We start from the raw sequence: 72,089 nt of genomic DNA, 5'->3' as shown, positions 1-72,089 counted from the left end.
ATGCAGATGAGGCATAATGATTTGGCTGGAAAGGTCAAATTCCTTCAGGCATCTCTTCAAGAAAATGAGAGGATATTGGAAGAAAGAGATGATTTGATTATGCCTGACAAGACAAGACCTTCAACACAAGTTGATGAAACGGTATATTTTTCATGTTTTCTAGTGTTCAAAATGAGAGGGGAATCTGATAGATCAATGTCCTGTGGTTCAACGTGTCAATATTTAATTTAACATTATTTATATGCTTCAGGGAAATAGAGCAAAGCTTATAGTACAATCACCTGCTGTTGTAACTCGTGGACGGAAAGTATCTGCATCAGATCAATTTGTGGTTGACGTGGATATGCAGAGTGACAGATCTTTATTAGATTCCACTGATGACGACAAAGGTATCCAGTTTGTTCTTATATTATCCAAACTTTTTTGCAATCATTCTTCTAACTGGAGTATGTTTATGCAGGACATATATTTAAGCCGCTCACAGCATCAAGATTAATTCCTCGTGGGGCACGCTTTTTAGTTGATCGGATAGATGGGTTTTGGTAAGCATTGTTTTAGCTTGCTGAATTATCTTCAACCAATGAATTGAAATTATGAATTTTGGAGGCTTAATCTGTTTGTTTTTCTTCTGCTTCTTGGTGTTTTGAAGGGTTTCTGGAGAACGACTTCTAATGCGAAGGCCAGAGGCAAGGTTGAGTGTGATGCTGTACTGGGTTATATTGCACATCTGGATGACTGTCCTCTTATTCTGAAGCAGATCGTAGGTTGAAGGGTGGTATCAAACATAAAGCAAGAGCTCAAAGATTTTGTAGTTTTGTTTATATAAGGTCTGAGAAATTTTGGCATGGATTTTTTATATCAACTTGGGAAGAATTGAGAAATGGATTGAAGGAATGCTCTTTCAACTCAACAGTGCAGTCCAACAATTCAACACAGAAAGATGAGTCATCTTTGTTTTTATTTTTGTAAATTCGATTCTTCCCCATGCCTGGGGTTATGTCTTCTGTCAACCCTTTACACCTGACAAGCTACATATTCACAGCTTGGTTCCAATTTTATAGGCTTCATTCTATTCCTCCTGCAAATTCATTGTTCATGGAACTTTCTAGTAGGTTCCTGATGTATATTTGTAACTTACGTAAAGCATATAAAGAGAATCCTGAAAGGGTTTTATTTCTGAAAAATATGCTTGCAGAATTAAGAATCTGAAATGTGGAGCTAATTTGATGTTCAAACACATGCAGTATATTATAAAGTCACTCCAATATTTACCCATGAATCCATATTATGGGGCGGGAAAATCTCACTTCTATGTACTTGGGAAAATCTCTCACGTCTATTTACTCGGAATTCAACTAAACCATGTGTTTCTCAACATTAAGCCACGAGTGCTAGGTATGCAAACATCCAAAATAGTGCCTATAGGGTATCAATGATGTGTTTGTTGGAGACCTAGAGAAAACTGATCTATTTGCATGCTGTCTTGTCTTTGAAGAGGAGATTAAATGCTTCATATTTTAATAAAACAAACAGAAGTCTGTTGTGAGTGACATTTCCTATAACATGGCAGCTTTGAGGGAGGCCACTAAAAAGGCAGAATTAATTCAGTATAATTTGCATTCTTCTACATCAAAGGGATATATTCTCTGTTAGTCAGTTTGAAACACCTTAAACTTACTTATGAACATAAATGCAATTCCAATTATTTTATAATTTGTATAGAACCCCAAGAGTGTGGATAAATTATTACGGGACTTTTTTTCCCTCGTAGTTTTTGCACTTGTCATTGATATATTCAGGCTCCATACTTCAAATTTTGTCAAGACAACGAAAGTACACTACTAATCAGTTTATTCTTTTATCTGTTCTAAACTGGACACTACACTCATTCAATTTATTTTTAGACCGAATTTCTTGAGGAGAATTTTGATGCTGGTAGCACGACACACTTCACATTCGTTGATTAATTGCCCTCACATACAATGTAAATTTTCTGCTATCAGTGGTGTTTGCATACCCAGCTTTGGTGATTTAATCTCACAAGTCACAACATGATAACATAAAATTCTCCACAGCAGTTTCACCAAGTCACAGCTCAATGTTACATTGATTAGTTGTTATCTACTAGGCTAATCCAATTATTCCTTGCTAGTTATAGTTAGTTTACCAAAATAGGTCTTGCCTCCTAAGCATTACCTTCCTGATAAATTTAATCATCAAACTTCTGCCAATTCTCACACCATATCTTTTAATTTTAATCATTGGAATATTTTAATATCTAATAAATTTTAATCTTTCAACTTCTTATGCATGTTCATGCAAAGCATTTTTGAGACAAACTTAGACCTCTGAGATATGCTCTCATATGGATGTTTGTAGGAATACAGGAAGCAAGGGTAGAATGCTATACTTTCATGTTCGGAAGGAAAGCTCCATAGATTAGAAGGCATCATTTGATAGAAACTTCCTTTGCCTGACAACTATCACTGATTAACCATTTCTCTGCAGCTTCAGTTATTTTATCTTTATTCTCAACGGCATGCCTTGAGTGGTATAGAAGTCCCTTAGTTTGAGTTCTCTCAAACATAAACTGTCAACTGCAAGTTCATAACTGGATAACCTTCTTCATTGTCACTTTTTGAGGTTGTAGAAAGTATGCACCGAAGCTCAATATGCCCTCATACTTCAACTTGCTATCTTTAGCATTAGTTACATAAACCAAAAAAAATGTCTTTTGATCTCAGCATAAAAATAATCTTCATTAAGATTCCTGCAATGACCTTTCAAGTATTGGTTTCCTTGTAGTGCTCTTTTATACCACTATGATGCTTACTGCTCACACTGGTTCCAGTTTAGAACAAAGTATCTTTCCATAACATTACGAGAACATAATCAAATAGTAGAGCTTGAAGTAATACGTCTTTTTGTTCAGAAGATTCACAGATATTCTCACATGCTGAACACTATGTTGACATAAGAAAATGGAATTCCCATCTTTGCCCCAATTCTTTACCAGTGCTAGAGACTTGACATTTTTATGGTTGCCGATATTGCAGCAATGTGTAAATTCTCGTTACATATAAGATAAAGGTCATATCCCCTAATTTTTTGCTTCCTCAAATCTCTCTTCTTCATCTTCCACACTTTCTGACTCCCTTAATCGAGAATCACTCCTTTCTTTTAAAAACTGCACAAATTGCATCTCATGTGTAACCATGCTAGCTAGATCAAATCTTCCAGCTTGTTTGTATATGTTAATAACTGCTTTGAAGCAAGCTTCATCTGGTCTGCATTCTACTTGTTTCATTCTGCTGAACAACCTTGTCACACCTTCAACCAATCCAGCTTTACCATACAATAAAAGCATTGTAGTGAAGGTCACAACATTTGGATTTGGTCCATTTCTCTGCAACTCAAGGAATATCCGCACAGCTTCATCAAACCGTCCATTAGTTCCATAAACATTAAGTATTGCATTATAGGCAATTATATCAAGCACTAGTCCACTTTCTTTTATCCTAGAACATGTTTCCATAGCTTCTGTTTGCATCCCAACAAAACAATAAAGACTTGCCATAGCAATCAGACAATGTATACTACTTCTTTGCTTACGAGCCAATTTCAATTTCCACACTGCCTCTTTTAATAGGCCTGAGTTCTCTATGATATCCTTGAGACAAAAGTAAGTTCTTAAATCAGGCCAGCATCCTTGCTTGACCATTTCTTGAAAAATGGCAAGGGCTTCTTGATGTTTCTCATTGTTTGCATACAGATCTATCACCACGTTGAAAGAGGAAACACCAAAAAACAAACCCAACTCTTTCATAGTACTTGCAACAGAAAATGCTTCTTGGATCCTTCCTGTTTTTTTCAATATACGTATAATGATCTTGCATGAAGTTTTGTCAAAATAACCACCTTTCTGCATTTTCTTAAAAGAAACCCACACGGTGTCAATCATTCCAGTCCTCCCATAAATATCAAGAAGAATATTCCAAGCTTGCACATTTGGGTGCACTTGCATACATTCAACCTTCTTGAACATTTCTTTAGCTTTCTCCAACATGTCAAGTTTCCCATAAAGTTTCATCATCATGCAACAAGCAATGCTATTTGTCGTATGACCTTCAACCTCCATAGCACACAAAGTAGCTTCTGCTTCTTTCAGCATACCAGCCTCAGCATAAGCATTCACCATGGCATTGTATGCCACTTCATCTACATGTGTATGGACACTGTTCATTTCTTGAAATACATTTTCAGCTTCTTTGACCTGACGTAATTTAGAAAATGTGGAAAGGACAGATGTATAACTAGAAACACTAGGCTTGAATCCTCTGTAATGCATTTCAGCAAGTAAAGCAACAGCTTTTCCTACTGAACCACGTTTTGCGGAAGCATGTATCATTGTGTTAAAAGTCGCCTCATCAGCTATAATCCCTTCAGACTCCATGGTTTCAAACAAACTAAAGGCTTTCCAATACCTCTTACCTAGGCCATATGCCTTAATCATCACATTATAAAACAAGCTACTTTTTTGCACACCTAGCTCTGTGGAAGAAAGGAAAATCTGTTCTGCTTTTTTCCATGATCCACGTTCAGCATATGAATTAATCAAAGGGAACAAGTTATCACTCGTCAAGTCTCCACACATTTTGAGTCTACTAAATTGCTGAGAAGCGTTCACATAATCTCCTGCTCGTATATACATTTGAATAAACTGCACAAGCAATGCTGCATTAAGAAGAAATCCAGCTTCTTCCATTTCCATAGCAAGGTTTTCTGCTTCAATCACCAAACCACTAGAGGTATAACCAAGAAAAAGAGTCCTGTACGAGACAGCATTTGGTAAGACCTGAGATTGCTTCAAGCTCAAAAGAGTTTCTTGCGCTGATTGAAAGTTGCAGGATTTCACATACAATGCAATCAGTATATTGTAAGTACCAACATCAGGTTCACATCCACTATCTTTCATTTTCTCAAATAAAGCTTCCGCTTCAGCAAGACGATTATTGCTACCACATATTTGCATCATTGTGTTGAAAGAAACAGTATCAGGCTTGAGACCAAATGATATCATGTCTTCAAATAGACGAGAAGCATTATCAAGGCTACCTGCCTTTCCATATAAGTCAATGAGTGTGTTATATGTATCTACTTTCTGTGGCCGGATGCATTTATCATCTTCCATGTCTATTCCATAGAGAAACTTCTTGCTAAAAGTTTCAGCTTCTGAATAGTTCCCAGACCATTTATACAGATTCAGCACTGTATTCAGAGTTACTTCATCTGGCTGAATTTTCTCCTCAGACATGCCTTCAAACCATTTAAGAGCTTGTTCTTTCAATCCAGATTTAGTATAGGCATCGATAATGGTGCTGTATGTAACATTGCTTGGCCTAATTTTATCTTGCACGGACATTTTCTCCCAGAAATCATTTAAAAGATCCCATTTTCTGTGCTTCCCAATGATTTTGAACATGATATTGTATCTGAACACATTAGGGATATGATTTTCAAGGTTTCGGAACCAATCAAAGAGATACATGGCAACGTTCACATCATTTTGTTCACTGAGAATAATGGCTTCTTCTCGAGGAGAAAGCTTACCTTGCCAAGGTTCCATGGCAGAAGGAACGTCGAGACCAGATTGCAAGGCTTCAAGAACAGATAGGATCTTATGGCTGTGTTCTTTCTTTTTCTTCTTCGTTCTAATTCTTCCAGGATTCCAATAGGAACTAGAATCAGAGCGAAGGTATGGTTTCTGGCGCAGGCTAATACACGAACCAGAAATCGCAATCTTCTTCTTATTCTTCTTCTCTTTCTCTTTATCCTCCTCGTTCTCTTCCAACTTCGTCTTATCCTTCTCTTTCTCCATTTCTTTCTGCTTCTGCTTCTCTTTCTCTACGAAGCTCTGCGCAGGTCTCTGAGAAAGGGAGAGGACGAGACTGTCTGGATGTGATGGGGCACAGGAGTTGCTGTTTCTAGGGTCTGCGGAGACACCGAGGTCTATGGCCATGGCCCTCATCTCTCTCTCTCTCTCTCTCTCTCTGTGACTGTGTTTTCCCTGATGAAGATTTTGAAAAGAGCAAAAATACTAGAAAAATATATACTACATATAACTCTAGCTTTGAATTTTTGAACAGACTTATGCTACTTCAATTGGAAGTGTGAGAACATGTACATAAGCATATATGTATTCTTGTATATATATATGCATTTATTCAGTCTAGTGCTTAGCATGTGGATCACACTAAGTATGATGAGAATGAAATTAATCATGACCATGACCATGACCTTGACTATGATGAGGACGAAATTGATCATGACCATGACCTTGACCTTGACTATGATGAGGACGAAATTGATCATGACCATGACCATGACCTTGACCTTGACCTTGACATTGATCATGACCATGATTGTGACATATCTCTCTTTAGAATGTGTACTAAATGATGATGATGATGGTTTTGTCATCCTTGAGAAACAAGGAGAGAGACTTCACCCACCCCAATATGGTTTCAATTCAGGTAGAAATATATTGTAGTTCGATTTGGAGAGAACTTATGATGATGTTAATTGGTCCTTTGTTTCCGGGTTAATGCATACAATGGGCTTTGGACCACATATGCCTCGCCTCATATTCTGATTAGGCCAAGATGATTTAGAGAGAACTTATGATCATGTATCCTTTGTTTTCGGATTAATGCATACAATGGGCTTTGGACCATGTATGTCTCGCCTCGTATTATTGTAAGGACAAGATGGTTTGGAGAGAACTTATGATCGTGTTAATTCATCCTTTGTTTCCACGGTAATACATACAATGAGCTTTGGACCACGTATGTCTCGCCTCATATCCTTATTAGGACAAAATGTAGTGTCTTGAGTACATGCTTAGTCGTGGAGTTACATTAGATATTGCCCTCGCGAGATATGTTCATCAAATATGCCCACTTAGCTCATTGTTGTTTTATATTATTACTCATTCTTTATCAGTAGTGATTTTGTCAATATGTGGTGTCACGGGTAATGCCCAACGGTGGAGTTACATCAGATATTTCTCTCATGAGATTTGTTCGTCGAGGATGCCCACTTATCTATTCTTGTTTTCTATTATTACTCATCCCTTGAGGTTATCAAGGGCTGCAACTAATAAGGACAATATAGGCCCACATCTTCCATCTCGGAGGCAATTAGTAATGCAAGCTTTAGTTGATGAATCTATCATATTTTCCAAAAAGGGGATTCTTGTATGGAACCAATTTGCATTGGAATTTTGATCATAATCAAATCTCCAACCTCCCATATCACAACCAATGGGTCATAGCCCATGCATTCCACATATATGTTGAATATAAAGTTGATATTGCGGAATATTGAGGACCTGTCAGTGAGTCCAGCAAATAATACAAGTAGCAAGCAAGGTAGAGTTATGCACTGTGACAAGATTCACAATGATAAAAACAAACAGTTGCATAGAGAGAGAGAGGTTTAAGCTCAAAGAGATTGTCTTACATTAACCACTGATTCGTCTTTACAAGGTCAGTTACCGACTTATATAGTTAGGTTAACTGTGTGTTCACACTAGAGATACAAGGTGGGCAAAGTGAGACTTTTATCCCAACAAACTCCCTCGTAGAAGGACTACTCTGTCTACATACAATGATATGGGGTTGTCTCCCCCGTAAGCTTAAATTACAACTTAAATTTAAAATGTAATGTGTGTTACAAGTTGACCGGTTGTGGCCGAGTCGGCAGAGGTAAAGTAGATTTTAGCAATTGGATATTTGCTGAGTTGGTTGATGTTTGAATCGGATAGTGATCGATTTTGCTTTTGGTCTCTAGGTCGTCGACTCTCCGTGCGCGTTGGTTCTCGTGCTCTCCGATGGATCGTCAATCAGTTTTCAGTTCCATTTGACCCTTATCATCTCTTGTCCTTTTGGTCTCCTCACACTCAACTGCATCTACAACCTTAAGGTTGTTTGGCTCCTTCGACTTTGCCTTTTCGACTTGTCTGGATGTGCCATTCTTCAACTTAACATCTACTCCTTGTTCGGCTCTTCTTTGCTCGCTCACTCGCTTGTTGTAGTCCCATATGTCCTCTTAGTGCGTTGAAGCGTTGATTTGGGAGTGGCTTTGTTAGGCTATCAGCGATATTCACCTCGGTATCCACCTTTCGGACTTTAAGCTTCTTGTTAGTGACTAGCTCTCGAATATGATGGTACCTCACCTCAATAAGCTTCATCTTAGCATGGTATATCGGTTTCCGGATGAGGTGTATTGCGCTCTAAGAGTCGCAATAGAGGGTTGGCGCTGAATGGTCGATTTGGCTTTTAGCCGAGAAATCGGTCGACAATCAATGCAACTAAATGGTTTCCTTGGTTGCTTCCGATGCGGCAATGTACTCGGCCTCTGTGGTAGACATGGTTGTGCACTCTTGCAATTTCGATCCCCATGATATGGCGCCACCGACTGTCACATTCTAGAATCAAACCTCTAACACACCCAATACATAGTGTTGTGTTAGATAAACCATATAGAAACTCTTGATTTATATGTGAACTTGTATAAGGTTTAATATTATATAATCTAGCATATAGTACATTCCAGAATATTCTAGTCGTTAGTATATTCTAAAAATATTCTATGGTATATTAGGAAGGTAGATGCATGAGTGCCAAGTGTCACCCATGCATAAGAGGCACCAACATTAGTGGGTAATAGCTTTAATAGCTAAAATACTTGATAAAAATGTGCTTTGAATAAGTATTTAGCTTAAAAAGTGGGTAATAGCTTTAATAGCTAAAATAGCTGATAGTGATAATAATAAGTGTGTTGATAATAGGTATTTAGCTTCAAAATATTTTACTCGATATTATGTTTTATCGTAGATTCAACTAGCTATTATCATCCTATGGCGAATTGTCGCGAAACGACCATTTACAAATATTTGAATCAGTTCGTATAATTTGGTAGAGGTTATTTTCTCATCGTGGTGCAAAAACGTCACGACAATGACATATGCAAGGTCAGGTTGGTCACCACCATTGTGTACATGAGACTTCCTACAACCTATGTGTAGGGTATTCGGCTCATGAGCTTTCTCTCCTCTTTTGTTGATGCAACGTCAGAAGTGGTGTTGGTGCCAGTTTAGTGTTCTCCATGCTAAACCTTTTAAGCACCTTCCAAATGTAATCGGACTGGGAGAGCTGCAAAGTCTTTGTGATCCAAATTTTCTCGCTCCTCATGCCCAAGATATGCTAAGCTTGTCCGAGTTCTTTCATTGAGAATTTCTCATGAAGACTCTGCTTTAGGTTTCCAATTTCTGATTTATCACTACCGGTGATAAGCATGTCGTCGACGTACAAGATTAGATAGACCCGGGACTCATTGGCCAGTTGTCGGATGTACATGCATGGGTCGGGGTCCAACTGGTTGTAGTCGAGCTATCAGATGTAGGTATCGAACTTCTGATACCACATTCCTTGCCCTTGCTTGAGGCCATATAGGCTCTTCTTCAGCTTGCAGATGAGGTGACCTTGCTCCCCCATCGTCATGAAGCCTGCCGGTTGAGACATATAGATGTCTTCATCTAGATCTTCGTGTAGGAAGGCTCTCTTGACATCAAGTTGTTCAAGCTCTAGGTCTTTTGTCACCACAACCTCAAGAAGGAGCCGTAGGGTGGTCATTTTGACTACCGGCGAGAATATCTCTTCATAGTTGGCCCCATGTTCCTGTTTGAAACCTTTGTCGACAAGGCCGAGCCTTATATTTGGGCTTCTTAGAATCTTATACATATTTGTATCTGAAGAACCATTTGAAGGGTAGCAACTTCCACCCGATTGGTAGTTCAACTAGCTCCCACATCTTGTTCTCTTTAATCGAGTCCATTTCAAATCGCATGGCTTGTAGCCATGTGTCGGCGTCCGATGCGGCTAAAGTTTCCTCATACGAGCTAGGTTCACCTGCATCCACATAGTTGACGTAGTCAAGGCCCGATTGGTAAAACTCTGTCATCCTTCGGACTTGTCTGTATATCCTAGGTGCCGATTTTGTTGGTTCGGATTCTTTGATTGGTTCTGTTGTGCAATCGGCATTTGTTGAACCATCTTCATGAGTCCTTGTGGATGACTCACCCCTGTAATAGGATTTCGACGATGTTCAATCATCCTCTCCTACTTCGGTATCGATTGACAGAGGGGTTGGTGCCTTGGCCAATTTGACCCGAATTTTTGACACCTTAGCATGTTTGGGCATCTTGGTCGATTTGACTCTATCTATTTTGACTCTGCCCCTTGTTAGCTTTAGTTTGGTCGGACAATTCAGCTCCTCCCGACCATCTCCCTTTGGCTTTATCAGCTTTGGCTGATTTTCCCTCTTCGGCCCTTTCGGTTGTCTTTGCCAGTTTGGCCCTTGTCAATCTCTTAGTCAAATTGATTTAGATTTCGACTAGTGGACCTCTTGCAAATTCGGATTCGGCAGAGGAGTTGCTAGCTCGATCGATTTCAACTATTTGTTGAATTGCCGATTCGGACCGGTTGGTCGGCCCTTCTATGACTAATCTATGAAGGTCGAATAAGACCTTTTTTACAAATTTTCTTTGTCTAGGTCCAGTCGGAGTGTACCGAGTCTTCATTGAAGACTACATCACTTCTCCGAATCCCACAACCGATGCCCAAAGTCCCCGTCTGTGCCATAGCCAAGAAATATGTACTTAAGTGCATGGGGTGCAAACTTGGTCCTCTTATCCCTAGGGATGAAGGCGTAGGCTTTGCATCTGAATATATTGAGCCTATCATAAGTCAGATGTTTGCCAAACCATAGTGCTTGTGGCACTTCGAGCCACACTACTCTCGACGGTGATAGATTTATCAAGTAGACGGCCATCTACAGTGCCTCGGCCCAAAATTTCAGTTTGAGTTCGGAATGTTGGAGGATTGTTGTCACTCTCTCCTAGATTGTCTGGTTCATGCGTTCCGCCACGTCGTTCTGTATGGGTGAGTATGGAACGGTTCTCTAATGCCGGATTCCTTTTCGGATAGGTACTGTTTGAATTTTCGGGACTGGTTGTATTTAACTCCATTGTTGGACCGGAGTGTCTTCACTTTGTATCCTGATCGATTCTCCACTTTGGCTAGCCACCAAGTGATGACCTCGAGCGCCTCGTCTTTTGACCTAATTGAATAGGCCCAAACTTTGTGAGTACAATCATCCACAAATGTGATGAAGCACCGGGTGCTCCTAGTGGTCTTTCAGGCATCGGCCCACATATATTGGTGTGGACCAGTTCCAGGGGTTGTCGTACTGTCTCATTGTGGAGGAAGTGCGAACATCGGATTTTGTTTCCCGTAACGACAATGCTCCTAGAAGTCCATCTTCGTCTGGAGTTTCGAGATGTATCCGATCGTCATTAGCCGGTCTAGTCCGGCTTGGGACATATGGCTGACCCAGCCATGCCATAAGTTTGATTAGGACAAATCGGCTACGTTCACGACCCCTCTTGGACTGATCGCCATTAGCGGGTACAAGTTGTTGTACTTGTATCTACAACCGATTTTCATATTCCCTCGGTTGATCGTCCATGACGACTCACTTAGAGTTGTTTGATACTCGGCTTTGGCTAGCATGTCGATGGAGACCAAGCTCCTCTTCAGCTCAGGTACGTGCCAGACTCGGTGCAGGGTGATCGTATTGTCATTCGGCGATTGAATGGGGACCTCTTCAATCCGTGAGTGTTGGAGTTTGAGACCATCATTGCGGAAACAAGAACAACATCTGTGCGAAGAAGATCACCGAGTTTGCAAGTTCAAGCAATATCAAAGAGACAAAGTGAGAGAAAGAGAGAGAAAGAGAGGCACACAATGTAACAGTCTTATTCCAAAAGTTACAATACAAGAATGACACTATCGACAACCAAAACTAGGTTACAAGATTCAGTTTATATACCAACTGACTTAGGGCAATTGTCCTTTCCACGATTTACATAAATGGCCTAAAACCTAGTATGTCCAAATAGGACGGTGTGAATACGTCCATTAGAAACCCATATTTGACACTGAGATTATACACTCTTGCCCGTTGCCTAGTGTGAACAAGTATGTGAACATATATGTGGAAGTGTGTATGAGGACCTATCATATTATGCTCAACAAACAACACAGAATATAAGACAAAAGAAGAAACAAAGGCGTCGACACAATTTGAAGCTCTGTTATTTCTCTCTCTCTTTGTAACTCTTGCACTCCAAGACACAAGATACAAGAAACTTAACGTTACAATGTTAGGGTTGATATTATATACTCAAGCCCTAACTTCAAGAAGTGTTCACACTAGGATACAAGGTGGAAGGAGTCGGCCTTTTATGCCAACACCTAGTCGCATTGTGTCGTTAGCTTCGACCGAATAGTCCAAAAAGCATTCAATGTTGGGTCATGTGAAATGTGGCACCGGAATCCAACCACATTCGTCCGTCTTGCGCACTATATACGATCTCTTCGGTCGACGAGTCTTCAAGTGAGAGGACTTCTCCCGACCGAGATTCGGCAACATTGATTTGGTTCCCGATTTGAGAATGGTTTGAATCAGATGATCCTAAATTCCGCTCGAATCGCCATCCATTCTCCTTCTTCTTGATCGACTAATAATTGGCAATGTTGTGGGCGGCCTTTCTGCAATGTGTGCAGAAGGGGTTCAACCTCCAATTTCTCGACTTCGACAGTGGATGATCGTTCCTCCTCCTTGGCCGGTTTGGACTTCGGTCGGCTCTTCCGGCTGGCTTGGTCGAGTAGTGCGCTTCTGTTGAATCATCGATGATGAGACCCATCGATTTTCGCCGAATATCCTCATTGAGAACATGTCTCATCGTTTCATCCAGGTTCAAACTTGGATTGTTGTTGGTGAATGTCATGCAAAATACATCCCAACTTGCGAGTCGCCAACAAGCTCGAAAGGAGAGCAAGGGCTTTAACTTCTTCTTTGAAGTTAATCCCTTGTGAGGAGAGTTCAGACAACACCTGCCTGAAGGTGTTGATGTGGGAGGTCATCGGATCTGTCTCTCATATTCATATTGAATAATTTTCTGGTCAATTAAGCTTTGATGAAGACGATTTCTTTTCATAATCTGACTAGAGTTTCTCCCACAAGGAAAATGTTGATGCCTCTTTGGCCATGTTGAAGTAGACGCTCTCAGTCAGATGCATTTGAATGGATTTCCACTCCCGTGCCAGATGTTGAAGCCATGTTCTGTAGGAAGTGAGATTGTTGACCTAGTCCTTTCCTTCAGTCGGTTTTTCTATTCTCAGGTTGATGTTATTGTTGTTGTCGGACTACAAGTTGCTCTGATACCCAAATGTTGGATATAAAGTTGATGTTGCGGAAGATTGAAGACCTATCAATGAGTCCAACAAACAATACATGTAGCAAGTAGGGTAGAGTTATGCACTGTGACAAGGTTCCCGAATATAAAAACAAACAATTGCATAGAGAGAGAGAGAGAGAGAGAGAGAGAGAGAGAGAGATGTTTAAAGAGATTGTCTTACATTAACCATTGATCTATCATTACAAGGTCAGTTACCCAGTTATATAGTTAGGTTAATTGTGTGTTCACACTAGAAATACAAGGTGAGTGGAGTGGGACTTTTATCCCAACAATATCGTCTAGTTATGACAAAATACTTCTATGATACTTGTGTATTTAGAGTTTTGTGAATCTAGAAACTTTTGGCGCCTACATGCACATGTAGTGGTCATGAACTTGTATAAATATGGTGGTTCATCTTAAACCCAATAATATGAACAACATTAGTTACGGAATCACAATATAATTTATTCTTTCTCTCTCAATATATTGTCTCCTATGCCACATTCCTTGTTTCCTTTCTACTCAACTCTAACAGTTTGTGACAATCTAGCCTCATTGTTATGCACTCCACAATTGTGTGAAGAAGTAAATATTCTTAATTTGCAGTTGCATATGTTGGCTAGGAAAACAACTTTATTGCCAAAATTTGTTGAACAAACATTGCCTTGGGCAAAGAATGCTATCAGATATGTTTGATAATTTGAAAACTAAGTCATTTGGCTCATGGGATACTAGTCATTAGGATGTAGTGTTTGGAAAGTTTGCCGAGGACATCAAATGATGTCTGTTTAGCTCAAAGCTTCTAAAGCATTGGAAGGAAATATTGCATCACATTCAATGGAGAGGCAAGAATTCAATGTATAGGTTGTTACAACTGGCCCCGTGATTTCAAGAACATGCAAATGCATTATGGCACCTACACATAGTCCTGGTGGAAAAACATGCTTATGGACTTATGGAACTCTGGTGTTCCACTTAAGCAATGGGTATTCCTATGGAGATGCCTATAGGGTGTACCCCCAATTGGGTCGAATATTCAAAAGTAATTGATAGCCTCACTGCATTGTGCACGATGTGGTGGACGATAAAAAATAGTCCCACTTTTATTATGGACTTGCTCATTCACTACAACATTTGTACAAAGACTAAGTGAATTTCCATCTCATAGAGTTCCTAACTGAAGATTTGGGAAGCACTTTTGAGTATTTGGACAAATTCTGTGCATCCTATCCAACAATGCCTATTTTCTCCAATGAACAAGATTTTGGGCACTCTAGACCATGTGGACGGCCTGCAATAGTAAGGTCTTTGAACGAAACCAATTACATGAAGTTAGCTTCTTTAAGCAATCCCTTAGGCAATCTTTGTTTGATTGTCTACAACTTAGAGACATAACACTACAAATTTACACTCATTAATTTGAGTGCTTCTAAGCTCTTTGGTGTCCAATTGACACTTGTATACTTCTCTTTATTCTTCGTGGGTTTTTACCTCACTTTGAGGTTTCCCACTAGTAATAGAAATGTTACTAAAAAAAGACAGTCTAGCATTATATAATTATCCATCATTTGTTTGTGGGGAATTCTAGGAACTCATGTGTACATTGCAAGTATGTGCAAAATGGGATAATTGTGAAATAAAAAACACCATAAAAAGAGAAGGGAAGGGTTTAGATTTGTGAAGTTAAGTCTAGTGGATTTTATATATAAATTCTAACAAACTTCTTGTGATTACTGAAAGCCTAAATTTTATTTACTATTACATTAAATTGATAAAGAAAGCAAAATGAACTTTACATTTGTTTTCTTAGAAGGTTGTTAAAGTTTGATCAATGAACTATGGTACAAGTTACCATGTAAAAAGAGTTGGTGGGATACTTTTGTTGTAAATGAGGGGGTGGGGATTATGATTAGTTTTGAGGGGAGAAGCGTGAGTTTTGCTGAATATGGTTGAAATTTGATGTACTTTGTTTGCTAACTAATGTGAAGTAGTGTTTTTTGGTATAAAGAAATATGTTTGATCAATGAAGTGTACTCATCACCATACATAAGGATTCTATAAAATTTTAGCCTTCCCTAAAGTATCAGTTTGCCTAAATCTTTCCACTCACCAAAACTCTCAGTTAATTGAAACTTTTAGCTCTTCAAATATTTTCGACTCGTCTAGATACATAGTGAGTAGCAATGGGCGCGGTTCGGTTCGGTTTCTTGGCCTTGAAACCAAACCAAACCATTTATTTATATTAAAAATTTTATGAAGCCATTTAAACCAAACCGTTTATGCAAGATTTAGAACCAAACCAAATTGGTTTATCATAAATCAAAACCAAACCAAACCTTTAAACCTTTAAACCAAACCACATAAGTCGAAACCGCTAAACCGTGAAATTCAAAACCGAACCGAACCGAAACCAAACCAAACGATTTATTTATCTTTGAACCAATAAACCGTTAAGCCATGGCTTAACGGTTCGGTTTGGTTTGAGCCCAAACCGTGCCCATTGCTAATAGTGAGCTCATTTGAAGTTTTCAATTCATCTAAAAATTTCACTCGAACATTCATCAAAACTCAAGATGTCAAATCATCTTAAAAGCAAGGTCGGTAGAATTTGGGGAATAAGTGATGATACATGTGTTAGGAATTAAGAGCCCTTAACTTCTTGATAAGTGCCTGGTACTTTGTCAAGCAGTATTTTTCAAAGTTAAATACCCCAAAAATAATGAAATTTTAACACATTTTTATTTAGCAAAAAAAGGTGAGAGACAAAAAAAACCTAAATAAGTGCTAATAATAAGAGGGGGAAGATAAAACCACATTAAAAATGGGCTTCTTTTATGGAAAATAATAAGGGTTTCTTTTTCTACTAGCATTTTGTACTCCCCAATAGCTTTGAAAAGCTCGTCCCAATAACGTTGCGAAGTGTTAAGTTAATTAATGACCTAAACCACTTAGCAATGCACAACACAATTCCTTTTTCACCTTGCACTTAAAACTAATGGTGATGTTATGAGGAAGATTACACTTCAGCTTCAATGCCAGGTGGATCATATTTTCAATTTCTGCTAAAAAATGATCGTATCTCACTTGGAAGTTCCATTGTCTATACATGCTGAAATAGGCATCTTTTCGTGACCTCAATTTCCATGGCGTTCATATAAATCTTGATTTTCTTACCCATTGTCTTCTTCTGTCAGATACATTGTATCTTCTTATTTCACAAGGATCTCTTCTTCTTTCGTGTGTATCCCCTTCCTTCATGCCACCATTTTCTTCTGCCAATGCTAGTGTCTTCTCTTGAATCTGAGCTACAATCTTGTATCTTTCAGAAATGTTTGTGTTTTATACGCAACAAAATGTGTTAAGCTAAAATTCAGATGATGATGGCGGACTACAAGAAACGCATAGAAGGAGCATCAGCCAATATTGTAAATCATCTTATAAGTAATTTAGAGCTCATTTACCATGAGTTTCCGTCGAAATACATGGTTCTCTTCTTTTTTAATGGAAATGCAAAGCTAACCTAGGTGTTATGAGGAAGATTACACTTCAGGTTCCATGGCAGGTAGATCATATTTCCGATTTCTACTAAAAAATGATCGTATCTCACTTGGAAGTTGCATTGTCTATATATGCCGAAATAGGCAGTTTTTTGTGACCTCAATTTCCATGCAATGCATATCCGTCTTCATTTTCTGACGCATATTCTTCTTCTTTCAGATACATTGTTTTTTTTTATCTCAAAAGTATTTCTTCTTCTTTCTTGTGCATCCCCTTCCTTCATGCCAACATTTTCTTCTGCCAATGCTAGTGTCTTCTCTTAAATATGAGCAAGAATTCTATATCTTTCAAAAATGTCTGTGTTTTATATGCAGCAAAATGTGTTAAGCTGAAATTCAGATGATGATGGCAGACTGCAAGAAAAGCATAGAAGGACCATCGGCCAATATTATAAATAATCTTATAAGTAATTTAGAGCTCATTTACCATGAGTTTCCATCGAAATCCATGGTTCTCTTCTTTGTTATTGGAAATGCAAAGCTAACCTAGGTGTTACGAGGAAGATTACACTTCAGCTTCCATGGCAGCTGGATCATAATTCTGATTTCTCCTCGAAACCAATCGTATCTCACATGCAAGTTGCATTGAATATACATGCCAAAATAGGCAGCTTTTCGTGACCTCAATTTCCATGGCGTTCATATCCATCTTGATTTTCTGACCCACTTTCTTCTTCTGTCAGATACATTGTATCTTCTTATTTCACAAGGATCTCTTCTTCTTTCGAGTGTATCCCCTTTCTTCATGCCAAAATTTTCTTATTCCAAGGTGAGTGTCTTCTCTTGAATCTGAGCTAGAATCCTGCATCTTTCAGAAATGTCTGTGTTTTATACGAAGCAAAATATGTTAAGCTGAACTTCATATGATAATGGCGGATTGCAAGAAACGCATAGAAGGAGCACCAGCCAATAGTATAAATCATCTTATAAGAAATTTACAGCTCATTTACCATTCGTTTCCGTCGAAATCCATGGTTCTCTTCTTTGTTACTAGAAATGCAAAGCTAACCTAGGTGTTATGAGGAAGATTACACTTCAACTTCCATGGCAGGTGGATCATAATTCCGATTTCTGCTCGAAACCGATCGTATCTCACATGCAAGTTACATTGTCTATACATGTCGAAATAGGTAGTTTTTTGTGACCTCAATTTCCATGCAATGCATATCCATCTTCATTTTTTGACGTATTTTCTTCTTCCTTCAGATGCATTGTTTCTTTTTATTTCAGAAGTATTTCTTCTTCTTTCTTGTGCATCCCCTTCCTTCATGCCAACATTTTCTTCTACCAGAGCTAGTGTCTTCTCTTGAATCTGAGCTAGAATCCTGTATCTTTCAAAAATGTTTGTCTTTTATACTATTGAGAATCAAGCTCAACTTGGTCTAGTGTGTGAACTCACCTTGATAGTGAATAGACACTCCAAAGGTCAAGAATTACCATTAAGTGACCACTTTGTATTCTAGCATTTAGTATGAGTCATAGAATCATATTCTATGACACATAACTTATGAGCTTTCACATTCCCCATGCTCCATGAGTCTTGTAGTTAATGAAGAGAGAGATTGACTATATAAAGCACCCTCCTCCCACCTTGTATGATGTTGAGTCTTTCTCCTTTGTTAATATACTCTTACCTTAAGTACTCTCTGTGTCTTATTCCTTGTGTCTCACACACACTCTCTCTCTCTCTCATACACACACATAACTCATATCTCTTCCGCTTCACAAGAATCCATCTCTTGATTCTTTACATGGTATCCGAGCCTTTGAGTGATCAAAGTACATCATGGCCTAGCCCGAAGATGGACAAAGGCAAGGCGAAAATGGCGGAATACGCAGACGATTGCTTCAACGACGATGAGTCGACTCACTCACTCGACAGTGAGTTCGGCGGCTTGGATGTACCAATCGGAGCTAAGAAAGCCCTCATCTCTGCAAATGAAAAGCTCTGTTGCTCCACCCGTGCAAAGAACCCCGTAAGCTGATTCGGCTACAACGATTATATGGCGTACCATTACGCCTTTATGATGAAGGTGGCGATAGTACGCAAGCCAGAAACTTTTTCCAAAGCAGCCAAGGATCCGCGATGGATCGAAGCCATGAACGAGGAGATGCAGGCACTACGCAAGAACGAGACATGGGATCTCGTTCCCACCTCACCACACAAAAAGGCGATCGGATGCAGATGGATTTACAAAGTGAAGCACAACATCAACGGTTCTGTCAACCGCTACAAAGCGCGACTCGTAGCGAAAGGCTACGCCCAAATGCACGGAGTTGACTACGAGGAGACGTTTGCCCCGGTGGCAAAGATGACGACCGTATGGACTGTAATTGCACTTGCCGCGGTGAAAGGGTGGCACCTCCATCAAATGGACGTCAAGAACGCCTTTCTACAAGGCGAATTAGAAGAGGAGGTGTACATGATACAACCACCCGGCTTCAACTCGAGCACCCATCCGAAAGTTGTATGCCGACTCAAGAAGCCACTCTACGGCCTCAAGCAAGCATCGCGTGCTTGGTATTCGAAGATAACGCATTATCTTCATCAAATCGGCTTCCGTATGTCAAAATCAGACAACTCCCTCCCGCAAGTCCGATCGTCATCATCTTATATGTGGATGACCTAGTCATTGGAGGTGAGCACCTCGTCGAAATCAATAAGGTCAAATCCCTCCTTTCCTACAAGTTCGAGATGACGGACATGAAGGAGCTCCACTACTTCCTCGGCATCGAGGTAATTCAGACTCCGGCCAGAATCATGATCTCTCAACGGCACTACATCCTCAACTTGTTATACAAGTTCGGAATGGCTGAGTGCAAATCCGCAGCAACTCCGTTCGATCACAATCTCAAACTAGATGCGAACTCCGGCACCAAAGCGTGTGAACCGACTCAGTATCGACAACTCATCGGGAGTCTCATCTACCTCACGATCACTCGACCCGATCTCAGTTATCCGGTTGGTCTCCTTAGCCAATTCATGCAAACACCGTGTGATACTCACTTGGATTGCGCTAAGCGAGTTCTACGATACGTGAGCGGCACAATGGATTGCGGCACAATGGATTGCGGCACAATGGATTGCGGCACAATGGATTGCGGCATCCTCTACAAGACCACGATGCCAATACGACTCAAGGGGTACACAAACGCCGATTGGGCCGGCTACAAAGCCGATAGAAGGTCAACCTCCGGATTTGTTTTCTCCCTCGGCAGCGAAGCAATATCCTAGAGTAGCAAGAAGCAACCTACCATCGCTCTTTCGAGTACAGAGGCAGAATACAGGGGTGCAGTCGTAGCTGCGTTGTCGTAGTGTATTTTGTACACTACGTGAAAAACGTATATAGTATTAGATTCAATAAAAAATGAAGAAATAGAAGAAAATAGCAAAATAAATGGAACATGCATAGGGCAAGATTCGAACCTTGCACCTCCATGTTAATAATGTAATGTCTTACCATTACACTAGCATTTCATTGGTGTTAAAGCATAGATGTCCCACATAGAAAGGTAAATTCACGCTAGGATAAACATTAGAAAAACGCATAACAAAAGAAAAAGCTACACATACACATCTAGCGTGCATGATAAAAAACGCACAAGTTAGAAAAAGCATGATCACTTTAGATAAAGCATATAGTCTATCTATAGGAAAAGCATGGGGTCTATAGTTAGAGAAAAAGCATGGATTACTAAGACTTCCTCATCACTACATAAGGATGGGAAGCACAATGTAATTGTGTGTGAAAAATATTTGGGAAATTGGATATATTTCCTAAAAAACACCAATTAATAAACTATACTCGTGGGATTCACGAGGATTCTATATCATTCTCTTTCAACCCAAATTTATATTCTTATATTCATATTGATTAATCAAATACAATACACTCGTGGGATTCACGAGTTTGCTATAACTCTTTCTTACAACATATTTATATTCTTATTAGCCTTAAAACTCTCCTCTTCCTAGTCCAAAACCCCAGCGGTTCCCACCCGACTCACGCAACGATCCGGAGCCGAAAGGCACGGCACAGTTGGTGAACCCGACGTGAAGGCGGGTGGCAAGGAGATGGAGAATCAACAAGAGGCAATGAGCATAACGATGATGATGATGTTCGAGCGGATGCTACAAGAACAACGAGCGATGTCGGAGATCACGGCGGTAGTAAAGCGGCTCGTACAACGAAACGGACAATTCAACGGAAACGATCTGTCACGCTATCTACATGACTACAAGGCAGAGATGATACGATGTGGGATACCGGAAGGATTGCAAGTGGCATCCTTCAATCGGGTGGCCACGGATGAGCTACAAGAGAGAATCCACAAGATACGGCAACAAAACTCGACATGGGGGTCATTTGAAGAAGCTTTACGGGAGGCATATGACTATGAGAGATGGACGGGACGAGATCGACGAGAATTCGACGAATGGGTGGCGTCGGAGAAGACTCACCGAAGTGCAACGCAAGCGTTCCTAGAGTTCGAGCATCGTTTTGCTCGACTCTTGGAGCGAGAACAACGATTGGTGGGAGAGGATAAAGTCCTAATGTTCGTAAAATCGATCGATCGAAAAGAAAGGATGGACATCGGGATCGAACTCGAAGACGATGAAGGTACAAATGGTCTTACCGAAGATTGGGCCAAAGTCGAAAGGGTATGCCGAAGACATGATGAAAGGAAGCTGAGAATCTCGTCAACAACGACATGGCCCATGAAGGATGGTCGATTGAGGAAAAACGATGAAGCCAATATGAAGGCCGAAATACAACATGATGGTACCACGGGAGAAAGAGTGGAACAAGACACCCACTCGTCTTGTGAAAGAACGATGGCGAAGGATAAGGCCGATAATTCAAGTGTAGAAGGAAATTTCGGGATACAAGTGCCCGAGACATCGGGTCAAAAAGGGGTAAGCATAATAGATGTTTGCATAATTGATGCAGTTAAAGAGTGTGAAGCGGATGTGATTAAGGAGGTAGCCACAAAAGACGAAATCGAATCGGAGGTGGCTATGGACAAATCAATGGCGGATTGCCATATCGAGACTTCCCCACCACTGATTCCAGAGACTCCGGCGGTTGCGATCGAAAGGCAACGTGAGACCGAAGAGACGGAAGGTGGCGGAGAGAAAACGAATGTCGAAGCCGACGAATACGATGAAGAGATAGCCGAGAAGAATGCTAAGGGTGAAACTACGAAAGAAGGTAATACCGAGGATTCATGCCAACAATATCTAGAGACTTCGGCGGTTGTGTCCGAGAACCAACGTGAGACCGGAGAGACGGGAGATGGCGGCGAGGAAGGTAAAGTCGGAAGTCGGTTCGGATGGAAAATGATACATCCGAAATTCCAATCTAAAAGAAAGTGCGACAATGCGGAGGTCGGGTCTACGACGGGAGAAGCGCGTAATACAGAGCACGCTCTACGGCGAATAAAGAAACGCTTGTTATGGCGAATAAAGAAGCACGCGCTACGGCGAGAAAAGAAGCATGCATTACAACCACACGAGGACCGAACAACGAGCACATATCGGAGGACCTACGTGGCGAACAACGGAAAGAAGTGCCGAAAGTCGAACCGGACAAGGCAGGTGAAAACGAAGAAAAGAAAGCAAATCCGGACGAAAAGAAAAGAAAAGAAACCGACCCGAAAGAGCACTGAATCGGTAAAAACCGATCAACCGAGTCCGGATCGACCGAATACAAATCGGAAAGGAAGCCGAACTAAACGAAAGACGATCCGACGAGACCGAATCGGAAGTAAGCTAATCCGACTAAACCGAAAATCCGAAAAGAAGTCGAGATTGATGAAGAAAAGAAAAAGGGCAAGAAAAGATACTACCGCGGATGACAAGGACCAAGCGGGCCATGCAAAAAGCGAACGAAGACTATGGTGGATCGGATGTCGACAATGGTTCGGGTGGAAAGAATGGATGTGCTCCAAATGGAGAGACAAAGTCAACATAACAAGAGAAGTCGAGGGTACTACGAGCCGGCAACGAAACCAATCGGGTAGAGACCGGACGGAGGAGACTAACAAACACCAACAACTTCGGCACATACCGGAGGATGTGCGGGTTTGGAGGGGGCGAGTGTCGTAGTGTATTTTGTACACTACGTGAAAAACGTATATAGTATTAGATTCAATAAAAAATGAAGAAATAGAAGAAAATAGCAAAATAAATGGAACATGCATAGGGCAAGATTCGAACCTTGCACCTCCATGTTAATAATGTAATGTCTTACCATTACACTAGCATTTCATTAGTGTTAAAGCATAGATGTCCCACATAGAAAGGTAAATTCACGCTAGGATAAACATTAGAAAAACGCATAACAAAAGAAAAAGCTACACATACACATCTAGCGTGCATGATAAAAAACGCACAAGTTAGAAAAAGCATGATCACTTTAGATAAAGCATATAGTCTATCTATAGGAAAAGCATGGGGTCTATAGTTAGAGAAAAAGCATGGATTACTAAGACTTCCTCATCACTACATAAGGATGGGAAGCACAATGTAATTGTGTGTGAAAAATATTTGGGAAATTGGATATATTTCCTAAAAACACCAATTAATATAATCGTGGGATTCACGAAGTTTTATATAACCTATCTCTTTCAATCTAAATTCATATTCTTACATAAATATTGATTAACGTAATACTTGTGGGATTCACAAGCTTCTAATAATCTATACATAATTAAAATCGCCTTAAATTATTCCTCTTCCTCCTAGTCCAAAACCCCAGCGGTTCCCACCCGACTCACGCAACGATCCGGAGCCGAAAGGCACGACAGCGTGTGAAGCCGTATGGCTCACGAGGATTTTGAAGGATCTGGGCATACCCATCAAGGATCCGACCTCCCTTTACTGCGACAACATGAGCAGTATCTATCTGGCTCGGAACCCAGTGTTCCACGCACAGACAAAGCACATCGAAGTGCACTATCACTTCATCCGAGAGCGCATTCATCGAAGTGCACTATCACTTCATCCAACACATTAACACCAATCTTCAAACAGCCGCCATCTTCACTAAAGCCTTAGGAGCCGACAAGCTATGACAATTCATGACCGATCTCGGATTGACGATCCCTGACTTGCCAAGCTTGAGGGGGAGTACTGAAGACACTATGCAATAACGCGTAGATTCCGCAACCACGCAAAGAAACCGCGAAGAGCCGATCTACCGCGCAAAGCCGCGAAGAAAGATGCAAGCCGAAGCACAGACTTCGCAACTACGCACGCAAGTGGAAGCACAGACTTCATAACTACGCACAACACAAGCTAGAGCACGGATTCCACAACTCCGCATAAATGTGAATCGACGCGAGTCGAAGCGTATTTTGGATACCGTCTAAAACCGACCCGACTTGAGCTTGAGGGGGCATGTTGAGAATCAAGCTCAACTTGGTCTAGTGTGTGAACTCACCTTGAGAGTGAATAGACACTCCAACGGTCAAGAGTCACCATTAAGTGACCACTTTGTATTCTAGCATTTAGTATGAGTCATAGAATCATATTCTATGACACATAACTTATGAGCTTTCACATTCCCCATGCTCCATGAGTCTTGTAGTTAATGAAGAGAGAGGGTGACTATATAAAGCACCCTCCTCCTACCTTGTATGATGTTGAGTCTTTCTCCTTTGTTAATATACTCTTACCTTGCGTATTCTCTGTGTCTTATTCCTTGTCTCTCTCACTCTCACTCTCTCTCTCATACACACACATATAACTCATATCTCTTCCGCTTCACAAGAATCCATCTCTTGATTCTTTACATATACGCAGCAAAATGTGTTAAGCTGAATTTTAGATGATGATGGCGGACTGCAAGAAACACATAGAAGGAGCATCAGCCAATATTGTAAATCATCTTATAAGTAATCTTGAGCTCATTTACAATGCGTTTTCGTCGAAATCCATGGTTCTCTTCTTTTTTACTAGAAATGCAAAGCTAACATAGGTGTTATCAGGAAGATTACACTTCAGCTTCCATGGCAGGTGGATCATATTTCCGATTTCTGCTAAAAAATGATCGTATCTCACTTGGAAGTTGCATTGTCTATATATGCCAAAATAGGCAGTTTTTTGTGACCTCAATTTCCATGGCATGCATATCCATCTTCATTTTCTGAGGCATTTTCTTCTTTTTTCAGATACATTGTTTCTTTTTATTTCAGAAGTATTTCTTCTTATTTCTTATGCATCCCCTTCCTTCATGCCAACATTTTCTTCTTCCAATGTGAGTGTCCTGTCTTGAATCTGAGCTAGAATCCTGTATCTTGCTGGAATATCTGTGTTTTATCCCCAACAAAATGTGTTAAGTTGAATCTTAGATGATGATAATGGCGGACTGCAAGAAACGTTTAGAAGGGGCATTATGCAATATTTTAAATCTTGTGATATGTAATTTAGAGCTAATTTACCATGCATTTCTGTTGAAATCTATGGTTCTCTTCTTTTTTACTGGAAATGCAAAGTTATTTATTAAGTGCATATTTGTCGCCATAATTATTTATATTTATTAAAGCTTTTTATTAAATGCAAAGTTAATTTACCATGCATTTCCATCGCCATATACATTTCTATTTATTAAATGATTGTTTTCTCATAAATAGAAATACCTGGAGATATCCAAATACCACATAGATTTTAAAAATTGGATAGTTTAAAACATGAAGGTTGAGATTGATGAGTCCATAACAAATCACTAAATTTGTCTCTCTGTGCTTTAGCTCAGACATGGATCTCATTGAATTCGAGGCCAAGGTCCTGAAAACAGATTTGGTGTCTGAAGAAGATAAAGCCAAGATGATATCATTAGATCAAGATGTGAAGAAGTTCTCCGAGCTCAATAAACGCCTTTCGGATGATAACTTGTTTTTGCAAATCCATGTCAAAGAGAAAGCTATAGAGATTCGCGGGCTCAAAGCTCAGATTGCAGCATTACAGACATAAGTGCAGGTTCGGAAAGAGCAAGAGGCTGATCTTCGGAAAGAGATGGCGAAGCTCGAGAGTAAAGAGGTAATGCAAAAGCATATTGACATCGCGAGATCCGAGAAAGAAGAGTTGTTAAGGGAAGTGTAGAAGCGACCTTCCAATACCCCCTTCATACTACCAAAGGGTAGTATTGCACGAAGGGTAGCTGTGACCGACAACAAGAATAAGGATACAAGAAATTTGAAGGGCGATGGAAGGTAAGTACTTAGAATAGCATAAGACACAATAAAACATACATACATTATAATAGCATAAGACACAATATTCTTTTTTGGGTGATGAATGCAGAGTGAGCACATGGAGAGATGGTACTACGACAAGATCACACGCCCCCATCACACTCCTAGAGAGTAGTATTGCACGAAGGGTAATTGTGACCAACAACAAGAATAAGGATACAAGAAATTTGAAGGGCAATGATGGAAGGTAAGTACTTATATAATAGTATAAGGCACAATACAACATACATACATTATAATAGCATAAGACACAATATTCTTTTTTTGGTGGTGAATGCAGAGTGAGCATTGGAACTCTACGAGTTCTGTTGCCACGAAGAGAAAATACTTTTGCAAAGTTGTTGGCCCCCATCACATTCATTGAGGGTAGTATTGCACGAAATTTGAAGGGCAATGGAAGGTAAGTACTTATAATAGCATAACACACAATAAGAGATACATACATTATAATAGCATAAGACACAATATTCTTTTTTGTTTATGTTTTTGCCATTGTTAAAAGCAAAAAATTGGTGGGAGAGGCAAAAGTGTATTGATTCTACAGAACATGAGAAAATATCATATGATGTTATTCTTGGTGGGAAAGATGTTATTGGAGATGATTATGATATTGACAGTCGTCGTGATTTTGTTAAGGCTTTGCTTTCTGATTTTATGGAAAAAATTGAGAAAGATGCTAAAGATTGTGTGGAGGAGGATGTTGTAGAGGTGGTGATGGAGACCAACTCTATGTTAGCAACTTTTGACAGGTTCTGTGATCGTGGTGTTATTTTGTATTTCACTAACAAACTTCCTTTGGTATCATGGATTAAGCAGTGGTTGAATTCATTCATAATGCTTAATTGTGTTGAGGATATGTATGTGGTTCCAAGAGGTTTCTATAATGTAGTTTTTCGATCATCAGAACACCGTATGGCTTTGATGGCAAAGGTACCAATCTTTTTTTATAGAAGATTAGTGAATGTGATGGAATGGGTTCCAATGCTGGATTATAAACATTTAGTAAAATACAATGTCCAATTTGGGTGACCGTTGATTGTAGCAACTCATTCTTTTGGGATTTACTACCAGGATTGATGTCTCAAATTGGTAAAGTTTTGGTTGCACCTCATGTTAACTCGTTGAACAAATGTAGATTTTGCATGTTATGGGATACAAGTTGTAAACTTGGAGCAACTTTTGTCATTTTCCGATAAGGGATAATGTTTATTGATTTTTACAAGAAAGATTTTGAAGAATACTAGTGAGTTCTAATGTTTATATATAACTACATGGTACAACATAAAAACATATTATGAGAATGCATTGATTTGACAGTTTTACTCCTAGTAATTTTTGTTGAAAAGACAATTACTTTGCTAGTGAAATATATGTATGTGTATAGATATTAAACGTATATATTTAGTTTTCCCAAAATATTCTTTTTTGTTTATGTTTTTTGCATTGTTAAAAGCAAAAAATTGTTTCGGCCTGAAACAACACTTCTTGGTGGTGAATGCATACAAAGGGCTCTTTCAGTTTTGATCAAAAGGTTTGTTTTTACCCAAAAAAGAAGTCATTGATCTTATGTTCGTCTCCATGTTTGTGCCAATACTAAGAAGCATTACTACCATCCATAGATTGAAATATTCGCATTCGTGGGGCCTACCCCACGAATCCATACGAATAGGAATACGAATACATATAAATATATTCATTTTCTTTTTTTTTTTGAATTTTTTAAATAAAAAATAAAAAACAGTTTTTCTTCGTCTGAGCGAGTGAACAAACAACGAGCAACGAGCGAGGAAGCCTCACCCTACTCCCTGTCCGCCCTCGCTTCCCTTTGCATCTTGTTCTCGACCAGAAAATTAGGGTTTCGGCTGAAAACCCTAATTTCTGTCATAAACCTAATTTAGACAGTAGTACTTTCTTTTGAGCCCGCGTCCTCAACTCCCTCTCATGCTCTATTCTAATCCTACATCCTGTTCTCACTGAAACCCTACGTCCTCAACTTAGGCTCTCACTGAAACCCTAAGTTTAGTAGAAGCCCTAATTAATTGATTATTAATTAATTAACTTAATAACTAATATTTTTGAATATATTAAGATATGTATTAGTAAATTAATTAATGTATTAGTGAACTAATTAATTATTATATTAGTGAGTTAATTAATTATTGATGTATTTGTGTATATACATATATGAGTGATATGTTTGTATACACATATATGTATATATCATATATGTATGTATGTATGTATGTATACATCTAAACGAATGGTTTTATAATATTCTTGGGGCCGTTTTATATTCTCGAATATAGTGAATATTGCGGATGTAGAATACCACGAATATTACGCATGGATCAATTTATGCTACTATCAATTGTATGTTAAATGTAAAAGAATTTCTGTAATATAAAGAATTTAAGTGATTATTAATGTAGATGTTCTATCTCTCACTGTCTGCAATATGATGCCTTGATAAAAGGTTGATTTATATCTCTTGATTTGTAGATGCAAAAGCTTGTGCGTAAATAGTTATGAACATTTTTAAACATTCATTTGTCTCATATATAGATAGAACTTGGTGGTGGTGTCATGAGATGTAACTTGGTGGAAAGGCCATTATCGTTAAGGAGTTCCACTTGGAAAGATCAAGTGAGAAAGAGGTAATATAATATCTTGGAATTGCCATCTTCAAGCAATTTAGTTTTAGAACAACCTTGTTAGCGGTTATTGTAGTCAATATGTTTGCTACTATTGATGTAATGCCTGACATTTCCTCACCCTCTTTAAGGGTGAGAATGTATTCTTGATGTTTGAAGTGGTATATTTCTTACCTGTTTAAATATGTAAACATTCCATTGTTGTGATTTCTATTGAAGTTTTTTACCAGTAAGGCAGTGTCAATGTTCATTATTGTCTTGGAGAGACAAGGAGGTGATCTCCGATGCCAAAGCCCTCCTTACCGTATCGGAACACGGAAGACAAAGGAATTGGAGTCCCCAGAACCAAGAAAAGTCGGGGACACAGTCAAAGTCAAGGGGGAGGCCCACTTGCTTCTATTGCGGCAAATTGGGGCACTTCCAGAAGAACTGTCGGCATTTTCGGAAAGACAAAGGAACCGACATTACCAATTCAATAAGATTGATGTTTTCATGTGGTAGCCTCTTATTAGATGCAAGAAAATGGGGGTTCACTAAAGATGGTTGAGTTTGGATTTATCAAGGTGATACTTGAGCCCAATGAGACCCCATCAATCACCACTTGAATGCTTGCGCTATATGAACTTTGAAGTGCTACATATCTTCTATTTTAACTAGTGTCATGTTATCTAAAACTTAAGTGCAACCTTTAACCACATAAGAGCACTTAGACTACCTATGAATATTATCTTAACTGCTCTAAGTGATAGTCTAAGTGACTATCATAGACTCAACTGCTACTAATATCAATATCTATGAATATTATCTTAATGTTAATTAATCTTTTCGTTGATTGATTCCATCCATAGAAAATTTTGATCGATTGATTTTGTAGTATTTAGTAATTTGATGTAAATATCAATTAATATTGGTGATTGATTTCGTCAATAAAGATTTGTAAAATGATAAAAAAAAAGGCCAATGATAGGAAACATGTTATGTATTTTACGAAATAAAATACTGATGTGCATGGGTGTGTATTGTTTTATTTAGTGAGGACAACACACACACACACACACACACATGTGGATGTCGTTAGGGGAGCAATGCCTTCCCTCAACCTATTATATATGTTATAAAGGTCAAGCAAGAGTTACATGGTTCGTCCCTTGTAAGATATATGTGTGTTGTAACTTAATTGCAATCCAAATGTTTTCCTTGGATTTCTTAACATCTACAAAAACAGGGGATCATTGGATTATTTATGCAGGACTAGAGCCCATATGTATGCATGCAAAGTTATTTCTCTCGCTTGCCAAATGTTGATTGTTTAGGTTACATTCTTTTACCATGTAGGTAGTCGATGTTTCAAAGTCGCCTTAAGACAACTCCAAACATCATTATCATATCATATACCTCCCCTCCAACCTCATGCATCACCGAAATATGTGCTCGTCATAAAACATATGCTTTCTTTTCTAGATAGGATGTCCCATACATGTATGGTATGTAAATATCACACGAGAACATCATCTCCCTATGGCTTCTGGAAGCATTTACTTTTAACTTACTTTTTTATGATATATAGTCTCTGAAATCATTTAGCGCTTATTATATGCTTCGAATAGTGACACCTTATTCCATAAAACATGGTAGACGGCTCAATATCGATAATAAACAATGATTGTTAGCGAAAAATCATACACTTCCATTGTGTAGCCTCCTAGCACTCACTTTTTAGAAAAGGGGAATACATGTGAATGGTATCAATAATATAGTTTTGAAATGTAGGCGCTTCTTTCCTAATAAAATAAGTACTCGTGCCGTGTGTATCAACTTTCAAGTATAAAAAATCGAACACTAATTTAATCTTGAAGTGATCAACATTTATTGTTTATGAGACTAACATAAACATCATTGCATACAAAAAAAAATGTTAACATATCATAATGCTTTGTGCAAAACAACTAGCTTTTCTAGTGTATCCATTCATATCTTACATGCTTGCATTATTGATAGTTGAATTTGTGATGCATAAGCCTTGCTTTGAAGTGTGTATTATTGCTACATGTCCTTTATTTGTGTTAGCATATGAGTGCATGTCACTTTGTGGGCGCACATACATAATTAAACTTAAATATGACTACTTAAACCTTCAATCAATGAGAGAGAGTCCTATTTACTTCATTTGAGTAACACATAACCTAGAAGTAATGGTTTGTGGTAGTGCAGTATTCTAATTCTTTAAAGACTTTTCTAAATAAAGCATGTGACACAAGGGTTGTCACAAAACTTCGCGCTTATTCATTAGATATATTGCCCCTTATGGTCATGATAAATAGACCCCTTTACAACATTTGTATGATGCAACACAACACTAATGACATCAAAGTGGCAAAGGTATACTATTTTGAAATGCAATCAAATATCTTTGGCAAAGATCATTAATCCATTCCATCATACACTATATAAAAGTATGAAAAAAAATGGAGACAATGTGTTATTGCAACTATATCGAGAATCTTAAAAAGTTTGTAACCATGGTTTTGTATTGATGAAACCTCACTATGGCTGACCTATATTTTATATACACGGCCAGTTGTTGCACATCAATCAAATAGTAAAATATGTAGAAAAGACAATACACATAAAAAAGGAGTTCGTGGAGAACTTGCTAAAAGCACAAGTGCTAGTGAAGGAACTCTATCCCACATAAAAAATGGAACGTAATGAATGCCATTTAATGATAATCACAACATTATTAATTGGATCCATCCACATTTATCTTATTTGGGGAAACATAGGCTCTACTCTCGTGGTTGACATTAACCAAACACATTCTAAAAGCATATGTGGTTCTAGCTAGCGAGTGTTGCAATCTTACAATCAAGATCATGCATAACGTATATGTATATGTACATCATAAAAGCCAAAAGCTATGATTGCAAACCAACACACTAGACGTATGTTTTGTTTCCAATAGCACACATTTTGAGGGATTTAGAAAGTACAACTTTGTCCAATTGGTATAAATTGAAAGTGTAGATGATTTCAAATGAGCATACAACAAGGGTACGAAGAGTTTGAATTCTTTGTTCAACAATAATACGATTCTTATTTACGCCTATGAATACCTCACAAAACACACGACATCGTTCTTGTGCAATGTGTTTTGCAGTCATAACCCAAAACGAGAAAGTATCCCATACCTCGTCCAAGGCTATGCAACTTTATATGTAAAAGGATAAAGATATGCCACATCACAAATTAGAAGAGAAAAGTCGACAAGAGAAGTGACAACAAACTTGTTTAGCTTTTTGAATACAACTTGTTAAGTTAAAACCAAATGTGACATGTGTCTAGCACAATGATCTCGAACATAGGGGAAGTAGCAACATGTTGCTTCCTATAATAAATATTGGAGGTATTGCTAAAGACAAACATTGTTTTCACTTACATTGTCTATACTTCCAAATTTCCAATAGATTATAATATGCATCATACCTTTAGCCTATATCTCATTAAGGTGGATGTCAAAGTTTTCGGTGAAAACCTAAAGAGTGGTAACATTGAGTATGCAAGCAATTAACTGGCTCTTTATGGCGTTATCCGATGGGTTAACTAACTCATTTCGTTGCCATAAAAATTGTTGTTCTAAAAAACCAAATAGACGAGGATGCAAGTATATGTTTGCTCATTGTCATAATAGATCTTGTGCATAACGGCATGTGGGACATGTCCACTCTATCACAAGAACTATGGCATTGAGATGGCATGTGGAAAATCCCAAAGAAGTCTTGGTGATGAAATATTTTGAATTTTAAAAATTAAAATTTGACCTAAGTTGAAAACCGAAACCATGGTTTTAACAGTTTTATGGTTTAACGGTTTCGTGGTTCGGTTCGGTTTAACGGTTTCGCAGGTCAGGTTTTTTTAAAAAATTTTAAACGGTTCGGTTCCAAACCGGTTCGGTTTTGATCATCTCAAACCGAACCGAACCGAATCGAGCTGTTGCAGATTGCTAGTCTCCCATTCCTAAACCTAAAGCGTAACAGCAGACAGACGCCTTTTGCACAGCCACAGCAGAAAGAGAAAGAAAGAGAAAGAGAAAGAGCCGTCAGAATCTGTATAGATCAGATAGCGCTCTTTACTTAACAGCAGGACCTTCTCCTTCATTAGTACTGTATGTGCGCCGTCATGACCTGCTGAGAAACCATTCATCCATCCATCCATCCATCCATCTTCTTCTTCTTCTCCACCTGCAGAAACTAAAAGAAAGTTCCACGTTTTGCAGGTATATTTCATATGTATTCATAACCTTAACCCCACCAGTCTGCTGCTCGACTGCTTCTAGCTATGGCGTTTTGAAGCTTCTTTTGCTTCTTGAGTCGTTGTCCTTCTCCAACAGCATCATCATTGTAGTTGCCGAAAGATCATAGCGCTGATCACAATAGTGTTGCTGCTCTACATCTGGCTATGGAGTTTTTGAAGCTTCTTCCACGAACGTGAGAACCGTTTGAAGACGCCCTACTATGCCGTCAGAAATATAATGTTATACTTGCTAGAAAGCTCGTTGCCACAACAACTTTGAAAGTCGGCTATTCAAATTTCGGCTATGGCAGCTTCAAGCTTCTTACATGTCTTGACCTGCTGATGAGACGGTCTTGTCGTTCAGCAGAAACAAACATCGAACTTGAAGAAAGAGCCTTAGCCTCGGTGAACTTTGTAGAATATGGTTACTTTGAAGCTTATTCCATGTGATGACCTGCTGAGAAGACGATCTTCATCTGCATCATAAAAAAGCAAGATACCTGCAGAAAGATAGTAACCGCTAATAGCGGCGGCAGATACGGAGTTTTGAAGCTTCTTCTTGTATCAGCGGAACTATTAAGCAATCTATCTGTGAGCTCGTTGACCTAGCTTTCAACGACAGCCTGTGGCTACGGTGTGATGAAGCTTTCGTATCTTATCAGAAGTTCTCTTAGGCCGTCGATCTGATCTGTCAGATGGTTGACCTGGAACAATTCAAAGGTCATTTTCCTCCTTTCTCTTCCGTTTGACTCGTCATTTCCAAAATCAGAGCCACACCTCCTATTCTTTTCTCCTTTGTATTCTCTGTTTTCACAGTAACTCCTTTCACTTCATCTCTCTCTCTCTCTCTCTCTCTCTCTCTCTTCCCCCGAGCTTTTCTTCCCTCTTACATCGATTGGAATATCCTCTTGTCCATATTTGCTTACTGATTTATTCGAACGGCCATTCCTTCTATACTGGAGAGGTTCGGAACCTGAATTGCCATATTGCTTCTGTTTACAGGACTTCTGAAGATCAAATCATGGAGTGATCTTCACATCATATAAGACGATCAGCCATTTCGTCATTGATAATATCCGCACTGTTTCTGTGATTTCTTCAGTCTTACACAGGTCAGATTTTCTTATCTACAACATTTACTGTTTCTGTGTTTTCTTCTCCTGCAAAGATCAGATGTTCTTCTTCGTCTCATTGTCTGCCTCATTGTCTGCCGATTCCTTTATATCATTCCTTATTTTCCCGAGATAGTCTGAACAAGGTTTCCAAAGATCAAACTGTGGAATCATATGCACATGATATCTGCAACGGACATTCTCTTGGTTGAAACTATCATCACCATATGGTTCTGTATGCTATTTGATTGATTTCATTATGTACCTTTTCATTCTCGTAACTAGAGTGTCAGGTTACAGGTACTTATATATTTAGTTTGCCTGATTTTCTCTAAATTGATTGTGACCATTTTCTATGTAAGCACATGTTTAAATTGATTCACTTGATCTCACATGCTTAATTCTTTCTCAAATAACAAACTTTTGCATATGCACAGATAGCTCGTCATTGTTTCTTCATCAGATACACTCTCAAGGGTAGGAATATCATCACAAAGTTATTTTTTATTGATAGGTCAGTGGTCTAAACATGCATTATCCTCAAAGATTAAGCAGCCACACGTCCAATGAAAAGAGAATCAATCATTCTCGATCAAAGGCTCTCATTGGTGATGACAACATAAAATGTAACACAAATTCAAACTTCAGTTCTGCATGCCACCGACATTCTGGAAACACACCTTCCTGTGTCTATCGCTGGATCAGCCCTAAGGAGGAGTATGCAAGTACTAGCTCATTGAATAGTTGTGCACATTGTTCTGATGCCTCTACTGGGAATACAGATTCTTTCTCGTCACCAATACTTAGTGAAAGGTTGCATCTAGTAGGGAGTTCTGATGAATCAGGATCTGAACATGATGCAGATATTGGAGGAACTCTTAATTCTGATGTGAACAACCAAAATTCTGATGCTTTGACGCAACCATGTGTTTCCAGTGAAATGAACAGACGAATTATTGACAAAGATTCTAGGAGATATAAAGCAGGTAAAGATTCATGTAAGTTGAATTGGGGAATCCATTCGACACCACCATCAACAACAAGGTCCCATCGTATGGCAAATAAAGCTTTGATTTCTGATCAATCCATGCCATATGATGCTGCATCCAGTAGTATGTCACATAAATTCCTACGCAAAGGCTCTTCGTCTAAGGCACCTCATATTGATGATATTACAGCTCCTTTAAGTTTGGATAAAAGATACCGACAGAATGGTGAGGTCTTCCCAGGGGAAACCAGTCTAATCTCTCATGAGAAAAGGCTATCCTTTCCAAAAACCCGCAGCACCGTAAATAATTCGAAATTCCTCGGACAATCCAACTCCACAGCAGTTGGTGATCAGATAGGTAAAAAGAAAACTTCGTTCAATAGTCACAGAGTCGGACCAACTGATTTGAGGCAAAGGAATAAGGGTAATGTCACTGGATCGAGCCATCGTGCTTTAAGTAACATGATGTGTACGTCTGCATCAGATGTCTTGCCATCTGTATCTGCTTCATCTCTGAATAATCTCGCATGCTCTTCTGCATTGGATGCCGTGCCTTCCACTTCAAGTGTAGTGGTTGGTGGAGGTGATCATCTCTGTCCAAGGAAGGATTCAAGGTTGTTAGGTCTTACTGAGGAAGTGGAAGCATCCAGAGGTATCTGTTTGGGTCAAGGGCATTCAGAAAATAGCAGATCCTTAAACTTCGAACAAACACCGAATATGATGAATAACCAATCTCAAGAGCAGCATTTCCTTGGTACTGAGTTTGATCCATCCCTAGGAGTGAGAGTATCTGCCCCTTTTCTCCAGATGGAGACAAGATATCATAGAAATCCGGTTTCAGTTGATATGAGGATGGATATGATTAATACAAATCCAGTTCCACCTGCAGCTAACAGGCCACTGGCAACAAACTATAGTGGAGGAAATAATGATAGGTTCTTCAGGAATGATTACAGGTTTGAATCTTTGCCTAGGTTCAACAATGCTTTTCTTGAACCAATTCCTGCATTTAGTGAGAATTTATCAAATCAATTATCAAACCAGCGGGGTTTGAGGAGGAACATATATGGAAATCAACATGATCCATCCAGAGAGGGCATCAGAAATCCAAACAGAAATGGACTTACCTCATCATCAACTAGTTCTAATACATCCAGAATGCACGAGTTACAATATACTCGGCCATCTTTCTCAGGGCCTCCTCCTCCAGCAAGGCCATCTCGACAATCTGTTTTTGAAGTGTTTCCTGAGTCTAGCAATTTACTTCCTCCTCGCCGTGCCATCCATGATTCCTACAATCCACAGGTCCTTCGATCTACACCATCACCAAATGAAGAAACCAATGGACATGATTCTTCTGGATTAGAGACCATGGCTTTTGGGTCTTCCATGCCCAATGATGAGGTGCACCAACTCCTAACAGCAGACAGTCTCTCTGAGGTAATCCTCCTTTCACTGTTTTGGATTGGATGATGGTCGTTAGTTGGGCTATTGATTTAGTAGTTTCATTGCACTATGTATTGGATGGTTTTCCATTCCTTTTTTTGACCTATCTTTTACATAGAATTGACTGCTTCCATGAATTGTTTGCAGAGGTACTCAGTCATAGAAATTGAAATTGCTGTGGAATCCTGCTTAAGTAACCACATAGAATGATATTTTCTGCATGTTCTGGTTTAATAACATTTTCTCTTTGTGGTATTCTGGGACAGATTTTGTCAGCATTGCAGGATATAGAGATGGATGAAGAACTATCCTATGAGGTAATTGATTTGGGCAATCCTAGCATCCATCCTGTTTTATTTCATATATTACTTAATAACCATGAACTTTCTGTAATGGCTGTATTTACAGCAAATACTTATGCTTGAAGCCACGATACTTCTTGGTGGAGTTCGTCTGCATGATAGACATAGAGACATGCGGATAGACATAGACAACATGTCATATGAGGTATAGGATCTCTGCAAAGAACCATTTCCTTTAAAAAGCAAACATGTAGGCTTAGTATTCTCGAATGGCTTGACTACCAGGAACTTTTAGCCCTTGAAGAGCGAATAGGAAATGTCAACACAGGTTTGAGTGAGGAATCGATTATGAAATGTGTGCAAACAGTTCTCTATGTCCCACCAGATACCGGCATTAGCTATTCTCCTGAAGATATTGCGATCAAATGCACCATATGCCAGGTAGATAAAACTGATCAACTTCCATTGTGCAGTTGACTATTGGCAAACGGATTGTTGAATGTATCCTTGATCAATAGCTAACCTAGGTTATTGGCAAAAAGTATACACTACCAGATAATTAACCGTGGTTTTAAATGATTTGTTATTCAATCTGCAACTTTTTTAACCCTGTTAGTAAAACTTTGTTTAGGAAGAATTTGAGGAGACTGTTGAACTTGGGGTGCTGCAATGTGGACATAGTCATCACTTAGCATGCATCAAGCAATGGCTAGTACAAAAGAATCAGTGCCCTGTATGTAAAGCATCAGTAATGGGAGACAATTGAAAGATTTTAAAGAGAATTCACAAGGCATAGATCTTGATGTGCCTGAACATTCATCTGCCTTTAAATGTTGTGAAGCCTAATAATGGAGCTCTTAAAATGGGTTAGGCATCTTTTGATGTCTATAGATCTCTCAAATGCGGAGGTTACCAATATTCATAAATGTCTAAGATGTATTCTTCACCAAATCCCTTCTGTTTTTTCTAATTACTGGAATTCCACAATGATGCATAATAGGTCTTGATTTTCTATGAAATAGGAATGTACCTATTAGATAACTTGTTCATTTAACCTGGAAAATGATTTGTCAATGGAGTCAATTGTGTATAATGATTTGGAAGGAGTGATTGGATTTGAAACTAATGATGTGGTGGTGAAATCTGTAGAGTGGATGCAGGAATAGCTGCCCAAAATCACTGATTGTGATGAAATGCCAAATAGTAAATGTAAACTAATGTGCATGCTCTTTTATTCAATGCTTCATAGGACCTGTCTCCGAACCTTGAATAATCATGTCCTCATGAGGCCTCTTCACTAGTAGTACCATTATTGAGGAAAAAGCTTTTGCATATATTCCTAGTATGCTGTCCAATGACTCTTCTGAACGTTTTTGCTTAAAGAATATTTCATGCACAATATATACAATATGATTTGCCCCACCTCTGCAGCTTATGCATGGGCTCTGCTTATTTACTATGACGTTTTTGACCATCTCTCTAGATAGCTGGAAACCTACTGTTTTGTTATACACAAAGTTGTCGGCAATTAGTATGTTTATATATAGTTATTGATTACTATGGAGTAAATTTAATTTTCTAATTGCTAAAGTAACTTTAAAGAGTTCTAGGATTTTATGGATTGAGAGTTATGGGAATTATTATGTTAATATTATATATATAATCATTGATTGCTATGGAGTAAATTTAATTTTCTAATTGCTAAAAAAACTTCAAAGAGTTCTAGGTTTTCATGGATTGAGAGGAGTAAGTGATGGAAGATCAACAAATGATGCCAAGGTTTACCCTCAGAACCTCAAGGCCTCGGCTCTTGCCTCTTTGACAAGGTATCCACAAGTTTTCACGTCATGCACCCATGTTCATAAGGGTTTGCACCTTTCTCTGGCTTTTTGGCAGAATCTCTTATTCCAGCAATGCGTAATTCTCATTTGCATTACAAAATACTGCAGTTTAACTTAGGTAAGATTAGTAAATACTCAATTCTCATTCTCTTTAATGGAATATCCAGACTAATAGGACTTTTAGCCATAGTTTTATTATCATTATAAAATTTCAAGGATTACTGATATCTTCAAGTTGCATTTCATGTAGAGAAGTGCAAAATAACAATGAATCAGCTGCAAATGCCAGATTATTTCACTAGAACTGTCAAAACTTTCCCAATTTCAGTTGATTGATGTGGGAGTATATTTGATATAGTTGTAGCACATAATTTTTTGAAGCGTTCGCTTTCTTCACGCTCTCCCCTGCCATTGCCTAAGTCATCTACAGTAGGATATTTCTTCAATAAATAACACTAGTATAGTTTTTCGCTTGATGTAATTCAAGAATCTCTTAAAAAAATATCGTATATCTCTCATTTGCATTTGCCTTGTTGCTTTCTGGATGGGTGAGCAGTTTAATTTATGGTGAACCACAACTGTTCGCTGCAACATGATTATATTTGAGACCTTTTGGTTGTTTTTCATTAAAAAATGCAGAATTTTCCTAATGTCAGCTCATTTTTCGTCGGACAATGCATATTTTTCCTTCATTTGGTGATTTGTCAATTCTTCCAAAATCAATATTGGTTTAATCACAGTTATTACCACCTATTGTTGGATAGAGGAAGAGATTACTTTGGCTTTATAGAATCTCATCACCTTATCTGTTAATAAATTCAAACTAGGACAATGAATCATTACATTGATTGGAGTTCAACCTAGGACTCGCAGTGCAGACAGCTATGCATCAGTTGGCTGGGGTAGAATAGGTAGGAGTAGGTGCTGTTACACTCCATGATAAAATTCTATAACATTAATTTTCAATCAAGGAAACCATTTTCGTTGCTAATAATAATAATGAATAAGCCACACTGAATTCAAATTTCAGTATTTTTCTACACCACATCATGCCAAACTTATATCACATTACAGCAATACATCAATTAGGAGTCTCTCCTCTCCTGCGACATGATTATATTTGAGCTTTAAGAACGTTGGTTTAAATTTTAAATTATTAGGAAGACTTATTGATTCGTAGTTACAAGTTTGTAAAGTTTAGACAATAATATTGGTACTGCAGGCAGGTAATGGAATATTGATTTGGAAAATAAATCAGTGGTTACATGCTCGCATTTCTACAGTTTGCTTTTAGTTCTTGATCTAGCCTCCACAGCTCGTGAAATCGCTCTTATTGTCTCTTTAGGAACAATAGGAGGCTTGTGGAGCCAGCTTCCACCATCGACTGGAACTACGACCCCGTTGATATGCCTAGCTAAAATAGAGAATAAAAAATTTGTTAGAAGTTCCATAACGCTGAGCTAAATGAAGAAAAAATCAACATGGTTAAATGGTTAAATGTTAACCTTTAGTTGCTGAGATCTTGGGTTCAAATACATGAGTGATATAACCATTTATATTTTTATATGTACTCAACTATATTGAACAAAAATATACTATCTTTGTTACTTCAATTGTGGGATGGCCTCAATATCTTATGATTACCTATGATTGTGTAGTCGATAATTTGATAAAAAATAAGAAGGAAGAAAGAACAAGGTTATGCTGGGAAGCATAATTGATTACCAGCATCTGAGGCCAAGAAAACTGCAGCCATTGCAATATCCCACTTTTCACCCCAATTGTTCTTGGCTTCAGCATAGCGACCAAACACATCAGCTTCATTGGGAGCAAGTTTTTCCATCCCGGGTGTCTCTTTGATTGGACCCGGTGCAATGCCATTCACACGAATACCATAGTCAACTCCCCATTCAAGTGCAAGCGATCTTGTTATACTGTCAATAGCCGCCTGTTCTATAAATTACACAACATCATCATGATCATACTACCTGAACAAATATTCATTTATATTGTATTGTGATTTTGCTAGATTGTATTTGATTAAATCACTATTTATATGTGATATGAATGAACCACATCAATGCATTCATTGTATGAAAGTCATGCTTTTGGACATGATTCTTTTTCTGATATTGATCAAAAGGAAAATTGTAACAGAGATGAGGGTTACAATTTAGGAAGCGCATTCGTGAAAATTCATGAGTCATTTATGACAATATGTGGTTTTATGCCTTCTACATACTCATACAAATGACACTCTTTACTGCATTTTCATGATTTATGATACATCTGTCCTACTCTTCTCCAAGGAAAACCATTCTGCCCTTTTTCCATAATTACCAGGATGCTACTTGGTTTCCATATTGACAGTATAACCCCTCCATTTCATAAGATTGGCAAAAAATAACACCTCAGTTTTAATAAGGCTTCGTGATTCGCTGAATGTGGCATATGCATCATGGAAACTATGCAAAGGGAATCGCAGAAAATTACCTTTGCGGCTGAAACATGGATCTGATACCATTGCGCAGAATAATGCAGTGTTGCGCTGATATTAATGATGAGACCAGTATGTTTCCTGGTTTTTCCAGTGCCTCCAACTTTCAGATGATGCAGGGCAGCATGGCACATTGTGAATGTGCCCACTGAATCAATGTCTAAAACTGAAAAGCAGGAAATAGATGAATACTTTACACATATGAATACGTACAAAAGAAAAGTCACAAAGGCAAACATATATATAGATAGATAGATACATGCATACATACACATAAATACACCATGCATGCATACATACACACATACATACATGGATGCATAGAATGAACCATACGTGCATTCGCATTCGAGAATGATTCAATCAAATGTGTATGGTAAATCATCTCAAAGTTGGATTGGATTGGCAAGTTGGGTTGGATTGACTATGGTCTATATTATATATTGATTCACTCTCAATCCCAATAAGTGGACTCTAATCTATTGTGAACCACCAACATAAGTAGCAATGGGCATGGTTTCGGCTCAAACCGAACCGAACCGTTAAGCCATGGCTTAACGGTTTATTGATTCAAAGATAAGTAAACCGTTTGGTTTGGTTTCAAATATTATGATCCGGTTTGGTTTCGGTTCGGTTCGGTTTTGAATTTCATGGTTTAGCAGTTTATTGGTTCGGTTTGAATTTCACGGTTTAGTAGTTTAACGATTTCGGCTTATGTGGTTTGGTTTAAAGGTTTATAGGTTTATAGGTTTGGTTTGGTTTTGATTTATGGTAAACTGATTTGGTTTGGTTCTAAATTTTTCATAAACGGCTTGGTTTAAACCGTTCGGATCTAAACGGTTCGGTTTAAATGGCTTCATAAAATTTAAACAATTTGGTTTGGTTTTTAATATAAATAAATGGTTTGGTTTGGTTTCAAGGCCAAGAAACCGAAACCGAACTGCGCCCATTGCTAAACATAAGTATGGTTGCAATATTTGCATTGTATCACATGCATACTTTTGGGATGCTTCTTAAGAATCAAGACATCTCTATCATCCTCACTTTAGAACTTTACAAAAAAATGAGTATGAACTATAGAGATTGAATCAAAATATGTCATTATAAATTATAATCAAACGTTCAAAAACTCATAAAACATATATTCGAGAATATGAAGAAAACATGACATAGGCAGTAGTAGCATAACAACTTACCACTAGGGTGAGCTAATTTCTAATAACAAAGAAAGAAAAAAGAAACGATCAAAAACTCATAAAACTTATATTTGAGAATATGAAGAAAACATGACATAGGCAGTAGTAGCATAACAACTTACCACTAGGGTGACCTAATTTCTAATAAGAAAGAAAGAAAGAAAAAGAAGAAAAAGGAACATGACACTAACACACTAACAAGAGGATATGAGAAAGTTGGGAATTTAACCCAAGACACAAGTAATAGTAGCACAACAACCATAACTTACCACTAGGTTGTGCTTAGTTCTAATAATAAAAAAAGAAAAGAAAAAAAGTATTATAACACTAACATAAAATTTTGCTATAAAAATGGTACTAATGAGAGAGAGAGAGAGATGAGAAAATTGGGAATTGAACCCAAGACATAGACAGCAATAGCATGACTCCTTACCACTAGGGTGAGCTGAATTGTAATGACAATAAATGATAAAAAGGAGCACATATTTTTCCCATTTCAAACGTGTTCATTTCCAAACGTTTGAATGCTTGCACAAACACAAATATTATGTTCTATGCATGGATGTATACACATATTAATGAGCATGTATAAACATATCTACCAGTACGGAAACCATTCGGTGAAAGATCTTCCGCAGGCACGAGAAAGTTCCCAGCAGCATTATTTACAAGAATATCTAACCTCCCAAATTCTTGAACAGTCAATTCAACTACCCGTTGTGCATCTTCTTTGCTTCTCACATCTCCTTGAAATCCAACTGCCTGTATATGCATAAAGTTCAGAGATAAGTTCAAGATTGTGACTGGAATCGCTAGTTTAAAACTCCAAAAAACTGAAAACTAGTATCTGAGTGCAAGAAAATGTGTCTATTTAAAGTTTAAATTCATAAGTTTAATGGCTTGATGTAAAAAGTCTTGCATGAAATAACCATCAATGTCAAATCATAAAAGAATCTTGATAAAGTGCTTACAAATTTAGAGAGAACTCTTAGAAACTGCAGTAAACATATTAACACCACGAAAGAGATGGAAATGAAATAAATGAATATAGAGAACACATATAGAGGTGAGCTGGATTGGCCACACCAATTATTGTTCTATTCTGGTTCCTTATAATCATGGATAAAAATGATAACGCTGAATGGTCAGACCAATTTTTATTCCTCATGATTTAGATTCATTCCATTCAACCATGAAAATCATTGATGAAAATGATAGCAGTAATGTGTCTGCCAATGATTGTGTTTTCATTGTAGTTTGTGATAAAAAATCCAAATGTACCATTCAAACTGGTCTTTGGCTTATCGTTCCCAACTTCAGCAGTTGTGATCTAAATTTGCTTTCATGGGTTGAGCATATCACATATGATAAATGGCTTTATATAATTAAACTCTGCAAACCATTCGTTATGTTTTCTACTTACTTATTTTGTTGCTTATGTAGATTGACAAGTCCAAATCTTTTGTGTTAAATGGGCCAGTAACGTAGCAGGATCCAGAGGTGTTTAGTTAAGAATATGAGAACTGACAACAATCATTATGTTTTATATAGAGGAAATGGGAAGTCAAAAACATGAAAACAAAAGGAAATCATCATCATCCATAATACCAAGTCTCATTCACTATGAACCTAAAACTAAGAACCCATAAATGATACATAAATAATATCCTTTTTAAGGAAAAATCCATCCACCATATTTACAGTGAAGATGCATCAGACTATACATACAAACATATGCATGCAAATACATGTCCATACGAAAAGCAAAGATCTTTTCAACCATTTCAACAATGGAGAGAAGAAAGCCATGAGATATATAGAGCACAAAATGAGAGCATTGGAAATGAGAGATAAGAACCTTGAATCCTGAGTCTCGGAGGGAAGCGACGGCTTCATGCAGGACGTGTTGGCGGCGTCCCATGAGAGCGACGGAGGCACCGTGCTTACAAAACTGCGTGGCCATCTCGAATCCGATACCTGTGGCTCCGCCAGTGATCAGAGCTACCTGTCCTTGGAGCAAAGATTCCTTGAAAGGAGAGGAGGAGGAGGAAGAAGAAGAAGAAGAAGAAGAAGCCATTGGAAGATGAAACAATACACAGAGGTACAAAACAAATAGAAACAGACGAAGAGGAGTAAGAAGCAGAAGAAGAAGAAGAGAAGGTCTGTTTTATTATTAGTTGAACTACTTTAGAGAGATCTTTAGTATATGTATATATGTTAAGGACAAGGCAATTATTTACTTTGAAAGATTTTAGAGAGAGTACATATATGTTATGTCTCAATGGTTCTTTTTTTTTCCCCATGATATAATTAATCCGCGCCATGATATATAATTAATCTATGCGCATATGTGAGAGATCAGGTGTCCAAGTGTCCAATGGCTCTGCGAGCTCCCCAATCGAAGGTGCTCAAGGTTCGCGTGTTTACGTCACGTCATCATAATAGCTTGCTGAAGAAGAATATGGAGATGTTCGTTATCGGTATTGCTGAAAACCCAACAATGGTTTGAGTGATGACCCAACATGGCATCAACATAAATGTGTTGCCCTCGCTCCAAGATATATATATAGATATATATATATATATATAGATATATATATATATATATATATATATATATATAGCTTGGATTGGCTCCCCATCTGAATATGACCAAAGTGGAAAACAATAGAGCCCTCCCGAATTGTTATTATCAGCTTGGAAAACAAAATAGCATGGATCAGCCCCATAAAATTTGTTGGTAGGAAGATGCCCTACTATAAGACACTTTTAACAAACGACGGATAATCGATTCACATCAAGCCCTCTAATATGGACATATGTACGTCTATCCCATGTGTTGGGTAGTATGATAAGGTAGGTGCGAACTTCTTCCCATTAGTTAGAGATTGAGGTAGGCATATATCCACGAATATCTCTAGAAGAAAGAATTTGCCTATAGTATCATCAGGGGGTGGAATGTGAAGAACACTATGTTGGTCGTTGTATTTTTCTATGAAATAAGAGGGAGATATCATTGTCTCTTTAAGCAAGGTCTTGGCCCACTTTGTAAGGTAATGGAAAATGAGGACCAACAATGCTTGGGGCTTTTCTTGCTAGAACTGAAGAGACATAGGGAGAGGTGGTTCCAAGACAACAACAACAACCATACAAGCTCATCAATAAAGAACTATCACAACTTTCTTTTACAATAGATTAAGGTTTAGGTTTTAGGACACCCCTATTCCCCATGGTTGAACGTTTAATAATTGCATGTCCGACACAATCATATCCACTTTGTGCACAATGTTGCTCTACATGTTTTAGATTATGGTTTCATTTTGCTTTTACGAGCATTGTATGATTATGTTGGCCCTTGGGTCGACTCTTGAAAAAATGGGGAAATTCATTACATTTGACGTGTTGATGAACATACGTCACATAAATTGTTGACATGATTTTTCTTGATGTGCAACAATGGAGTGGGATGTCAAGGTGTTGCTAAAATCAAGTGGTTGAGCTGAAGCAAGTCTTGAAGAGGAAATTATATATGGATTTTATTTGTAGATGATCAAACGAGAGGAATGGGATAATGAGAATAGTGAATTTTATGAATATAAGTAGAAACTAGAGTTATTTTCAAACACATAAATAATCAATAAGCATGGAGTTATGGATCATACTTTGGTTTTGATTCATGAATGAAATACACCTTTAGGGATGCATTTATCTAGATATTGGGGGAATATGAGAAAGGGTATACATGAAAGGATCAATTATCGTTGAATATACAACATGAGAAAGATTTCAATGTTGGATTCAACAAGCCAATTCCAATGCAATTTTTTTGATGTGTTTCAATTATGTTTTGAACAAAGGGCAATGTCTTGTTGGAATGGAGTCCATAGAGAACCACACACACACACACACACACACACACACACACACACACACACACGTGTGTGTAGATTGTGTCTAGTGTGCACATGTGTGGAAGGTTGGGGCACATAGTAACTTGAGCAATATATGTGCATATTTGCATGCAAATTACTCGAGTTGTCGATAGTGTAGCATCGAGCTCCCAATGATGGACATTGTGATCTACATGCTATAATGATGACCATTTACACCAAGAGAGCCTTAGGATGCAACAATGTTGCCACGATGTTACCCGGTGGGATAGAAGGGCCAAAGTGTGAAAGGATCGCGAAGGACAAGTATGAAAAGGACGCGAGGACAAATGTGGAAGGACCAAAGGAAGCCGAATACAAATAGCCGAAGGTAGAAGCCGAATATCAAGGAGGAGTAGTTGGGAAAGCGTCGAGCAAAAGGGAAAGCTATATAATCAAGAAGTGGCGAACACATAAGGGGATCAAAGGAGGAACTAGACAGATCATAGCCTAGAGAGATTAGATCACTTAGAGCACTAAGCTCAGATTAGAAACGAGTGAGTGAGAGTTATACCAATTTTACTCGGTACTGTAATGTATTGTATTGTATGCTCTTATAATCGAAGAATTATACTTTTGTGGGCAAGCATTGTGTCTACCCCAATCAACTATTTATCTAATTACGTTTCGGTCTGTGCAATTAAGTGTATGAATCTGTTGTAGCTGATTTTGTAGAGTGAACTGCTCGCCATCGAAACACTCTGATTAGACTCGGGATTTATGTCTCTACGCACCACATTCCTTGACCCGATTACTCAGGAGGAGTAATTGAAGTTGTTCTCCAGGAGGGAGTAACACACGATCCATGTGGACAACATAGGTGAATGATAAACCCGATGAGGTCTTCATGATTGTGTGGGAGATAAGATTTGAGTATTTCTAAAGGTGTCACATGGCGTTAGTCTAGAACCGAGCTCTCTCCCCTAGACATCTTGGTCCATATTGACTATGAAGACAACCATTTACACCCTCGAGAGCCGCCAGGATGCGATTGTAGCATCCATGCGGCAAAGCACATGTGAACGATGAACCCGACCAACGAGAGGTATTTCCGAGGTCGCAAAGGGTAGAAACCCCAATTCTTCACAGAGGGGTAGAACCTAAATTTTCAAATGTTCCTCTCTGTCTCTCTCTCTCTCTCTGGTGAAAACACACAATAATATTATTAATACATGTATGTGAAAAACACTAAATTTACAATGGTGTCACGATGGAGTATGGTCACCCACTAACTACACAGGTAGTGCAATATGTTGAATTGCAAATAGACAAGTGTTAAGAGTATATTACTAATCAATAGACAAAAATAAAGGTAAATAGATTGGATAGAAGAACTTGTTCCACCTGACCACCCCCGAACTATGATCAAGACATAACAACCTACCACGAACATCCCATACTGACGGATATTAGGATGAGTAATAACAAGATCGTCACGACGAAAGGCTAGCCTACACCACCGATGTCTTAAGATGACAATCTTCCAACATAATATGTCTTGTGAGGGTAGTTATGCCTCATATTTATACTTCTTCCTAGGCCCCTTGAATGGATGTGCCTTCTTAAAAGACTCTCCATTCATTGGTTGTCAAGGTCATGACTCATGATAGTGCATGCCCCTATTATTCCTTCTATCCTTTCGAGAGGCCAACATAATAACAGACAAGACATGCCAAGTAACTCATTTTGCAAAGAATTACAATGCTACGTACTAGATGATGGTTTCCAAACAAATAAGGAGAGCGCGTCTTGCCATGAGACAACTAAGTGTTGAAGAGCAAGGAATCCTACGTGAAATACATTCGTTTAGTAATTGCCACCACGAAGCCATAATCGTTACCCTCCCCTTTATTAGATCTTTTTTCCCGACGAAATATTGAACAATAGATATACATGGTTGTGAGCTTGAACACATCTCCTGCATTAATGAAAATCTACGAAAGTGCTGAGGGGTTGCTAGATGATTCCACGCAACTCATGTGATTACTCTTCTTATCCCTCATCCGCAACAAAATATCGAAGACATTGCAAGACAGAATGCAAAGCCTTCTTTGTCCCTGACAACAATCGCAAGTAATATAATATCATGGGTTCCATAATACATTCATTATACAGAAATGGCCAAATTGCGAATTACAATATATAAACTTTATCCCTTAACTTACTTACTAGATATCCATTCATTCCATTAACTCAAGATATCCATTCATAATACATTCAAGATTACATAGTATGTTACGCATGACTCAAGGGTTCCATAATACATTCATTATACAGAAATGGCCAAATTGCGAATTACAATACATAAACTTTATCCCTTAATTTACTTACTAGATATCCATTCATTCCATTAACTTAAGATATCCATTCATTCCATCAATTAATCATAATATATTCATTATACAGAAATGGCCAAATCGTGAATTACAATACATACATAAACTTTATCCCTTAACTTGTACTAGATATCCATTCCATTAACCTAAGATATCCATTCATTCCATCAATTGATCATTCTTTAACATTCTCTCTCTCTCTCTCTCTCTCTCTCTCTCTCTCTCTCTCTGTCTCTGTCTCTGTCTCTGTCTCTCTCTCTCTCTCTGGGGGATTATCACTCGTAATTTTCTGAGGTCTTTTGGAGGAATGCCCTCTCAATCTGCAGAGCATGTTGCTGATCTCTGGCTCGATTACTTCTCTCATCCTTCCCAATGGTGGGATATCAGGAAGAGGAAAGTAAGTTCCTTCATTGATTCCTATTCGTCTCCTTTCATCTGTCCATGTCGTCATGATTTCTTATATCCGTTTCATTCCTTTGTAGTTGTAGCAATAGTAGTAGATGAAGAAGATAATAGTCATTTATCTATTATTACTTATTATTTGGAAATGTTTGAGTTAATTCCTCTGTTTCTTATTTAAACAGACAAACCCTAAAGCCCCAGATTTCAGACATAAAATTCGCAAAGAAAGGCTGTGGATAGATAATCGTTTCAACCCAATCTGGCTTCAAGATAGGCTTCTTGAGGTAAGCTCTCAATACGTTGTTTTAATCTATTTATACTGAGGGTTTTGGGTTTTACCTTTTCATTTCTGAACGGTAAATGATGGATCCAGCTTCCATCATCATTTGTGAACCTGACGATTTAGTACTTGTTGTAGAATTTCTATTTCTCTGGCTGGATTATTGTTTACAATGTACAAATCAGGGTTTCTTTAGGGCTATCCCAGCAATGAACTCAATCGGTATCCTACTACTAACTTTACTCTGTTTTTGGAGTTCCTATGAGCGCTGGTAAGATTAGAGTTTAGAATGTACCAATCAGTGTTGCATCACTAATAAACTCGATTGGTGCTCTAGTTTTCATTTTACTTTGTTTTTGGAATTCATATATCCTCTAATAGAAACTTTAGAATCAAGGGGTTTTTGGGATTAGCTCGCTATAGAATTTGGTGATTGGTACTCAAACGCTCACTTTTACTTGTTTAGAATTGCAATGTGCTCCGTTAGAATCTAGAATGTACAAATAGATGGTTTTGAGATTAGCTTGCTAACAAGTTTGATGATTTGGTAATACTTTCGTTCTCATTTTTACTTGTTTTAGAATTTCCATGAACTCTTATTGGATTATAGTTTACAATGTACCAATAGAGAGTTTCGGGATTAGCTGACCAATGAATTTGATGCTTTGGTATATTTTCATTTTCACTTGTTTTAGAATTTCAATGTACTCTGATTGGATTATAGTTTAGAATGTACCAATCAGGGACATAAAAGGGAAATAGCTAGCAGTTATAGTGATGAGGAAACACAAGCCTCAGTGGAGGAGACACTTAGTTCTTTTGGAGAAAGAGTGCCATCAATTGATATTATGGCGTCCCTCTTGAACAAATGTACAAATCAAAGACTTTTGCTTCCCTCGCTGTGGTTACATGCTCATATGCACAATATGGGTCTTGAAAATCATATATCACTTGGAAACCTACTTGTATCACTTCTTGTTGAAGTCGGACGAATTCAAGAAGCCCAACAATTATTCGACAAGTTATTCTATAGGAATGAATGTTCATGGAATTCTCTTATTTCAGGTTATGCCAAACATGGAGAGCCACATCGAGCTCTCTTATTGTATCATGAAATGAAGAAGGATGATTCCTTAAAGCCTAGTATGTATACTTATGTGGCATTGCTTAAAGCATGTGCTAACCTTAAAGACTCAAAAAGAGGGTGCGAAATACATTCCGAAATAGCCAGTAAGAGCTTGTTGGAAACCAACGTGTTTATAGGTAGTTCATTGCTTCACATGTATGCTCAATGTGGTTTTATTGAGAAAGCACAAGAAGTGTTTCACAAATTGCCTGTTAGAGACAGAGTCGCATGGAATACGCTAATTACAGGATTTATTGAAAATGAACGTGGTGTTGAAGCATGCCAAGCATTTGAACAAATGCAATTGGAAGGTGTTTCTCCGGATAGTATCACTTTTGTGGGCATATTGAAAGCTTATAGCAAGATAGGAGCCATGGAAAAAGCTAAAGAAATACATGCACAGATCGACAAAAGTGGGAAAATAGAAAGTATTGCAGTAGCCACAGCGTTAGTGGATATGTATGTGCAAAATGGATTGCTCGCAAAAGCACAACATGTGTTCGAGAATTTTCAGGATCGTAATGTAATGTTGTGGACAGCCTTAATTGCAGGGTATGCCGAGCATGGCTATAGTTTAAATGCATTGGATTCTTTTGAGAAAATGAAGCTTGAAGGCATTTCTCCAGATCCGTTGGCCTTTGTTTATATCTTGAAAGCTTGTGGTGCCTTAGGAAATGCAGGAAAGGCCCGTCAACTACATGGAGAAATCTGCAACATGTGCTTTGATAGAGATATGTTGGTCAGTAGCAGCTTGGTTGATATGTATGCAAAATGTGGTTTGCTTGAAGAGGCACAATATGTGTTTGATAAGCTTACTAAGAGAAATATAATCTCTTGGAATGCATTAATTGGTGGATATGCTGAACACGGATCTTCTGAAGCTGTTTTTGAGTGTTTCAACCAAATGCTAACAGATGGCATTCCTCCAGATGCTATTACCTTTGTTTATATATTAAAAGCCTATGGCAATATAGGGGCTATGGAAAAAGGCCAAGATATGCATATGGAGATCACCAAGAAGGGGCTAGAGAGGGATGTTGCCCTGGGAACTGCATTAGTTGAATTATATTGTAAAAATGGCTTCTTGAAAACAGCATGCCGATTATTTGAAAAGCTGGAAGTTCGAACAGTTGTTACATGGAATGCACTTATTGGAGGATATACTCAACTAGGTGAATGTGAGAATGTTTTCAAAACCTTTGAAAAGATGAAAGAAGAAGGTGAGAAGCCAAATCTGATTACATTCCAGAATCTTCTGAATGTATGCAGCCATGCTGGTTTGGTGGATAAGGCGCAATTGTACATGAAATCGATGAGCAAAGAGTATGGGATTAAAGCAGATCTTGAGCATTACACGTGCATTGTTGATGCTCTTTGTCGAGCAGGACAAGTATATTCAGCAATTACAATGATCAAGGATATCCCATTCTCACCTGATCTTGTTGTTTGGCATTCTATCTTAGGTGGCTGCTCCAAATGGGGCGAAGTTGAGCTCGGAAGACATGCTTTTGAATATGCATTGTTATTGGATGAAAAAGATGTTGGAACTTATGTGTGCATGCATAATATCTATGCAGATAATGTCATGTTAAAAGATGCAATAAAGTGACTGAAAGGAGCGAAATGGACTCATGTAACAAATCACCGGTGAAGTGTTGACACTTCGAAATCTTTGAGGTTTCATAAGTATGTGGTATATTGTATATGCCTTTATCCTTGCGAGTAAAATATGAGAGATGTAATGCTTGCAAATAAAGATACAGAAGTGCATAAGAGTTATCTTTATCATGAATGCCTATGGGAAAAGGGAAAGAAAGGTCTTCTAAGAGACTTTTCTATGTAATATAAAACAACAATGCATTGTTGGCATTTGTAATTCAAGCTTTGTGATACATAAACAGTTGTAACAATATTAGTTGAGAAAGGACTTTGATGAGGGCTAAGTACGTAGCTCAACCAAAATGCCATATGGCGATTCCTCTCTTTTATATTTGTAATCATGATTTCTCTCTAGGTTCGGTTCAGCCTCAAGTAGATGCTAACATATTTTCTCATTCTTGGGTTGTGTTGCTCTTTGTCAATGTTAATATAACATTATCGGCACTAAAATATTGTGAAGTTCAAGTTTCAGATCCTTTCCATACCTATTTCCCATCAGTAAGAAAGACTTAGATTCAATATTACATGCTTGATTGTTTATAAACGTATTTGCAAATCACCATTGAATTTGTTTGAAAATAGGAGATCTCATATCTACTCAGAAGATAATAGAATGAAATATGCAAATTGTTACTTCATAGAAGAGAAAAGTACATTAAATAGAGGCCCCCTGTTTTTAGGGAGAACTTAAAAAGATGCGCTGACCACTTTTAATTTAATGATTGTATCTTAACCTTAATAATTTTGAGTCACAAATGTTCATCGAGAGAGCATCTAGAAGAGAGTACTAATTCTTGGATTAAAATTCAAACCCGTAAAAGAGTTGAAACAAATTTTAACATCAGCTAATTTGCGGTTTCTCGTTAGAAGATCATCGTAATTTAGGATGGCACTTTTATGTTTGCAAATGCTGATAATTTATAGCTCCTCTTAATAGTTCTACATGATTGGATCATTTTTGCGACCCAAATTCCTTAGGATATTTGCCAACAAGAGCCACAATAAGGATGAATTGTGCTTCACAGCACACAAATATGATATCTTCAATGAGATATATAGAAAGAGGGTGACATTATTTGTAAAGACATTTATCGTCTTATTCAATCTAGAGAGAAATGAAGACATTGAAGACACCATACCATGACTCTTCCATCATAACAACTTTGGGTTGCAAAGTAAAATAATCAGTTAGACTACAAAAATAAATAAGATGAAAGTCAAATACAATTGGATTACAATACATAGAACACGGAAAAGTAAACCAATCAATAAACTACAAAGAAAGTAGTTGGGGACTTAAAATTAGACCATAATTACAACATATGGAACACCAAAATACTAAACACTAAAACAACAAATACACTACAAATAAATGGGATGAAAACTACTACAATTGAACCAAAAAAACTATATGTGATTGAAAATTTGAAATCTAAGGTTTTAATCAACAAGACCTCAAACAAGATGCTTTAGATCACATAATCCTAATGGGATCATCCTTAACCTGTGGATTTTTTAAATGTAAGTAAATAAGGTAAACTTTCCGAATGGTAAGGTTAAGTGTTCTTAGCGAGTGCCCCAACTTTCATTGGTAGGGCAAGTCGTGTTAGCTAGATTGCAAGCTTTGGGGATAGCAAGCACCTTACTATGATCGAAATAATTGATCGGGGGCATGTTAAGGAACATACAAACACATGCTAGTTCCATACCTTGCATTGCATTACAACAATCTTCAGATGGTTTCGTCAGAGACACATAACGTACACATGAGGTAAGTTGCCTCACTGTCGAAATAATATTGCATGATGGCATCGTGGGTGCTTTCGTGTCACTTTGTCCCCTTGCCCACATGACCATCATCAAGGTTATCATCAAGCCCATAATAAGTGCCTCTTTTTTGTAGTTCTTCTTCATCTCGAGCTTTAACCTTGAGATTTCTCCTCCACTTCAAAATCCTCCAACACACCTTTATATAGACAAGATATATAATAAACCTCATTCAGAAACTATGACCCATCCAATTTGTTCGTCAATATTTCTAAGGTCTAATGTTATAGGTAAACATTCTCTCATGTTGGTTATCCATATCCCACTACCACCACTAAGCATGGTACATTTGGAAGTTGGTAATGTCACACGGTTAAGATGGGCAATTTTTGAAATGACATACAATTTTAGTTTTCTATTAGTGTTGATAACAATCCCCCTTCCTAATTTGGTCCTCATGCTTTCTTGATACTCTCATCACATTTTGACATTCACATCCTAATATTTATTGGGTTATGTTTCTTACTCATACATATATCTAGAATATGAATGAAGTTCTCATTTACTACTTTCACCACAAGTATAATTGTGAATTTTGGTATTTATGTCTAGATTTTCATTTGCACATATTCTTATGTATTATTCGAAGTAGACAAACAACACTTGGCCACACAAAACAAACATCACCATTAATATTGTGATTCAATAATATCCATGGATACATGTTAAATAACACAATTTCAAATGCTACATAGAGAATCTTCAAAAAATAGAAATAGATTAAGAACCATGCCAATCCTTCCAAATTATGAAGTGGCCTCTCCATGTGCTTGATGCCTTTGAATTGTAGCATTAAAGCCACTAATGCCACTCTTGTTTATTAACCCATATACCTTGGATTCAAATTTGACAATTTTATTAATCCAAAATTTTCTCGCAAGGAAAATACACAATTTTCAAGAAAGAACTCAAAAGTCACAAATTCAGTAGGATATACAGACTAGACCAAGATAATATCTTCATTCTATGACCCCACGACTCTCAGATGACATGAACTCTAGATATAGATCTCGCTTAACATAATGGTTTGCTTGCTTGGTTTGTTTTTTCCATCCCAAAACATAATATCATCAGTGCATTCTTTGATTTTCTCTAAATTGTTTTCATTATTAGAAGTTCATGACTTTTCAATGTACACTCCCCCCACCTTGAAAATAGTCATGTTGTGTCCCTTGCAATTCTCTATCATCTACATGAGATTTCTTCGCTTTTGCAAATTTTTAAGAGATGCGTTATGTTCCCTAGATTGCACATGGTTAAAGATATTTGTAAAGATATAATGTGTTGTCTTTGCTCTTCATATGAACGACTACAACAAAATCATATCTACTTTTGTCCTTAAAATTACATGTTAATGTTTCCACCAATATACAAAGCTCAATACTTCCATCCTCAATTTTGTATCAACCATCTATATTCATCATGAAAAAATAAAATATTCCTAAATATTTTGGACAATAGAAATGTGAATTGATTGTAATTCTGAATGCTTGTGTTTGATTTTTGTGTACACCATTTTACATTTGTAATAAGAAAACACAAATCCATTTTGGGCGTTGGCATGTTATGGTCACTTTTTGAGAAATAATGTTAAAATGGGATTTATATAAGAGGTATGCATCAAAAAGTTTTTTGTCTAGCTAGTTTGAACTCTTGGACCAAATTCTATGTATCGTGTGATATTTATAGCCCAAACTTTAGTTCTTTCTTCCGTACTTCCAACTTTACTACAATTCAATGTATGTTGCAATGGTAGCCCCTATTGTTCTTAACCCGAGCTTTCCCTTTCCCCACCAAATCAATGTAAAGATACGTATTGATAGAATACAGTCACTCAAAAGGGCTAACCCATCATCGTTAGCCTTCCACCATGATTGTTCCAAAATGAAACCTCTAGGTTTTGGAATCTTGGATGGAATAAATTGGAAGATCTTAATTATCATGATCTATGATTTTACATGGAAGTGACTGATGTTGGTGGTGTATGGTTCCATGTATATGTTGTATTATTAGTTGCTAATATATATTACTATCGTAGGATACTTCATGCAAGTTGCTTGTCAAGGATGCAGTGAATCTCTTCAATCTGCGAATTTCCATTTACTTTTATTAAGTGTAATGTTGCGACCCTTGAGGTAATGGCTTGTAGAAATCACATCAATTAGATTTAGTGTGCATAGGATATCTTTTGATACCATTTTCTTTTATTACATACCAATTTGTCATCATCTTTGATGCCTTTTTCAAGGCTTTTCAACAATTCCAACTATTTGAGCCTTCTTAAATCATTTTATTAAATCAATCGACAATGCAATTAAAATAACAATAATGCAAAATTTCGCATTTTGGCTAGAAATAAATTTTCCACTGCAACAATATTGAATCCAATGTTTTTCTTTGTCATTAGCACAAAAGCTAGTAATTTCAACCAAAAAATCAACACCCTTCTGATAATAGCAGAACATATGCATACACAAAAAGGACCGCGATCATTTTCGCAACATTCATTTGTTTCTGCTTGCTCTCCAAGAATTCAATGCCAAAGTTTCTCAGTCGCAAAACTTCTCAAAGAACAGATTATTACCTCAAGTACGAAACATATAGAGAATCCATGAATTAGCATGGAAGAAATAAAGTTCATAGGACTTTCGACATTAAACACAATAATATGAAATAAAACTACAGGAAAGTCACCCCAAGATGAAGCAAGTAGTAGATATTTACTTCATGTCAGGTAAATGTCTTCTCAGATTGTGCATATCTTACTTTATCATTGCAGGCAATGCGGCAACTGACCAATGATACACTGAGCCAATATCATTTCCACCAAACTCTTACAGTTAATTAAAAATAGAAACCATGGCTCATTCTACACGTTGTCTAATAGCTGTGTTGCCAACATTGCCTTTATTCTCTACCATAGTCTTTTCATATCAAATCAAATCACCATATAACGGCGTCCTTATGAAATGCAATGACACAAAATGGCTTTTTACATGGTCTACACGACGGTTTCTTGCAAGGACATGGATGTGAAGTTTTTCGCCTTACTTTTCTTCCCACTGATGCTCTGTTCTGGAAGCTTCAGTCCTTCATTATTATTCAATGGGATGAAAGAGAACATTTGATCATTCAAGGTATGTTCGTCTTCTTTCCATGAAGCCTCAAGGCAAAAGTGTTTAACTTCGTTAAATCTCTCTTCCGAGAGAGAGACTTCAGCGAGTAGTTTCCATGCATATTCTTCAGTTGCAGCCTCGTAATCCTCCCTTCGTTTCAGAACGATATGCCCACTTATCTCCCATACGGCTGGATTCACTTGTGTATCCAGAATGCTTTGATCTACTTGGCCTAAGGCTTGCTTTTCAGCAAAACACTGGCACACGAAAAACAAATTTGGTTAGAGCATTTTATTCAAGCAAAATAGTATTCATTATTTTATGCCAAAAACAACGGTAAGGTCTTCATTTATTTGAAGCCAATATTGGGTGCCAAGTTTTAGTTTTGTTTAGCATTTTCATTATAATAAAAAAGGAAAAAATATTTACCTGTGGGAAAAGAAAGACTCGAAGCCCACAATCTGCAATGAGGACATTGAATGGAATATTGCGTTCTTGGAGAACCATACAAGCCCTAGCCACACAATTGGCCAAATCATTCAAGCTTCCGGTGCACTCGTATACCAATCCATTTACCGCATAATTGGCCAATTCAAATACTTTCACACATGACTTATTCTTCTTCAGACTTCCAATCCTCTTCACCTCAGCTCTCTCCACAGGAAATGGAGCCACAAGGTAATAAGCCTGAAGAAACACGAATAGTAGCACATATAATATATCAATCTTTTGGTACATTTGAGCTCACTCTATGAACAATTGACGTGAATTTCATATTCATGACCTTGGCACTTGTGCATGTGATGGTGTTACCACTTCACAAACCATAAATTGGAATTATCCATGTCAGAGAACATGTCATATCTAAATCTTAGTGCATGTGGGTGTGTAATGGAATTATAGCACTTTCATTGACCATGGATTGAAATATTTCAAATTAGAAAAAATACAACATTCAGATTTTGATACATTTTAAATTGTGTCACGTAAGTTATCACTTTGTGGGACTATGAATAGAAATCTTCTGTGACTTTGAAAGACCAAAAGAATTACCTGAAAGTGAAGATGATTGATAGTCGCATATGCTCCGAGACTGTTAAAACCCACACGAAAACTTGTATTATTGGCTTCAGCAGCAAAGTGCAAGGCAAGGCGGAAACTTTCTTCATCAATTTGTTGTGGCTTGCAGTCATGTAGTTTCGGCACAAGTAGAACATGACCATATTCAATTGGACTTACCTGAAAATGAATAAAAAATTTAATACAAGAAATGATGCCATCTTGATTGATTACCCCACTAGAGCCAACGTAGAGATTCTTCCTCACGTTTATTGCAACAATATTCGGACTTTTGCCAACCACCATCTCATCACAATAACCATAATGCTCATCCTTGCTCTCCTCAAAGCAAAATAAGACCTCCTCTTGACCTACTTTAGAGAAGTTGAACTTTTTGGGATCATAAGCTTGAAGAACTTGGTCAACGCGAAACTCTGTAGGGCGTTTCTTCGAATGCCTCCCCTCATTCAGTTGTGCAACAAATCCAAATTCCCCAGGAAGAACCTTTCACACAGCAAAAGTGGCATTCCACTTCAAAAAAAAATTCACAAACCCAATCCATTCAATCTTTTTAATGCATATACACACCTTGGTCTCGCAAGCTGTCACATCATAGCGGAAGAGCCCACGGGCTGATCGTTCCTCCCACTGAAAAAGCACAGTTACAAAGGTTATGTTTTCGTCACATCAGTGTAAAGAAAAATTCTATCCAGAATACATGATTTTATTATTAAGAACCTGTCCAAGGATAAGAGAATCGAGGAACTGAGCATCACAGTTTTCAGAGTCACTATCTGAAGAATCGAGCATATCATGGCAATGACCTTTTGTTTTGCTTCCAGAGAAAGTATATACAGGTAGCTTAGCTCCTGCAAGATTATTTACGATATTCAGATTTGCAACTGCCTATGTTTCCCCTTCATATCGATCTCTATCGTATATCAACATTAAAACAGCATGACATAAAGATTATCCCCGTACAAGGTTTCCCTTTGTAATAAATTTGTACCATATATAAATAAACCAAAATATCATGTCATGGGATATGTATAATTATCTCATATAAACTATGCATAACACATATGAAACTAAAGTTCAATGCTAGTAGCCTATGTTATGTTATGCTATGTTAGAAAATATATAATTATAGAGCACAAACATACAGCAAGTTATCTACCATAATAAGAAACAAAGGCGTACAACAAGTAAATTGAAGAGTTTTTAACTTGCCAGGAATACAACAAGAACCCAGACAGTTTCTTCCACAGCCGGGGCGTTCCACCCCACCATCCTGATAGATGGAGAGAAGTGTCGGAATCCTCTTGATGGTAAGCATGTTTCTCAACCTTTTCAGGGGTGGCAGTAACAACTTTCGGTTTCTCCTCGAGAGGGAAGAAACGGAAAGTTGAAAAGGAAGGGAAGGAACCTCCCCCTGCTAAGTATTGGAGATCTGAAGGTTGCCCGCCCTCAGCAGGGGTGGCGCCCCGGCCTCCGTGTATTGAAGGATGGCTCACAAGCAAGAAAGCGTCGTGGATCTTCCTCGCATATGTACACTGTCGAAGATCTGCGAGGGGCTTAATTTTCAAAGCCGTGATGCCCCACTTTGACTATCCTCCAGTTGATCCCCCACGTCCGCAACTTCCAAACTGGTGATGAATCTCTCAGGAATGCACTCGAACCACCCTCCGAAACTTCAGCAAAAAAAAAATTCCTGCATCCCACATGCAATGCCTCAATTAGTACATTCAAAGTGTCCAATCGATGATAAGTTATTGCATGTCCAAAGGAAAAACAAACCAAATTCAAAAGTGCTGCATTTCCATCATGATGGATTAGGTATTAAGGTCTTTCGCACGTGTACGGACAAGCAATTAACACTTGACCTTCAGTATATGGGTTATGGGACCATTAACAATAGATAGGGATATTAGCTTATTGCATGCATATTTAGTTAACGAAACCAATTCACAAATCATCTCTGGTAAGACCATCACTATTAAGAAAAGACCACAGTTTTACAGAGCACATAAAGAAGACTATGGATTAACGTTTGCATGATGAAGGAAAATAAATTTTGAAAGGCATGTAAGTCAATCCTTTAGTTATGGAACACTTAAAAAAATATGCATGCATCAGACATCAAACCCTAGAGTAGGAAACGATGAACCTTTAAAAACACCCGAATTGGTTATAGCATAATACATGTATGTGCATAAATTAGACAGAAATTCCAATAATAAATGAATAAAAAAATGAAACTGTCCCGATTAATGAAGAAATCAATTCATAAGTGAATAAAAAGATGAAACTGTCCCTGATTAATGAAGAAATCAATTCATAAGTGAATCAAAAAAATGAAATTGGCCCTGATTAACGAAGAAATCAATTCAAGTAAAAGTTTGTTAATCGCGGAAGCATCAAAATATATGCAAGTACATCAGACAAACGAAAACACAGAATGATAATCAAACCCGAAAGGACTTACCTAGCGTGTGGAGACAAAAGGAGCAATGCCAGGAGACTTGTACGAGAAATATACAAACAAGATCTATCTATCTGGGGGGGGAGTCCAAGAGAAAGCTAGAAGTCTTTGGCAAGATATTGTTAAAGTGTGTTGAAGAGGAAGAAGAATGATTTATACAGAGGGCCTGTGTAAGAGAGGGATATAATAAGGGGGGGGGGGGGGGGGGGAGAGAGAGAGAAAGAGAGAGGAAAGGCGGTTTGTTGATGATTAGGGTAAACATCAATCACATCACGAAGAAAAAAAGAAAAGGAAAAAAGGAATGGAAGAGAGAGAGAGAGAGAGAGGGCATCTACAGAACAAAAGACATCAACAGTGTTATGCGGCCTTTATCATAACAAAACAAAAAACCAGAAAAAGACATGGAAATTGGAGAGAGAGAGAGAGAGAGAGAGAGAGAGAGGAACAAATTTACTTACAGATATATACGGATCCAAAGGTTTTGGGATAGTGATGTCTCTGTTCTGTTCTGTTCTTTTTGTGTTTCTTCTTCTTCCTTCTTCCTCCTCTGCTTTATATTATAATCTCATGGGAGAGAAAGAAACCACACACAGCACACAAAAAGAAAAGAAACAGAGGAAATTAAAAGAAACAGGGGAGACTTTTGTATGGTAGAGAGACAAAACAGGCAATTGAGAGAGAGAGAAAGAGAGAGAATCTCCACAAAAAAGGAAGAAGATGAAGAGAGAGAGAGAGAGAGAGAGAAAATAAAGAATCAAAAGATTTGTGGACACAAAAAAGGAAGGGAAGAGATAGAGAGAGAGAGAGGGAGAGAAAGAAGAGAGAGAAAAGAAGAAAAAGAGAGAATCAATATTGCCTCTCTCTCTCTCTCTGCTCTTTTTTCTCTCCAAATTTAGCCCCCCATGCCACCATTTTTACTTACATAGATAGAGTCACTGAGACAAGAGAAGACAAGAGAGAGAGAGAGAGAGAGAGACTCCATGAACCACGCGCCCGCCCGCCGCATTTTTGTCCATCCCTCTTTCATCTTCACATCTCGCACCGACCGATCGATTGATCGATTACGGTCCCATGCCTTGCCTTGCCATTCTAACGATGGCTGCCTTGTCTGTCTTCCTAGGAACGAAGCCCACTCCAGTGTGAAATGACTCTCCACGTGTATGTTTGCCATCACAAGACCATGGGTGGCTCAACTACTTGTCACTGGTTCGAATTCATAACTCGATTGAATCCGAGCATCGCCTTTTCGGATCCTCTCTACCCTTCTTCTTCTTTTCTTTTACCCCACCGTAGATCAATGTGCTCGAGTCTAGACGGCCTTTGCCTACATGATAAGAGGGCAAGCATGTTTTGACTCGATTTTCCCCTAAGTTTGATCATGACCCCACCCTAGATCAATGCTCAAGTCTAGAACAACTTTGTCTATATTATAAGAACGGGGCAAGGGAGCAAGCATGTTTTGACTCGATTTTGTAGTCTCTATTCCCTAAAATTGATCATATGTGTATCCCATAACAACCACTACTTTGTTTGTTCAAGACTTATTTTGCACATTTTCATGCTCGTATATGGTCGGCTCGATTAAAAATCGTATGCAATGCACTAATTGTTTTATAGGATTTGATTTATGATTCCGTTTTCAATTCGATCGAATATTTTGCATGTTTATGCTAATCGCCTTATTCATACATATTCATGCACTATTGCAGGTCCACCAACCTACATGGTTATATTTACACGAACATCTTCTTCCTTTTTCAATATGATGGCACTCTTATAAAATGTAATACTTTTCTAATGTATCACGCCATAACCACACAAAGAGATTCATGTCGACATTAATCGGACAATGGAAATATGCAATAAATAAACATGTACATGTCGAGAATATAATAAACAATTAGACACTCGATATTACTCATTATGCCACGTTCCCATCATATTTGTACACTTCCTAACAACACATTGCTCACAATTGCACTATGTGGTGTATTGTGTCCGCAGGTTGCCATTTCAATGACAAGATGAAATATTCTTTAGAAACCTATCATGTGCATGCGATGATAATGTTTATTAATCGACAACTAAAAGCCTCTTTACCTTTACACCATCTTTCCAAAGCCTAGCATCATCTCTCTAGCTAGGCATTGCTAATTATGCAATTGGTATCGTCAATTTGATACTTTATAAAACCTTCCTTGTTTCACGAGCAATCATCATCTTTTTCCAAATGTGACTTATCCAATCACATAGTTACATATCCTGCATGTGTGTGTATATTAAGTTTTCCATAAATAACTCACCATGAGTATATGTTCTTGCTACATGTAACTATTTTCATGTAGTTCATTGAACTTGATCTTGAATTCCAACTTATACCATATATTCAACTTTGTATCATATGCTCTTTACTCTCCAACACACTCTTAAAACTTTTAACTTGTTCCCTACTTAACGCTTTTGTTAGATTTCGTTGATTTATGCTTCCAAGTTGTACCATGGATTCATCATCATGTCATAGATTCGTTAGTTTCGGATTCCAAATGTCGAACTTAATTTGTCAAAACACTTTGTTTCTATCTTGCGTTTTTCTCTTAGATTTGATTAATATTTTGGTATTGTAATATTCTGCCAACTCGTGTATATTTGTACATGCTAAATGATGTTGAATTCTCCCCTTGAAATCAACAAGAAGTGTTTTACTTATTTGAGTCTTTCTTTTACAAAGATTCCAAGGTTCTAGATGCATACATAAGCTCTTACTTGAGCCATTTATCATATGTGATGACCCACATGGTGTTTGAGGTTTGATGAGAAGAAGTTCGCTTCTTATAAACCGTCACAAGTTAGGAAATGAAGATACTTGAGCAATCAAATACCCCCATAAAATTGAATGGAGATAAATAATTCTATTGGTGTATGTTTAAACAGTGCCATTTGCTAATGAATTAAAGGACAATAAAAGTAATTGAATGTGCGGCAAAATTGTACTTCAATGTGACTTGAACTTCCACATATTTTGAGTTTAAGCAATAACAAAAGTAGTCATCAAAAGAAACATGCAACTTACACATGAACATTAAAGAAGGAAAAGAGTGAACCAGAGAGAGCAAAAAGTCATGACTCATGAGTTCAATCCCTACATTCCATAGTGGCACCTAGAAAACAAGAGATGGCATTGAATCCACGACCTTAGAGTTGGAGAGGGTGTAAAGATGAGAAGGTCATTTGTTCAACGGTCAACCCTAACATTCCATAGAGTCATCTAGTAAAGTTAAGAGGAGGAAAAGGACCATTGCTTTAGAGTTGGTAGGCTAACAACTTTACCGGTAGGTTAAAGTATTTTATGAAAATAGAAAAGGGAGGGGAAAGAGAAAAAGGGTTGTATATAAATAGTCAAAGACGAACAAATGGTAGGCTAACAACTTACCACTATGGTAAAGTATTGTTATGAAAATAAAAATGAGAGTGGAAAGAGAAAGAGACCATGTATATAAATAGTCATAGATGAACAAATGTATTCCATGAGGGAGACACAAGAAGATAAATAGAAAAAGGCAAATACTAATAAACATATGTACATAGACTATAGTTTCCATGAAAAAAGCATATTGCATTTGGATGCACTATAAAAGACGAGTAGGATTTTTCTTGATAAATACATCGTATTTAAACCAAAAGGATTTCCTTCCTCGCTTTTTGATTGTGTGGATAAAGTCAATACAATTTATATGGTAGATGAGGTTCTTCAAGTCATGTCAAGAAAACAGTATCCGTATGGATATATGATATGTATATATACTCGATATAAAGATTTCAGCAATGTTTTGTTCTATTCGTAGTCACGGTTCGTTAGGACAAGTTTGGCTAAGAAATTATAACTTGCGCATTGCAATCATTTCTTGATTAATTTATCTCTTTCTAATCTTTCTTCTCTCTAGCACTTGTGTTTAGGCCAAACATGTGGTTTCACGCACTTTACCACAGGCATCGTTGACAATGGACACGTGGATGTGTTGATTTCCATTTGCATATATTGCATATGATTTTATGTACCCAAAATTCTAAATATTCAATTGGTTCATAGAAATTAAAAGCACGCTTTAAAGGTTCATGTTAAGTTGAGTTCACATTCGATGGTTTAAGTTAGATTCACACTCATCTAGCAAGTTATAGAATATAAAAATTATTACAAGGTAGACGAGCAGAGAGAATGTTACATGGCACATGCCATGAAATAATCGAAATTGTGGTGTGGATATTCGAACAATATATTAGACCTTCCTAATTTTTTTGTTAGAAACTAACACCACCACTTAACGCCATTGCACGCTAGTTAGTTGTAAAAGAGGGAAAGTGACAAAAGTTAAACTTTGTTGTCACTTCATTCCTTTGTTCTCTATCATTTTGACTTCAACAACTTAGGTATAGTTTGACAAGTAAGTTAGCTAATTCGACTGACATGACAGAGTTTAATGAGAAGCAGAACTTAAACTCTGTTGTCATAGCTTTTACTTTGTTTTCCTCCTTGTTCTCTATCATTTTGACTTCTACAACTTTGGTATAGTCTGAAATTCAAGTTAGCTAATGTGAGCGATATGTTAGCATCCACATCAAATTTCGTGAACCTATAAATTATTTGAGTGTTTTGACCCAATCAAATCAAATGGTGGACTAATTCATATATATATATATATATATATTCTTCTAGTTATAACTTTAAAAAAGTGGGGAGGTGTGTTATTATGGGCATGCATTGTTGCATAGTGTAAGCGGAAAGTGAATACATGTTGATTAGGTGTAGCGATGGCAATTTACATGATGCTTTTGATATACCATATATTATGAAGGTAAGTAGAAGCATATAATCGAATAAAGTGGTGGATAATTGAGAGATGATTTGCATCAATGGATGTGCCATTCATGGTTAAAATTTTGGAATTAGGAAGAATATGCCATGTTCCATCCATCTGGAACCCAAAATGATTTTATGTGTAAGTCAAATATTTGTACTTGCTTTCCATGTGATCCTAGAAAGTTGAAGTGAGGTTAAAAAGAAAACCTTAACCATGTACTCGATAAGCCTTTCCATGTACTCGATAACTCTTTCATGCTTCTAAGTGGTGGTTAGCACATTCATTCTATCTATAGTTTGAGAGAACCTCTAACCCAAGATATTTGAAGCTTTCTATTGTTTCAATTGGCTAATTATTGCACATACTGTATATTTATCGTTATTTTATGTATTCTCCTTATTTTAGTTAGAGAGAGAGAGAGAGAATAAAATGTAACTTCTTGATTAAGGTTTGATTGGTTCCCCTTCATGCTTTAGAAAGAGATTCTTTTATTGCTTTTGAAGGCCAAGTTTGATGAACTCATAAGGCTAACTCATGCATTGTTCATTTATATTTTATGCTTTTTTTCACGCACTTAGGGAAGATCTTCATCTGCAGTAATAATTCTTACTTCAAAACTTCTTACATGTCATTTTGCAACATGGGGACAAAGTGTTGTAAGTGAAATGCAATTATATGGAAGTATGGTTACTCATGCCAATTGGGTTGGTTAGTCTCATGTGTGCACATTTTTTTTGACATAAAATCATAAAATCATAAGAAATACAAAAGTTGTGTTGGATATACCAACCGATTCTCTTGTACTCTCATCATGGCTGATTTGATGTGCACATTTGTGTTGCCATGCACAACAATTACTCGAGGACCTTGCAATAGTTATGACCATATGTTATTTCTTGACCTAGGCCTCTGGGTGGTCCTCTCATTGTTTGCTCACTAGTTCATAACATCACAATGTTTAGGCCTATGCCCACTCCACACATTGGAATATCTTCATAACAAACTTTAAGGTTTTGTTTTGTCCATTATAAGCATTATAACCATATTGGCTACATTAGTTATTTGGGCAACGAGGTGGAGCTCATACTTAGTGAAAATTAGACGTTATTTGAATGCATAATCATTTTTCAAACCCCCTTGATATATGACATGGAAAGGCATTGAAATGTATAGGCAATGGGCATTACCTTGCCCCATTAGTAAACAACCCCTTATATTCAATGTGGAAATGTATGTTTGTTTTAATTAGTTGAAGATATTTTAGCGTGGGTTAAAAATATGGCAAAATTGAAGAATGATATATCAAGATATCAAAGAGTAATAAATATTTAGCACAAATATCATTCATTGTATGTATTTCTTACATCATGTCGGGGATACAACGCATTGTAATTTGTAGCATCCCAACCAATACTTCTCCCTCACACTTATCTTTCCCCGCCCTTTTGGCTACGAGTCACGACATGCAATGTACGAGAAAATATTTGAAAGAGAATAAGTGGAATGTTGAGTTTGTTTGGTAGTGCAACAACGTCATGGATGTTGAAGAAATAACCAACAATTGCTTTAAGCAATACCAAATTTGAGTATAGAGTTGCTACACAAGCAACTTGTGAGGCTCTATGGATGAAGATATTGCTCAAATATCTTGGATTTACTATACGAAGGCAGATTCAAATATTTTATGATAACATAAGTTTTATAATGTTAATTGAAGGGGTTGTAACTTGTAGATCTAGAGTATATCAAAACCATAAACCAATTTGTAGATGTTCTCACTAAAGGTTTTCTAAGAGATATAATCTTTAAATTTCGGAAAAAGCTAAGAATCCATGATATACATTTGTGCTTGGGGGAGGGGGATGTTGAATAAAACGTTCGAGCACATATTTGAAAGTAAATATAAAATATAATTTCAAGGATGTTTGATTATAGATCTCTTAAATCTAAGAGTTTGATTATACTGCTAAGATACACAATACAACAATATAATTTATAAATTGCATTGAAGAAACGATAATATATAAAAAAAATACCACCTTCTAAGAGATATCATAATGAGATTGTTGACAATTCATATGAAGTATGTTATAACTATTTGACATTAGGATACTCCTCTATCTTCTCTTTCTCTATCTATATTATAACCTTTCTATTCAAATATAACCAACAAAGATGTTGTAATGAAGGAGGTCATTGGTTCCTTTTATATAGCTCAACACATAAGGCTTTGAGACCACCACATGTTCCCATGTGTCATAGGTCTTATGATGTTGTCCAATTCTTGGGATAATCGTTTCCTAACAATTGTATCCTAAACCCATTAAAATTAGATATAGAATTGGTTCGTAAAATCATCCGTACAACATATTCCCCATTTTCAAAACATTGCAGTGACAAATCAAAATCAAGGAAATTAGATTTAAGAATATGTGGCATCACAACCAATCCAATCTAACCATTTCATTTTGAATTCTTGGATTTGTTTAGATCTCAAATGTTTAGTTCCACGCGCATCAAGAATGTTTCTTGGCAAACGAGGCTTAGAAGATAAATCCTCATGAATTACCATATATTTCATGGTTGTCATTGGAACCCATAAGTTCTTCGCGGCAACTCACATGGAAAACATGATGATGTCAATGCCATCAGGAAGATCAAGACAATATGCAAATGAATCAATACACGTTAGGGATGTAAAAGATCCAAAGTAGCACGGGGCTAATTTAGCCCACTTACTTGTAGATATAACTTTGACAATTAAAAGGGACATGGAAGAACATGAGGATGCCTATTATGATCAACATAAAATCGTGCTCTATCTTCAACAACTATGGTCCATGATGTTATCTCGTGCAATTATTTGTAACATTTCTTGCATATCCAACCTTAGAATATATTTTCTGATCTCGAATTCAACTTGATGAAATTTAATAGAAGAAAGGAGAATAGAATTAGTGTTTTGACCAACATTAGTAATTGGGTTTCCATTCCCATTGAATGATCCAAGCTTTATTCTAGTTTATGTGGGTTGATTGTGGTCCTTTAAGTGCACGTATATCAAAGTACAATGTCGACATTGTCATCAAAGTTCTTAGTATATTCCTTATCATGCACTACCCAATAATAGTTTGATTTTGGAATGTCATCTATAAGAAAACAAGCGATAATGGTGTACAAATATGTGTAGTTCTTGTATGTATATACACATCAAATCGGCTATGATGTGAGCACAATGGAGTCGGTTGGTATACTCCTTTATCCAACACAAATTTTGTATTTCTTATGATTTTATAATACCAAGGCATATCTCTTTAGGGGAAAAAAGAAGAAAGAAGAAGAAGAAGAAAACAAGTGATAAATCATTTCCTACCTCAAGTCTCAAATTTTGAATTTGTGTGTGTATGAATAAGGCAATCTTCAAGAGAGCAAAATGACTTACTAGATAGAGTCATTCAGCTTTATGTTGCTTTAGTTTTAGATAGTGGCTGTAAAAACTGTCATTTAAAGATAACGAATTCATCCCATGTATTGGGCAATTTCCTTGAAGTACAAAGTTCGTACACCAAGCAACATATTGCCCACCTTACCCACAAAATACATAAGCTATTTTTGTACCATCATGCTTAGGGTGAAGCTTGAAATGAGACTCCCAACGACCTAGCCATGTGCAACTTTCTTTCTTTCTTTTCGTTTTGAAATGGCCTTACGACAAATGAAAGTTCACCATGTTGTTCATCCTTTATCTTGACATCCATTTGCTTAGTGATTCAAGAATATCATGAGATTTTTCAGAGCTTCAAAAGCTCCTATAAAGTAATAATAGTCATCGAGTCTTGTGGCAATGAGATGGATGAAGTAGGATTTGAGGTTAACTTTTTTTTTTGCAAAGGTTCAAGTCCTAATTTTTGGGCAATGAGTTTTTTTTTTTTTTTTTTTTTTTCAAAAAAAAGATACTACATTAGTATTAGAAAACCGCCATAAGGCTAAACATACAAGCTATACCGATCCCCTATATTTTTCTAAAGTCTAACCATTGGCTTGAATAAGCACTTTGGTGTTGAGTAGAACCACTCCACCTTACCAAAATACCGTCTATAAAATATACCTATGTCCCAAATGGCATGAAACTCCACCCGCCTAAGCTCCGCTTGATGCGTATTACCTTTTATACCATCCAAAATCCCTCTAAGATTATGTACAATCTCTATCCAAATTCCGGAGATTATTTGAGCAGGTCTTTCAGTCATATTTTGAAATACCTTCAAACATCGAGCCTTCCAAATATACCAAATTGTAATACTGCTTACCAATTGCCATATTTGAGGTTTATCAGTTTGTATTTGTGGATTCGGAGGGATCAAAATTTTTTCCATCATACCATGCCTCACCATAATAGCATCCGCAACCTCCTCATGTTCATATTCCATCGGTTTATCATGTTCATACCATAATTTTTGGGCAATGAGTTAACGACTAAGAAATGTGTTTGGCAACCATAAATAATTTATTCCAGGTAGTAAATTTAGTAAAAGAAATTTAAAAGTGTTTGTGATCATTAATGAAAAAATAAATAAGAAAGCATCTCATGTGATATACACTTTCTATATGTTGAGATGGCTGTTCATGAACATGTTAAAATGGTAAGAAAACCATTGTGTTTTAAAGACCATGGGGTGACATAACATTCAATGTCTTTCCTAGAACACTATCTTATTGATTCATGTTGGGTCCCATGGACTCAACCATGTGTATTCATCGGCGAAAATAAAAGAAAATTGCCCATGTTGTGCCCAAATGAATAGTGTTCTTCAAATCATATTGTAATGTCGTATCCCACATTCTACAATAACAATACAACTATAGTCTATACATACATATAATGATATATATATATATATATGGCCTAAAATCAACATTTGTGACAAGTAGATAACACATTCATTGAAGTATATTATTTGTCTAAAGTCTTATAATATGGTATTAAAATATGTTTTTATTTTTTAAATTACTTTTTCAATTGTGTATGAAAATATAACAAATGTGAAACAGCCTAGTGGTTGACAAAATCTTGGGATAAAAAATCGCTTAACCCAATATAGTTATGAAAACCATAAATTGACAATTTAATGAAACCATAGTTCATGAGCAAACAATTTATTAAATAAAATATTATTATAAAATTTGCATATTAAAACAGTAAAGGTTAAATAATAAAATCGATTAAAGATATGTAAATTGTAATAATAAATAAACAAGATACCATTTAGTAATAACATTTATATCGAGATATTGATAAAATCTCAAGATGACAAACCCTTCATTGATATCATCATAAGATATCAAATATTATAGTATTGTGAAATCATTAAAGAAGTGTTAATGAATAATAACAACTTTTCACGTCCTCTATGTATGGATCGCCCAGTAATCTCGTCCATCAGTCCAAAACAAACTAATAGAGAGAGAGAAAAAATAATTAGAAGTTAGGACGATTCTAATACGAAATACTACCAACTGGTAGCGTCCCAAGATGTCATAATGAAAGATGTGGCTAGTCTCTTTTATATAGCTCAACACCTAAGGCTCCCAAACCACCAAGTGTTCCCATTTGTGATAGGTCCTTATGGGTTTTCATGATTCCTAATTTCCCACCTATCCTACCCTTAACATATTGTACGATTATACCTATAACCCACATACCTAATGAACGCTAATATTTATTTTTCAGAAAAATATACTATATTATATTAGTATAAAGAACACCCTAAGGTTTTACATGACATACCTACATTATTACATATAGGTAATCACCTCCATTTTTAACCAAGGTTAAATTCAATTTTTGGCTTAAATAAATACGTTAGCAACACGACTTATTATACCTAGGGTTAGTGTCCAAATCAAAGGCACGTTCATAGTTTTACTTGTTAATAAAAGGCAAGGGTTGGAGCGATAAATTGACCCATGCGTGATATTCATGGTATTCTTTATCCGTAATATTCGAGAATACAAAATGACCCCAAGAATATTATAGAACCATTCGTTTATTTATTATTTAAAAAAACAAATATTTTTACATCTATTATTAAACTATTATTAGTGAGATATCCCTTTTTTAATGCGAGATAAAAATATCAAAATTTGCCTTTTATTTATTATTTTTTCTATTAAAAATAAAACAAATACTTTTAAGTTTTATATCAATTATAAAAATATTATTAGTGTGAGGTCCCATTTTTAATGTCAGATAAAAATACCAAATTTTGTGGGAGAATAAAAAGTGGGAAATTAATGAACCTTTTATTTATTTATATTTATTTATTGTTTTATGAAAACATAAAGCAAATACTTTTAAGTTTTATATCTATTATAAAAATATTATTAGTGTGAGGTCCCCTTTTTAATTACAAATAAAAATATCAAATTTTGTGGGAAAGTAAAAAGTGGGGAATTAATGAACCTTTTTAAATTTTTTATTTGTTTAATAAAAATAAAACAAATACTTTTCAG

The 72,089-nt window shown here is 37.3% G+C and overlaps 6 protein-coding genes across 8 annotated transcripts in view; 3 read left to right on the top strand and 3 right to left on the bottom strand.

Moving 5' to 3' along the window:
• LOC147856208 (uncharacterized) overlaps positions 1–1,184 on the top strand; it is a 12,252-nt gene extending 11,068 nt beyond the window's left edge. Inside the window, exons 6-9 of the mRNA XM_087329231.1 lie at positions 1–141; positions 251–389; positions 461–542; positions 650–1,184. The exon at positions 1–141 is cut by the window's left edge and continues 512 nt beyond it. Coding sequence (XP_087185357.1) covers positions 1–141; positions 251–389; positions 461–542; positions 650–752 — 465 coding nt within the window. The 3' untranslated portion in view covers positions 753–1,184. The remainder of the gene's footprint in view (positions 142–250; positions 390–460; positions 543–649) is intronic.
• A 1,556-nt stretch (positions 1,185–2,740) lies between these two features.
• Positions 2,741–6,056, bottom strand: LOC147856207 (uncharacterized). The gene has a single exon (XM_087329444.1). The coding sequence runs from the start codon at positions 6,026–6,028 to the stop codon at positions 3,101–3,103; it is 2,928 nt and encodes a 975-aa protein (XP_087185570.1). The 5' UTR covers positions 6,029–6,056; the 3' UTR covers positions 2,741–3,100.
• Positions 6,057–33,093: 27,037 nt separating this feature from the next.
• Positions 33,094–38,096, top strand: LOC147856206 (uncharacterized). 2 transcript variants are annotated; one of them, XM_087329203.1, is made up of 6 exons: positions 33,094–33,842; positions 34,672–36,662; positions 36,935–36,985; positions 37,077–37,175; positions 37,256–37,411; positions 37,602–38,096. In XM_087329203.1, exons 2-6 carry the CDS (start codon positions 34,764–34,766, stop codon positions 37,734–37,736), a joined length of 2,340 nt encoding a protein of 779 aa, XP_087185329.1. In that variant the 5' UTR covers positions 33,094–33,842; positions 34,672–34,763; the 3' UTR covers positions 37,737–38,096. The 2 variants fall into 2 exon arrangements, with proteins under 2 accessions (XP_087185329.1, XP_087185328.1); XM_087329202.1 differs by having other exon boundaries at positions 33,094–34,234.
• Positions 38,097–39,912: 1,816 nt separating this feature from the next.
• On the bottom strand, positions 39,913–44,618 carry SDRB (short-chain dehydrogenase-reductase B). 2 transcript variants are annotated; one of them, XM_087329807.1, is made up of 5 exons: positions 44,363–44,618; positions 43,107–43,266; positions 41,305–41,474; positions 40,537–40,759; positions 39,913–40,221 (listed from the first exon to the last, which is right to left on the bottom strand). In XM_087329807.1, the coding sequence occupies exons 1-5, from the start codon at positions 44,579–44,581 to the stop codon at positions 40,202–40,204; spliced, it is 792 nt and encodes a 263-aa protein (XP_087185933.1). In that variant the 5' UTR covers positions 44,582–44,618; the 3' UTR covers positions 39,913–40,201. The 2 variants fall into 2 exon arrangements, with proteins under 2 accessions (XP_087185933.1, XP_087185932.1); XM_087329806.1 differs by having other exon boundaries at positions 39,913–40,225; positions 44,363–44,617.
• Positions 44,619–48,961: 4,343 nt separating this feature from the next.
• On the top strand, positions 48,962–52,564 carry LOC147856204 (pentatricopeptide repeat-containing protein At2g03380, mitochondrial-like). The gene is made up of 3 exons (XM_087329478.1): positions 48,962–49,166; positions 49,354–49,455; positions 50,195–52,564. Exons 1-3 carry the CDS (start codon positions 49,077–49,079, stop codon positions 52,184–52,186), a joined length of 2,184 nt encoding a protein of 727 aa, XP_087185604.1. The 5' UTR covers positions 48,962–49,076; the 3' UTR covers positions 52,187–52,564.
• Positions 52,565–56,855: 4,291 nt separating this feature from the next.
• LOC147856203 (GDP-L-galactose phosphorylase 2-like) lies at positions 56,856–59,941 on the bottom strand. Its single transcript, XM_087329194.1, has 7 exons — positions 59,469–59,941; positions 58,977–59,107; positions 58,827–58,886; positions 58,506–58,742; positions 58,233–58,418; positions 57,609–57,866; positions 56,856–57,436 (listed from the first exon to the last, which is right to left on the bottom strand). The coding sequence occupies exons 1-7, from the start codon at positions 59,572–59,574 to the stop codon at positions 57,065–57,067; spliced, it is 1,350 nt and encodes a 449-aa protein (XP_087185320.1). The 5' UTR covers positions 59,575–59,941; the 3' UTR covers positions 56,856–57,064.
• Positions 59,942–72,089: the final 12,148 nt, after the last annotated feature.

The sequence above is a fragment of the Azolla caroliniana genome, unplaced genomic scaffold (genome assembly GCF_043228905.1).
Source record: "Azolla caroliniana isolate FFs.n. ecotype wild unplaced genomic scaffold, voAzoCaro1.0.p SCAF_13, whole genome shotgun sequence".
NCBI lineage: Eukaryota > Viridiplantae > Streptophyta > Polypodiopsida > Salviniales > Salviniaceae > Azolla > Azolla caroliniana.
Note: the sequence above shows the minus strand (reverse complement) of the source record. Positions and strands in the feature narration are given on the sequence as shown.

Excerpts from the sequence above, each read along its gene's own strand:
- LOC147856204 (XM_087329478.1), top strand. The coding sequence starts at position 49,077 with ATGCCCTCTCAATCTGCAGAGCATGTTGCTGATCTCTGGCTCGATTAC. Across the intron at positions 49,167-49,353 it reads GGGATATCAGGAAGAGGAAA|ACAAACCCTAAAGCCCCAGA; the intron begins GTAAGTTCCTTC and ends TTATTTAAACAG. Across the intron at positions 49,456-50,194 it reads TTCAAGATAGGCTTCTTGAG|GGACATAAAAGGGAAATAGC; the intron begins GTAAGCTCTCAA and ends TGTACCAATCAG.
- LOC147856207 (XM_087329444.1), bottom strand. The coding sequence starts at position 6,028 with ATGAGGGCCATGGCCATAGACCTCGGTGTCTCCGCAGACCCTAGAAAC.
- SDRB (XM_087329806.1), bottom strand. The coding sequence starts at position 44,581 with ATGGCTTCTTCTTCTTCTTCTTCTTCTTCCTCCTCCTCCTCTCCTTTC. Across the intron at positions 43,267-44,362 it reads TCCGAGACTCAGGATTCAAG|GCAGTTGGATTTCAAGGAGA; the intron begins GTTCTTATCTCT and ends ATGCATATACAG. Across the intron at positions 40,226-40,536 it reads TTTCTTGGCCTCAGATGCTG|CTAGGCATATCAACGGGGTC; the intron begins GTAATCAATTAT and ends TCTCTATTTTAG.
- LOC147856206 (XM_087329203.1), top strand. The coding sequence starts at position 34,764 with ATGCATTATCCTCAAAGATTAAGCAGCCACACGTCCAATGAAAAGAGA. Across the intron at positions 37,176-37,255 it reads TAGACAACATGTCATATGAG|GAACTTTTAGCCCTTGAAGA; the intron begins GTATAGGATCTC and ends CTTGACTACCAG. Across the intron at positions 37,412-37,601 it reads TCAAATGCACCATATGCCAG|GAAGAATTTGAGGAGACTGT; the intron begins GTAGATAAAACT and ends AACTTTGTTTAG.
- LOC147856203 (XM_087329194.1), bottom strand. The coding sequence starts at position 59,574 with ATGCTTACCATCAAGAGGATTCCGACACTTCTCTCCATCTATCAGGAT. Across the intron at positions 58,887-58,976 it reads ATTCTCTTATCCTTGGACAG|TGGGAGGAACGATCAGCCCG; the intron begins GTTCTTAATAAT and ends GTGCTTTTTCAG. Across the intron at positions 57,437-57,608 it reads GAGTCTTTCTTTTCCCACAG|TGTTTTGCTGAAAAGCAAGC; the intron begins GTAAATATTTTT and ends TTCGTGTGCCAG.